At 33.9% G+C, this 72,089-nt stretch overlaps 1 protein-coding gene across 2 annotated transcripts; it reads right to left on the bottom strand.

Moving 5' to 3' along the window:
• Positions 1-2,706: 2,706 nt before the first annotated feature.
• LOC123554697 (uncharacterized) lies at positions 2,707-46,233 on the bottom strand. 2 transcript variants are annotated; one of them, XM_053547805.1, is made up of 33 exons: positions 46,105-46,233; positions 41,519-45,208; positions 38,954-39,505; positions 38,070-38,621; positions 37,191-37,742; positions 36,314-36,865; positions 35,720-36,082; positions 34,958-35,097; positions 34,302-34,497; positions 31,720-31,889; positions 29,375-29,613; positions 28,482-28,798; positions 27,756-27,895; positions 27,277-27,472; positions 26,754-27,098; positions 26,018-26,395; positions 25,597-25,800; positions 23,802-24,089; positions 23,024-23,163; positions 22,620-22,818; positions 21,420-21,719; positions 18,510-18,649; positions 17,803-18,004; positions 17,318-17,632; positions 15,769-16,098; positions 14,879-15,055; positions 14,591-14,629; positions 12,762-12,782; positions 11,171-11,500; positions 9,789-10,124; positions 9,078-9,407; positions 8,265-8,606; positions 2,707-7,722 (listed from the first exon to the last, which is right to left on the bottom strand). In XM_053547805.1, exons 1-33 carry the CDS (start codon positions 46,169-46,171, stop codon positions 7,532-7,534), a joined length of 12,333 nt encoding a protein of 4,110 aa, XP_053403780.1. In that variant the 5' UTR covers positions 46,172-46,233; the 3' UTR covers positions 2,707-7,531. The 2 variants fall into 2 exon arrangements, with proteins under 2 accessions (XP_053403780.1, XP_053403781.1); XM_053547806.1 differs by lacking the exons at positions 28,482-28,798; positions 29,375-29,613; positions 31,720-31,889; positions 34,302-34,497; positions 34,958-35,097.
• Between the last annotated feature and the right edge of the window lie 25,856 nt (positions 46,234-72,089).

Raw genomic sequence — 72,089 nt, forward strand, 5'->3', positions numbered from 1 at the left:
GCAACGAGCTAGCCTAAGTTAGCCGGACAAGCCTGTATCTGATTTCTGATCTCTCTGTCATGGGGGCTTTGTCTCACTCTGTCCCTCTGGTCAAAACGCTCTGTGTCTGTACTAGTAGAGGATGAGTTATGCGCCCTGTGTGGCTGCATTTGAACTATGTAAAGCGCATCTGAACGTGAAATTGGTCATGAAAAGGGCGCTATATAAATCTGGTATAATAATAATAATAATGCAAGAAAGGTTTTATCTGCTAATATTTTCATACAAAGAGCTATAAAATAATGCATTTTATACTTCTTTGTTTAATACAAGGCGATTCTTAAGCACTGATCCATCAAGTTTTCTTTGAATATACTGGTCTAGGTAATTAAATGAAAGGAGTTCATTGGACTACTATTCTTTGGAGGGAACTTCATGAATAAATACCAAAGGAGCTAACAAAATATAATTAATCTAACCCTTACCCTGCTAAATTTCTATAATGAACTTGTCAATCTTTCAATTTGGACAGTACCATTAGCTGTTTAAGGGGTGCTTACCAAAAAAAAAAATACTGACTGAATGGCAAACAATGCAGATCTTGATCAGAATGCACGGATGTGCTGGCTGATTAAAATCTTCACTAGTCTCAAAGGCAGAATCAGCTGTGTCCAGCTGGTAAGGGTTAAGGAATATAAAAAGGAAAATTCATCTTCGTAAAACTTTATTAAATACAATTTACAAATATACATGAAAAATTTATATTTCTTTCCATCCGTCTTTAGTTTAAAATATGACACAAATGAACAATCTAATTTTCCAGGAATAAATTCTGATTTTTTTTTTCAAATGAAAGTTTAAACAGTATTTACTTGACGATAAATTATTTACAATGAATCACTAGAAAATACCTATATTTTAAAGCCAATTTTACTAAAAAGTTTTTAACCATGAATATGTGAAATCATCAACATGCATACAGATGTCAAATATGCAAATGACTTATGAGGTTAACTAACATCTATTCTGTATATCCTGGCCATAATGGCTGCACAACCTGTAGCGCCATTATGTAACTATGTGTGCCATTATGACTTAAAAGTCGTTGATTTAATAACGTTTTAATTACATACCAAACTGAAACTACATTTTATACCATACCGATGTTGCTATGCAACAAACTTACAAACACAGGTCTGTGTATCTAGGGCACTGGTTATCCGGGGCTATAATTACCTGTTCAGTTTAACATCATTTCCAAACGTATTGTTCAAAGATAACCTGTATTTTAGCATCCTTACTGAAGTATTTCCAGTCCGCCACATATCCAATTTCTTTCACGATGATCAGTTTTCAATAAACAGTAGCCTGTAACAAGTTTGATATGCATAGTTATGTTATCTCTCTCTCTCTCTCTCTCTCTCTGCACATGTATTTTTCTGATGTTATTTTTCTGTTTCTGAAAATCTTCTAGACAGCTTTTTACCGAGGTGCTGATACAACTACAGAAAATGGACTTTAATCCTCTGTACGACTCGATCCTTCGGACTCCCGAACGTATCCAGGAAGCGTCAAAGTTATCCGTTAACCGAATCTTACATGAAGCCCTTTGTCGGCATAAATCACAAGTCGATGAGCTAATGGTCTCGTAAAGGGATGAAAATAATTGTGAAAATGATGAAAACAACTGAGTTAATGATGATGAAGAAAGCTTTTTTGACACGTAAGAGGACTTGAATATTGACCTTTTTCTTCTTAAAGGCACTGACCTCTAGATTTTGGCTAAAAATATTTATCTTTCGTATTTAAGTTTGGTCGTATTTTGAACAATAGAATACACACTGGAAAAGACTTTCGACCATGCCTTTTTAACGGCTAATATACTTTTTCAGGAATAACGTGAAACCCGGAAACTTTACACAGGTGTTCCGAAAGGACACATCTGTTAAACCAGATGATAAAAGTTTTTACAGGTTGTTCATAAACAAAACTATTTGCGCAAAACTTTGGATTTTTGCTCGATTTTTCAAACTGAAGAAATTGTTAGCGAATATCTCAAAACTTAAGAATCCACAATTTATATATAAAATATTATTTAAAGCGGGCTTTTATATTTGTTTTAGCTAGTTTGTGATAAAATCTTCAAGCATAATTGAATCAGTATCGAGTCTGCTTTCAAGAAAAGAAAACAGTATTGATTATATGGTGCATTCGTGATTTAGTGGGTCTAGAACACACAGGTTTCATGTCGAGCGGCCAACACCTAAACTACTGGACCACCGCTCCCCTTTCAAGCTGTTAAACATTTGAATGAAAATTTAACGCCAAAAGATAACTATAATACAAATAATTTAAGGATGTTAATATCTTATAGATTAAACTAGATTTGCCGAAACCTGTAGAAACAAATTACATATAATTTGATTCATTCTATAGTCTGTCTGAAGAAAGTATTACCCTTTATGTAAAATAGATTTTTTTTCAGATAAAAACTATTTTTTGTTTATTTTTTTGTTTAGTTTAATATCACACCGACACAATTATAGGTCATATGGCGACTTTTCAAATTTTCTTTGTGGAGGAAGAAACCAGGTGCCCCTGCGGGCATTATTTCATCACAAGCCGGTACCTTGGTAGACCCACTGACCTTCGCAAGCAAGCTGGTTCTATTTATTTATTCAAATAATTGAAACAAGATTACACCACAGAAAAAAAAAACACATCACATGTTATCACTGTACTTGTTAATAGCGATTGTATTTTATAATCACACATAAGAATTTTGTTTCATTCGTAGGGAGATAAAAAAAATAATAATCAAAATACCCTTGTAAAGGAGAGATCGTATTTGTACACAAATCCGTTGTATTTTCTACTTTTAGAACTGATTAGACATTGAACGGAACATCCATGTTTTTTGTGAACAGTGATGTTTTTCAAACGGCCTGAACTTTCTTAAAACACAAATTATTTCAATAATTTTTTGATCAATGGAAAGTTTATAAAACAAGCAATTTATTAATTAATTTTAATTATTGTTTCGAAATATAATGGATTTATTATGAACAATTAACTTACAATGTTTTTCTACAAGTTTTGAACATCACAACGCCGCTTTTAAAATTATATGTCATTTAAACCGTTTATTCATTTATGAATAAATGTAACACCTCGCATTGTCATATTGTCGCACTGTCGCTTGGGATTAAATTTCCGGACAAATTGATCGATGTAATTTTTTCTGGGTACTATTTATCAATACCACGGTGATGTAGTAAGAAATTATCCACTACACCGGGCGACAATGCGACAATGCGAGGTTTTACTAATTATCGCAACTATGTCTATTGGATTTCAATTTCACGACGCGAGAATTAAGTAAGACATGCGACAATTAAGACGATAATTATCGCCCTCTTAACCTCGCGAGGATTGTTAAATGTCGCATGTACATATGTATTTGGACAGGGCGACAACGCGAATTATCGCGTTGTCGCGTGATGGCGAGGCGACAATTTAAGTGGCACGAACAGGATTCCGTATTTTGCTCAGATGTTTATGCGTGACGTCACGGCGATCTCTCCTATTCCAGTATAATTTAGTTAAAAAATATTCAGATTCAGCATGTAAGTAAGCGGTTGATTAGAAATGTATTAAAGATATTATATATATCACACTGATGAAATAATACATTCTTAAAATGAAATACAAAAATTATAATTATAAGCTTCAAATTAAATAAAGAAATAAAAATCCATGATAAATTACTAAATAGAACGACATGTCAAATATTGCCAACATTACAGACCTTATATGAACTGTCATACAATACACTGAATACAGGTAAAATACTTTTCATACAATACAGTGAAAAGAGTTACAATGATGTAGAATCCAACAACAAGTAAAGTACTTTCTATTTAGAATGACCATAATATTGATTATCTTTTTTGAAGTTTTCTTATTATTCTTTTAAAGATTGTCGCTATATTAAGGTAGTTCTGCACGTTTGATAAACCGGAAGTGATGGCGTAACGTCATTTTTTCCGGAAAATGTAGAATAAAGACTGGATTCAGCGTATGGAAATGAAAATCATTTTATGGATTAATCGTAACCTGTGAGTAAATTTATTACAGTGGCTCTGTTGCTATATTTCTTCAGTCGAAATCTGATATTAAACATAGCACACGTTAAATAATTCAAAATACTAGAGAGTTTGAGATTTCAACCTTCGCATTCCCCTTCAACGTCTCTTGCGAAGTTAACGTATGAAGTTGAAGTTCGATTAAAATTCCTTGAGATTTCAAACTTTAGAATGAACCTTACTGCTTTTAATCCGCCCATTCAATTTATCCGTAATTATGATCGGTTTTTTTTTTGTTCGTACATTTTGATATCAATTGTCCGAAAGGGCACGACTTTTACAAGAGGTTTTAAAAAAGAAAATCAAATAAAAACATTTCAGTTAATATAATCATTACATGGATACTAGTGCGATTACGATATAAAAAAAACGAAACAATGTGAACAATGTAAAAACTCGTTGGTGTTGTTCCGAACATTTAGGTTTTATATAAAATGATGTCAGTATACAATGCATGATTGTAAATCATACATGAGAGGAAACAAAAATGATGATCATATCAACGTATTCTATTGTTGATGATGTTCTTCAAAGATAATACAGTTAATATTTGTTTAAACAAAAACATGAGACACCAACTATTACAAATGCATTTCTCGATATACTTTGAAGTTAAGTTAAATATATACGATAAAGCAAACACAAAAAGCATGACCATAAAATAGAAAGGACAGATTCATCCGTCATACTGTTGACTAGTAGTTCATAGAGTTTTTCTTAAAGTTTTTTATTTTACTTTGAATTGGTACTTTGTACATCCAATGCCTTAAAAGACGCGTTTTACTTGTAGACTCTCATAAACAATGTACCTGATGAAAATCTAACCTTTTAAAAGTTATGTTGATAACATGAGCCAATATACACAATTTATGAATACATTTAACAAGCAATTTGAAACAAATGTAAGATACTCCCGTGATATCATACGTTTTGGCATCGTGACACTCTGTATGACTCTGTGTAATGCCAAACTCTCAGACAGCACAATATAATCATGCCAAGTCACCAGTTGTCTAACGAAACAGTCAAGAAATGTTAGGTGGAGACGAAAATTGTCGCACAAAATAACATGTGGGCATATACACGTACTTGTTTGAATATATTATTTCATAAGTAAAGCATGTGCAGATTCAGGAATTTTGGTTAGAGGGACATCAACTTTAAAGAGGGGGTCACCCATTTCAGGTGTGGGGTGGGGGGGGGGGTCACACCGAGTTCCAAGACCGATGTTTTTGCCAGGCTCTGGGTCCATGCATGTAAAGAATGGAGTTATCCCATACGGCTAACAGGAAACTTCTCGCATCATGATATCATAGATCTGAAATTGTCTGATACTTCAGAAGAATTTTCCGTTACATTTTATGTTTATAATTAAAACGCAATTGTCGTATTAAGTGGCCGACACAACGGATTGATTTTATTTGGAAGTGAAAATAAAATGTTCCACCAAATGATAATCGCGCGTTATTATTCATTTTTTAAGTAAAATGACTGTCATGACATGTGCCTCCATCCAGATTTCAGTCTTTGATGACGAGTATGTGGACAGAGTAGATGTAAAAAAACTGAATTTTTGACTTTCGCGATATCACATCTTCGGACGTTTAAAACTTCACTTCATACGACAAAAAGGCCCATCTGGTATAATTGATACCGCCTGGGGACACAAATATGCCGTAGAAGTTAAAGTTTGAACAATATTTCAAAGATTCTCAAAATCAGTTGATAACTTTATACTTCCAAGTTCAGTTCAATGTATTTAGTTAAAATCATTAGCCATACAAAACTTCATCATTCTCACACTTATTGATAGTGCTTCGCATCAAATTCAGTCTAATTATACAATGGGATAATCGAATAACTTAATAAGCAGAAATCCTGAAACTAAGCTTTTTATTTCACAAAGTGATAAAGAGAAGTCTTAGGCTTACTTGATATTACATGGAAAACTTTAGTAGCAACGTCTGATATAAATAAAATACACGCATATCGCGGACGTTTTACCCCAAATATATATGAGAGACTTTGAAGGGGAAGGCGAAGGTTGAAATCTCAAACTCTCTAATGTCTTAACATTAGCGTGAAATGTTCGGTTTACTTTAATCATGGTCAAATATCTCAAAAATAAGCACATGGACCTATACATTTTATTTCATCAAATCATAGGTATTGTCTTTATTTAAAGTTGTGAGAAGTTTCATCAAAATCTACATTGTAGAAAAATTTCTATACACGAAAATATTATGAATGTTATGATTTTCCCTTAGACTCCCGTTAGGAAGTATTGCGTGAGGTCTCTATTTTTCAAATAAGTCTAGCAAAAAATCAAACACACGACCAATCTTTTTCATTTGCTGAATTTTCTAGGTATATTCTGAAGTTTTGGAAAATCGGAGTTTAATCAAATTCTACATTGCAGAAACAGTTTCGATCAAAACGTCAGAACTACCTTAAAAGGAAAAAAGCTGTAAAAGTAGTATAACTGTTATATTTTCGTTTCTTCTACATTAATACAGCAGGATTTCTTTTAAGTGGCTGGCACAAATATTCAGGTTAACTGCGCTAACAGATTGTTTAAAATAGAGGAGTAAATATAAAGTAAATTCCCGGGGCTTACATTAACGTGAAAGACGCGTAGCTAGTAATATGTCATTGGGTTTTCGTGATATTTTACTGCATACATTCACAGAGAAATGAGTGTCTCTATTTACATCATTCTGTGTTTTTACTTTATACTGAGTTGTAAAAGCTCGGCCTCTAATTGAAATCAGTTCTTTTTATGGTTGAAACTGTTGTCCATAAACCGAGAAATTACATTTAGTGACAGAATAATACCCATTGAAGAATAGTTCATGGAAATTAGTTGTTTTTAGAGAATCGGGAGATATCAGAAAATATTTCAATTTCACCTGAATGCTTTTGCATATCTTACAATACATTTGTGCCATTTTGGTTCACTCGCACTACGTCGTTTGTGAAATTAAACATATATTACAAAAGCAAATATATGGAATGAGTCTGACTTCATACAACAAATACACACAGACACGTACATAAAATACATACATTTGAATTAGTTATAATATCCTTATACCTACATCAACATTTTGGAACAACAGAGTATCATACTCAAGCAAACGGTTACAAGTAGCCATAAAAAAGTGACATGGAATTCTGCGTAATCTGGTAAAGTGAAAAAACACGACATTATAATATCTCTTTTGTTTGCCAAGAAAATGAAATTGTTGAAATTGTTTAAGTTCACTTGTTTCTTTACCTTTTCTGTCATCACAGCAATGCATAAGGACAACATTAATATAAACAGATGAATAAATAGTTGGTTCATCAGGTGGTTCATCAAGTCTTTAATATTAACTCGATACCTCCGACATAACACATACTTATGTTCATGTGAAGTTGCAAGTGTCATCGCAAAAGTTACAAAATGGAGCTGTGCTGGGTATTGTAGTAATGTTTGTACATGTTCCAGCCGAGCAATGACCTAGTGCTACACCGTTAGAATAACACAGTATGTATCCGTGACAGTCAAATGTATTTTTGTAGTAGAAAGTAGTCGTGTTGCCCTCTAAGCAAGGATCTGAAATAAGATATGATATTTCGATCTCTTTATCATTACAAAATGAATTCAAAAATATGTAAAAGATCATGGTCCATTTAACGGATGTTAGAACTCGTTAGAAAACTTACATTTTAATATCACATAACAAAACAGTTCATAGTTTTTGTTTTCTTAATAAATTGAAATCAGTAAAGAACGTGTATGCCTTAAATAAAAATGGGAAAACTACTTATAGAGCTATTTTGAAATAAAAAAAACAACAACAATTCATTATCTTAAGTAAATTCCACATGTTATTTGAAAACAAACAACCATAGCATATCCATTAAGTGATTTTCCCTTTCATAGTTCTGCGTCGCTCTCTTCGAAACCTGAGATTAAATATTATCAGTTTGTCAGTTACCGGGTATCTAAACTTATCAAAAAACACGTTATATAGCTGTTTCATAATACTCTTCTATACTCTCCTACAAAATAATACCGATGGTTTTACATTTTAATATTTAAATTTAAGTTTCCTTTAAAACTACAACGCACGAATTAAGCACGAGTTTTCTTACATTCTAAAACTAGTAGGGTTTTGTTGTTGGAGACAAGTATAGGCGTAGGGTCATTATTTTCAAACAACCCACATCTAAACTCTGTATTGTTATATGACTGTAGATCGAAAGAAAGTTCTATCTTTCTCAATTCTGCTGGTTCTGTGCAAGTACTTTCTTCCGTCTCAAAAGAATTTATATCAAAATCTTCAAAGTCGTTGGATCCGGCGGATCTGGTCTGTATTTTTAATGTCCGGTTTTCAACAGGGTAACCGACGTGTCCTGAGCAAATCATATATTTATCAGTTTGAATGCTATCTATAACGATACTTTGCATCTCAAAAGCAGGCGCACTGGGTTCACCTGTAATAGTACAGAAATTTATGAAATATACAAAAACACGATATATTCAAAAGTATAACGTTGTTATGACGTTGTTGGACAAGAATATCTGATTAACTCTAGGACTATAAGCATTCGTAATTGTATGTTCAATAATATATACTCTGGATTTATTCGCTTATTCATAAGAGCAGACTACTATATCACCTTAAGTTTCTTAAGTAATGGCAAAAAAATTTTTTTGAATTTTGAAAGTTTTAAGACTATAAAACTTTGCTTCTTTATGGCTATAGATCTTTGCTCGAGTTTATGGCTCTATATGTTATTCACGTGAAGATAGTGCACCTCTTTTCAGATTGTAACAATATGGATCATTATTCTAAGATATAACGAAACTATAAGCTTTTGATAACCATGCGTAATGTAGGCGTTATCATCAAGTATAGAAACCTACGAAATACGACGTTATATGTGAATCAAACAATAACTTACGCGTTACATCTAATTTCATTCTACTCTTTATAGAACCGTCATCAGCTGGTTCGCAATAATATATACCACTGTTGTTGCAGGATACCGATTGTATAGTGAGTTCTATTGTCTTGTTGGTATCTTCATCTGATGCTAAAATACTTATGCCATCCACTGAACAGGTAGCAGCATTAGAACTATCTGAACGGCATATCTCCACTACAGGGCTGTCTTTGGAAAAAGACCATGAAATAACTGCTCCCGACGAACCCTTTTCCCCGGTAAGAATACATCGAATATTTTTGCTAGTGTTAATCTCTGCTGAATCTTCTTCAACAGTAAAATAAATAGCTGAAAATATATTTAAAAGCCATGATTTCAAATCTCTGTTACAGAAGTCAATCTTACAAACTACAAAACAAGAAAAAATAAGTCCATGTTTAATGACTTAATGATGTGACCTAGTTATTTTTCAAACAGCCAGTTTTATGTAAAAAAAAGATCAATATCCATTACTACCAAAGGAACAGCCATGTTCCTATAAATAAAATGTCGTAAGAGTCGTCCTCAATTACTGTAATTGAAGGTCAAAACTGTCCTCAGTTACCGTCTTCAATAATTAACTTAAAGTTGTAGTAGTAATCTTATCTCAAGAAAAAATTGAGAACATCTTTCTATTCATTAAAATCCGCTTTGTACTACACATTCACAGTGTTTTTAGAACAATTTTACCTGCTTCATCAACATTTATAGTTTCTACATCGGATGCATATATCCGTTCATAGCTGTCAGATGTCTCACAAATGAATTCATGACCATCTATGTCACTCGTGACGTAGAAGGTATACGCTATACTTCCAAGGTAGGTACAGTTGCCGTCATCAAAGTTGTCTTGTCCTGAAAGATCTGCTTCGGCCACAAGTGAAAATGTGTCGTTGGATGATGCTCTTGTTTTAAGTGTCAATTGCCCTTTTGGATTGCCAATTGCCCCCGAGCAGGAAACTGCCATTTCTGATCCAAGGTAGAACCTTTCTGGTGTCTTTGATAAATAGGGATTTGTTGGGAGACCTATAGTACAATTTAAGTGTATGATTAAATTGTATGTTTGGTCATATTATGGACATTAGAATATGAGTTTTTGTTTTTAAAATATTTTATAAATGCCAAATCAAGATAAAATAAAAAAGAAGTTTTCCGCTGTCGTCGTTACCAATAGCGCTACGGCGGATTTAGTGTTCAAGGTACGCAGAATATAGATATTTATAATCGAGGCAGTTTAAATCGAGTAAAGCGTTACAAACGCTTTTCGATTTTTATTGTAAAAAGTAGTAAAAACAACTAATTCTCCTGTGTTTCCGTAACATAGTCTGTCAGTAATATTTTTTTTATTTTATTTGGGTTTTACGGCGCACCAACAAAGTATAGGTTATATGGCGCCAAACAGGACTACAAATTCTTAAGAAATATAGCATTAATTTCCAGATAAAATTGCTGTTGTTGTCGAACGATCTGGAGGCCAGTGCCTTTAAATGTATTTCTATGATACATGTAGTGATTAATATTTAGTTCGACAAAAACAATAACATATAAGGAAAAGAATTCGATTCGAGTACTGTTTGAGTTTTGTTTATGTACTAGCAATACATATCGAATAGGTGCATTAATGCTGGTAAATCGAATTCAGTGAAACTTGTAATATTTGTTTGAAATAACAGTGTGCACTGAATCGTCTTATTTCCGTTAATTAAATACTGGGTAAATGCTGGATAACTTTGGTTACGCTCTACTAAAACAAAATTTCGTTTAAATGTTCATTATTTGATGGTTGTATTAAAGGGATTGTTTTGTACATTCTGATATTCAAAAATAGAATATTTACCTTTTGAAGCGTTTTATAAACAAAAATAAAATGGAAGTAATGTACATTACAGGGAAATATGTCTTTCATCCTCGATAATTGTAAATATCTAATGTATGGAAAAGCATCTTTGTTGCAATGTTGTAGAACACGGCTAGAGAATCGGTCATGGTAAACTACAAAAGATTTCCACATGCCATTACTTCTTGCTCACTTAGCTTTGTAATATTATATTCAATCTATTAACTATACTCACTCTGTACACTTAATGTCCCAGTAGATTGTACCAAAGAGGTGCCATTATACACCACCGTATAGTCTCCGTCGTGACTGCACACTACAGGGAGGAACTGTATCTTTATTTGTGCTGCTTCAATTATAATGGCTATTGCATCTTGCAAAATGTACGAAGCCCGGTCATTAGTTGACGTTGATGGAGATAACACTGTTGCATCAAATATTTGTCCAGATGAATTTGAAACGAATACTATAGCATCAGCTAATGATTCTACGGTAATGTTATGCAGTGTGCAATTTATAGACACTTCACTGCTCATCCAGCCAACTGCGTCCGAGCAGGACATATCTGTTTGTGAAGAAACAATTGAAATCTTGGAAAACGTGCAATTGACAACAAAGTAGCTATGCCAGTAATCAAAGATAAGAATGTCAATTAGTTACTAATTCAAAAGATGTTTTCATTTGTAGTAATGACGATAACCCATTCTGATGGATATAGTATCGTTTGCACACAATTATTAATTTCCATTTTATATGTACTTTATATAAGCAGATACTAATAACGAGAAATGTCATTAACACCACTTATTATAAAAATCGCAAGATTCTCTGCAGACAATAATAATTTCGAAGTTGAAACAACATTTCATATGAAGAGAAGTTCTGCTTGGAAATTCCATTCGATTTCTCTTCATTTTCGTATGTTTCCACTTAATTTTTAAGCATCGTCTAAATTTCGAAGTCTGCAGTTGTTAAAAACGACATTTATCCCTGCAAGCTTTATAGCGTACGTTTCAAGTAAATGATATTAAATATCGGTCACTATTTTCCATTACACGTAATTGTTAAAAACATGTGTTTTCTAGTTTTTGTTTACGTTTTATTATTTTTTAAATTCTTGATAACACGTATTTTTCTTATTTTAAAGGGATATTTTTGTGGGGGTTTTTTTTCTCCAGGAAATAAATTCATGATTTATTTAAACTATTCTAAAAACATACTTAAAAGGAACTAAAAAGTGTTGCTTCGTCGAATTAAATCTTTCTGTTGTAGTTGCTATTTAACTACATGTGAAGTCGTAACACTACATGTCAAATCGTGCAATCCTATATTTGACTATCAGACTCTAATGACCTCACCTTGTCCATGGCAAAAAGTCAATATCGGTAAAACCTTTGGATGTTCCTCGAAATATGACTATTGCATGTTTAAAATACAAAAGTGAAATTCACTGACTGGACACATATAACGTATTTATGTTGAATAATTAAGGGGCAATAACTCATTTAAAAATCATCCCACAGGAACAAGAAGACAATATGCGGATCATTTCCTTTTGGGACTGAAGCCTTCTATGAAGTTTCGATGAATTCCAGCCGGTAGTTGTCAAGGAATACGGGCCTTAATTATTTGTTATTGTTTTAAGTTGTGAAATATTCACACCGTATGACGTCATTCGAGGAACATCCCAATCCAGGTAGTGGAAATTGACAATTTTAAAAGTTTAACAGTCATTAAAGTGTTCAATTTACCAGACATTCAGTCACATACTATAGTTTAATAAGGGTGATTCAACGAGCAAATAACAATATAAAACAATTACTTACAAGGAGTACCTGGAGCTGGAGCTAGAAGAAAAAATATCAGTAGTGTATATAAGAAAAAAATAAAATCAAGACGCGACTTAAACAAATCTGATGGTAACAACAAGCCATAATGCCGAATTTGACAAAAAAAATTCACTGATTGTTACTACATTACGTAAATTAAGACTCATATTCGGTATGGGTAAATGATTTCAAAAAATAATACTTAAGAAACTTTAAGCGTCAAATCCATATCAAATTCTCACACCTGCAAAACCCATTATTAAATTTCAAACAACTAACTGTGGTCCTGAAAGAAGATTTAAGCTCCGAATTGTGACACTTACAAATAATTAAATTGAATTAAATTGAAGTAATGTCTCCTAACCATAACCCTTACATACAGCCCCTGAAATTGTATTTGATAGAAAAGTTTATCATTTTGGAAAATGTGATATAATCATCCTGAGTACCGACCATAAATCAACTAATGACGGAGAGAATAATTAAGGCCACTCATTAATTTTAGGTCTGAAAAAAAATATTAAATTGTATGGAGTTTTGATCAAAGATTGCCTCGTTTGCTCGTTACAACAATAATCTGCAAAAATTATCCTCTGCTTGTCAAACTGTATTGTATAAGTCGTAAAACGCTTTGTACTAATCGTAATTTGAGGTCAAACAGGTTTGTACTAATCGTTATACGAAACAAGCTTATGCAACTGGCTAGCAAAAACTAGTATTCTATTTTCCTTATAAAGGAATTAGAATGTTAACGAAACTTGATAAAACATTTAGATAATATCTAAATTTTGCACAAAATACTAAAGAAACTGCTTTTTATGCCCCCGAAGGTGGGCATATTAAAATCGCACTGTTCGTCGGTCCATGTGTGTCCGTGCGTGTGTCCGTCCGTTTAAATTCTTGTCCGAGCTGTAACTATGCCATCCATACAGGGATTTTAAAATAACTTGGCATTAATGTTTACCATAATGAGACAACATATCATGCGTACGACCGAGACCCCTAACTCAAAGGTCAACGTCACACTTTGAGGTCAAAACATAACAGAGTCAGTTTCGTGTCTGGTCAATAACTCTGCCATCCATGAAGGGATTTTCCAATAACTTGGCATAAATGTTTAACATAATGAGACGACGTGCAATGCGCAAGACCCAACCCCCTAGCTTCAAGATAAAGGTCACGCTTAGAAGTCAAATGTTAACAGGGTCTGTTTCGTGTCCGTTCCATAATTCTGCCTTGATGAAGAGATTTGGAATTACTTGGCATAAATGTTCCCACAATGAGACAACGTGTCAAGCGTAAGATCTAGAACCCCCAGCTCTAAGGTCAAGGTCACACTTAGAGGTTAAAGGTTAACATGGTCTGTTTCTTGTTCGGTCCGTAACTCTGCCACTGATGAAGGAAGGGATTTTACAATTATTTGGCATAAATGTTCCCTATATTGAGATGACGTGTTATGCGCAAGACACAGACACCTAGCTCCAAGGTCAAGGTCACACTTAGAAGTCAAATGTGTTTCTTGTCAGGTCAATAACTCTGCTATTTATCAAGGGATTTGAAAATAATTTGATACAAATGTTAACCATATTGAGAAGGCGTGTTACGCTTATGACCCGGGTCTCTAGGGTCAAGGTCACGAAATGATGTGTTTTTGCACAGACAACTTATAGCACCCATGGACATATTTCGGGGACGTTTGTCACCAATAGTGAGAGCTCTTGCTGTTTCATATTTTTGTTTTGAAATTGTTTTATGCAGATAAGTATTCCCGTAGAGAAAATGATGTTTCGCGTTATATGTATATTCTACAAATACGAAAGTCTTACTTGTTGTAGTATCATCATCCTCTAAAGGATCAACTCGACCTGAAACACAACAATCTTTCAAATTACCCAAATTAAGGCTCAATGGCATTTTAGAATATTATTCATTTTATAAAAAATTATACAAAAAAAAAACAATTTTCTAAACTTCATAATTATCTAGACATCCAAAAGTATGAATATAAGATTCCAGCAGCTGGAAAACGTATGTGTAACGAGTAATATTTACTTTATACCAGAACGATGTCATCTGCTCGCTGAGTAGGAAATGAATGACCGCTGAATACTTACACTTGCCGACATCTTCACAAGGAACGCATTTTAATGTATTTGAATCGTAACACTCTTCTACTTCACATTCCGCTTGCCTGTATGCAGTAATTCTGCTTCCTCCACATGTCAATAAAGCTCGACAATCAAATGGATGAACAACTTTAGCATCCTGTGCATGACCTTCACAAAATGTTTCTGAACGTAAACAAAAAAAAACTGGTAGTTATTCAACAAAAGGCCAAGTCATTTTGCATATATGTACTATTTCTTATACATAATGAAAATAAATTAGTGAGTTCATTTGTCTCTCAACAGTAACTACATTATAACTGTATGCTTCAACTGTATATCAGGACATTACTTAATCTATGTCTATTCTCAACATTGAAAAGAGTTAATTTTGTATAACGTTCTCATAACATCTGGGTAAAAGGGTCACTTTTACATGATCACATCAGAAAAATGTCGATTAGAATCCACCTCTTTTAAGTGGTACCACAGTTTTCTTATTTGATGTTCTGTAGGCTGTCTGGGCACAAGAGTGTGTAATACATGCAGCATGGATATCATAGGTCATCACCACATCAGAAACAGCACATTCACTGTCGCGCATAAGTTATGTGAAGTAAGGTTAACCGTGATTCTTAGAAAGCACCTTTTTAAGGATTATCTGACAAACAGAGAGAGAGAGAGAGAGAGAGAGAGAGAGAGAGAGAGAGAGAGAGAGAGAGAGAGAGAGGGGGGGGGTATTAGCAAGGTCGAATCTGCAACGACAAGTCGACAACACTTAGTAAGATTAAATTGCGATTACACTTCTAACTACGCTATCAATACAACCTTAAAACAGTTTCTAAGATAAAGCTAAGCTTTGAATTACACCGAGGCAGTTTTGCAGTTTCAAATTATACCTGGAACAACTGTAACGTATTCGGCATCCATTAACTTTTCCTCTTCTGTTTTAATAACACATCTTATGATTGTTCCATTCCATTCTGTTGTATACTTGTTGTCAAACTTTATCGTGGCAATGTTTGAACACTGCTCCAAATTAAATTTTGCAGAAACCAAACTCGTTACTTCAACTTTAAATTTTCCGTCTACATTCGATTCCAAATATATAGATGCATTTTGTGAGCCAAGTTCCCCGGTACATCTAGTTTCAAATCCTAACCCAGCCCAGGGATCAGAGTTTTCAACCATGTCACTTGATGGATCTAGTACTGGTGCCTGAGGTTTCCCTGAAATGGACATTTCATGCATTAATGTACAATGTTTAGTAGCGAGTACTATGCATTTAATTACAGTGCAACCTCTGTAAAGCAACACCCTTTGGGAGATACAAATATTGACTGTTATGTAGAGGTTGTTGCTCTGGAGAGGTTAATTTGATAGTATATTTCAGCTTAGGAACATTTTGATGATGTTGTTATAGAGAGGTATTTGCTTAAGACAGGGCCGGTTTGGAGAGGTTGTACTTATATATTATATAAAATATCGAATATATTTAAGAAATAATAAGTTCACAAGCGTAGTTTATCGTAGAATAGCCCGTGTTTTGGGTTCTTATGCGTAAGAATATATCACGAAAGCCGTAGGCCTGAGTGATATATTGTTTCGCAAAAGAACTGTGAACTCGGTTTATTCTACGATACATCACACTTTGGAAATTGTTATTTCGATTCTAACACGACATACAAATGTACTAGTATCAATGGTGTTAGAAAAAATGGTAACTACTTTTAACGACATGAACTACACTTCGTGCTACGTACCTGGATCATTCTATAAATAGAGGATGACGTCACTACTTTGCACGCGCAGGGTTATCGCAAAATAACCGTTGATTAATTTTCTTCTTTGTGTATATAGGTTATTTGTTGCTCGTGTTAGAATTATCATCAAACGTTCCAAATAAATATGGATGTGATACGATGAGAAAATAAATCATTTATCTACATACCTTGTAACGTTTTGCAATGCTCAGAAATAGGTAAAGTTTAACGTCACGCCGACACAATTGTTGATAATAAAGCGACTTTGAGAATTAGGTAGGAGGAATTATATAACAAAAATTATTCAAACAATGATAGAACGTATATGTATTCTGAATTCATACCACACGAACATAACTTGAACATTTTTGATGTGTGGTAGAAAGCTGTAGAACATTCATATAAAGTGAGAAAGATCGAACCACTGGTAAGCGCTAATTGTATGTATCAATTTTATTTGATATGATGACATAATAATGGCGTGTGGTCGAATAAACAGTACTGGCGTTCTTTTTAAATGATGTAATAAATTATATTTTATGTTACCAATTTTTTTAATTTTATAATTTACACTTGATATTTTCTAATCTACTATATTTTCAGTTTTACAAAATAAGGATTTTAGAACACTAAATTGCATAGAGACAACCTTGTTTTAAAACGAATGATACGCCTTTAAACTTACACTGTACAGATAAAACAGCATTGTCTTCTGCAGGGTTCCCCGAGTCCTTTGATGTGCAGAAATAGTCGCCGTCGTCTCCACACTGTACTGTCATATTGATCATCAGAACTCCGGAAGAATCATTTAAATTACTCTCTTCAGTTACAACTGTGACACTGTCGCTGTTTGAATCTCCTGGGTATGATGCTACAATATCTCTATCTGTTCCTCTCGTGATGGTTATGCCGGTAAGACCGTCCACGCCGTCCACAATACAAGTTAGTATCACAGATTCACCTACGATTCCTGTTAAGATTGTAGTTTCGAAATACGTACCTGAAATTGTTGAAAGTAACATTTTATTCTGTCAGAATCATTATAAACTAGTATGATTTATAATCCTGAATTGATTTAATTTATCTTCTACATCTTGGCATACTGACTCCGTCCAATATATAATAACTTCCTATGCAAACAGAAAATGTTTTTAATATAAATACACCTACTGGGGCTATCAAGTTTAATGGCTTGTTTTGTTGATGACTGAACCACATTAGTTTCGTTACGAGCAGCACATCTGACCTCAGAATTGTTCCAGCGAACATCAGGATAGAAGATCAAACGAACGGTTTGTGTATACCGACAGTTTTCTAGGACCGCTGGATCTTGTTCTACACTTTTGTTGTAAATAGAAAACTCAGACTCGTTCTGAAATCAATTACAAAATTAATTACAAAAATAAAGATAATTTTTAACTTCTTTGATTTAAATCAATGCAAACAATGCGGTCAAATCTGTTTTTTTTTTTTTGTTTTTGTTTGTTTTTGTTTTAAGATTACAGGCTTGTTTAGAAATGTTTACGAAACATATAATTAGTTTATCTCCACAAGGAAAGTAACTTAACGTCAATGAACAGGCTCAATAAAACGGAGCAAATGTTTCGTTATGCTGAAACCGGGACTGGAGGGCGTTGACTGTAGCATGCATTTCCACACCGTCCGTGAATATGCTCAGTCAAAGTGAGCCTGCAACAATTTCATTTTTGTCGTGTATTGAACGACATATGGAGCTTCCATATTTTTCTATTAAAATTACAGAATCTTAGCTGAATATATTAATCATTTTAATGCATTTCTCACAGATTTCATCATTCAAAGCAAATGATAACTCAAGAAGATACTGACATGAAGTATTATAAGACGTGCATTATTACCATAAATTTGACCTCCAGAAACATGTTCGTTGCCGCGTTTCCGTCTTGATCCCTACCAATATCTCCACTGCAACTGATTTCAAGTCTCTCATTTAGTCTTACTTTTGATGGCTTATTTAGGCTAGGTTCAGTCGCAGGTGCTTTTATATAAAAATAGAAGCAAAGCAATTAGAACATTATTAAAAACACATTTTATGGGTTTATGATGTAAGACGCAATAAAGCATTTTTACCACATTTCACAAATATTTTATTTCATTAAAAGATTTTTGATGCAGCTAGCTGTAGATGGTCGTCGAATGAACAATATATTATATTAAGTGTAATAACTTAATAATTTTACAGATATCGGACAACTAACAGGCGTCCCACAAAGGGAAAGGTTATATTTAGCTATTGTTATATAAAGGTATTGAATAATTTTGTCGAAATATAAAATTATATATTGTTACAAAAATATAAGTCGGTCTAAATTTAATTTATTCATAGCGATATATATGATGTTATTTCAAAGATCAGACTTTTGAACTAAATTTGTGACATCTACTTTTAACTAATATACCAAATAAATGTTCACTACACATCATCTCATCGCCACTTACATATGCCATGACAGAAGTCAATAGATTTTACGCTCCAGACACGAAATATGATGTACAGAGTTTACCTTAGGGTTCCATTTGTGACATTTACTTTCGACCCTCTGATCCGGTTCATTGGCTTTGAGCACTGTTTTATCACCACCTACCTAACTATATGCAGACTTTTAAACGTAGACGAAATATGATTTAATAGTTATTACGTCATGCACCAAACAAAAAATATGACGGACAGATTTAACTTTTGTGCTCCATTTGTGACTTTGACCGTAGACCTACTGAACCATTTTAGGTGATCTGCATATCGCCTCAATCCCTTCTACCAATAAGTAAAGTTGATGTTAATACTCTGAATGTTTATTACGTTTTGTTTCAGACGACATATTTGACGACTGAGCTCTTCTTGTGACCTTTACCTTTGACCTACTGAGCCGGTTCATTTTTCATCGCCACATATCTATATGAATTCCGAAGTCAAAACCTTGATTGACTATTAAGTTATAACTAGGACCTGAAAAATGGCGGACAAATTTGACCTTCAAGCTCTATTTAGTCTGTTATACGCTCCGCACAACGTCATATACAACGTTTAAATCTAATGCCTTGAATGGTTATCAAAGTATGCTCAGTACACGAAAAATGACAGACAAATTTGACCTTTAACCTCCATTTGACTTTAACCTTTGACCGACTGAACCAGTTATGCTCCATGCACTAAATGTGACGGACAAATCTGACTTTCGATTTATGACGGACAGACAGACAAATGGTCAGGCGCACGCGAATCACATAATAAATTGATAGACGATTAACAATATATATACATGTATGTCAAAGCTGCTAACAAAGAGATGAAACTGTCACGCTTTTTCTTTACTAATATTTACAATTTTCATAAATATTATCTCAAATAAACAGGTTTCTACGAGGATTGTTCAAATATGAATGCATCTAAGCACATAAAAATGTATCCTTGATAGATTTCAATGAAAATTTTATTAGATAAGCAAAGTTTCATTCTTCTAATCCAATCCTTGAAGGCATTTTCATAGTCTTTTCTAGGTATACTATGAAGACACTGGAATATTGCAGAACCGAGATGTTTGCGCTGCACAAATTTTCGACCTGGAAGGTATTTTTTTGAGCCTTGGGAACAAAAAAGAAGTCACACGGGGCAAGGTCAGGCGGATAAGGAGGGTGAGGGAGCACAACAACCTTTTCCTGCTTCAGAAAGTCTTGTACAATAGACGCCTTGTGCGATGACGCATTGTCATGTAGCAATCTGACATTGGCCAAACAAGTTGCGGGTCTTCGATTTTTGAAATATTTCTTCCGTTTTCGAAGAACTTTAGTCTTGTAAAACTTTGCATTTACGGATTTGCCTTTAGGTACAGCAACCTGAATGGCAGGAACATGAGTTGTGAAGAATATGGCATACATTACCTTCTTGACACTCATGGTCCGCTTTGCAATGCATGGTCTTTTGCCAGACTTTGTTGCCCATATTTTGTTCTGTATCTTTCGTTTGGGCTCAAAAAAAGTGAACCCATGTCTCGTCACCAGTGACGACATTTGCGAAAGACCGTGCATTGTAATTTGGAAACTGTTTAATCAACAATTTTGCGCATTGCACGCGTGCCTTTTTCTGCTCATCTGTCAACAGATGGGGAATCCATCCAGCACAGGTTTTTTCTCATTTTCAAATTAAGTTTTAGAATTGCATGAGCTGCTCCTAATGAGATGCCAACCATACTAGCTATTTGCCTAGCGGTGTATCTTGCATCAGTAGCAACTATTTCTTTCACTCTAGCAACCATCTTGGCGGACGTTGCTGTTTTCGGCCGACGGCCATGTGGTGCATCTTCTATTGAAACTAACCCATATTTGAATTTCTTAAACCAACGAATAACTGCCGGAAAAGACATTTCATTATGCTCATAAACAGAACATATTTCAAAAAAATGTCTTTACGCCCTATGCCAAGAATACAACGATTCTTAATATAGGACCGTATTTCAACGGCGTACGCTGACCTTCTTCCAAGTATTTTTGTATTAGTATACATGAGTAGGCAATGTTTAGCGAGCGATAGACAGCTAAAGTGAACGGATTTTAATGGGTATCAATGTAAAGCTAACATGTTTATCTACCCAAATTTTTTAATTTCCTCGTGATTTTCGCATTATTGAGCGAGATAACGTTCTAGATGCATTCATATTTGAACAATCTTCGTAGTAATATATGGGATCTCTTTAAATATATCGGGAAAATATCATGTGTTAATCTGGCAATTAATTCATTCATTTACTTACACACAACTCTCAGTGTAAGAGTCGCGGAAACAGCATCATTTAACATGATATCGTAGTCGCCTTCTTCCTCGCAACTCACTGCTGTGAAAGTCATGTTCACTTCCGTGACTGAAGGTATCGTAAGTGTGAATGGGGTGTCCTCCTTTTTATAAGGTAGTGCCACATTGACTTCGTTGATTAATGTAGAAGAATTTTTAGTAACAACTACACTTGTGATGTTTGTTATGTCTTTCAGTGCACATATAAACAAAACAGATTCACCAATACCTCTAGCCTGTAACATTGGCTCACAAAACATAGCTGAAAGATGAACAAAGTAAATGTTATTAGATAAGTGCAGTTATATATCGAGGGGTTAGTGCCAGAATCAGCTACGTACCAATATTGTCGTTATTCACTTTTTGTATACCCTGATAAAGCACATTCTGAGACATATTTTGGTAAAATTCTTGTATTTATATCTTATGTTTATCTAAAGGTACTCAATAACGATCAAATCAGCTATAACTGATAGTGGCCAATAAATTGTACAAAAAAACTACTATCGATACACATGTCTTTTGATCTAAACTAGAGATTCCTTCATTTAACTTAACCATAACATGATTTATATTGATAAGATGTTCTGGCAATTTTCCACTGAAGTTTTAACTTTAAAATTTTTATTGCTCAATCAGGAAAAGTAGATAAAGCTGTTCTTTTTGCAGAATGCATTTTCTAAATTTGTCATATTTTCTCAATGCCAGAACAAGCTTTTAAAATATTTTTCTTTCTCACTATGACACGCAAGTAGGTTCTAGTATTTTAAATTAACTATTTTTTAAACTTAACAGATAAAGACAGTTAACAAAAACATTTACTTTAATGTATAAGTAACATAAATAGTTATAACAGAAATATATGTAGACCATTTCTTTTCTTCTGTATAAAGATACCTCTATCTTTGAAACACATAATGGTTCCTTTAAAAAATTGCTTATGCTGCATTTTTGGACATCACGACTGTAATGTGGGATAAAGCTTTGTGCTGATTTTGATTATCTTTCTTGTGACTTAGAAGAAACTATGTATATAAATTATATGTTTCAAGTGATTATTTGCTTCAGCAATTTGTTTATAGTCAGCAATTCTGTTTAACATTTTTATTTTAAATCTTCTATTAGATCTACTTTAAAATAAAGGCCATGAATCACATTTTACCTGGTGTTTGTAACACAATGAGTTTTGGTGACGAATATGTTACAACCCCGGTGTCATTTTTAGCTGTACATCTAACTTGAGAGTTATTCAAAGAAACGCCAGGTGTTATGCTGAACACCACCGATTCTGAAATCTCACAATCCTCTTCTGATGATGCCCTTGTCTCGTGGTCACTGTATTCTTCAAACTCGCTAGATTGCTTTAAAATAATATAAATAAATATACATCTATAAATTATTTGCATAAGTACTTTTTCCACTTTTCTAGCAATCGCTTTCATTATTATCTTAACAAAACTTCAAATACAAGCAAAGACGAACGTACAGATAGTATTCTAAACATTTGCTATCAAGGAAACATGTAAAGCTGTAGATATTTAGTCATAAATAAAGTAAACTGTTAACCTCCGGCATGACTTCTAGGTAGATAACTGCTTTGTTGTTGCCCTCTTTATCACGACCTATTCGGCCGCTGCAGTTAATTTTTGTCTCCTGATTTGCAGTCATTATGCCAGGTACAGATAAATTTGGTTCGGTTGGTTCAGCTAAAATAATTTAAAACACACAAAGTCTTATATCATCAAAACTGACAAACATTAAAAAAACATTCGAAACCAAAGAACTACCAGTCATAGATGATTTTTCTTGCCTATCGTTTACAAATTATAGAACAAATAAAACAAAACGAAATACTTTTTTTACAGTACATTTTCTCTACAGTAGCGTATTTAAACAAAGGGCAGGAAGTAAACGTCCTTATAAAATTGACGCCATGACGTCCTTGTGACGCACAACTACGAAGGTGTTTTATTTTTATCGAATTCTAAATAGACGCTATATCATCAGTGTACAGATCGTACGTTGTCATTAACAGCACGAGTCATCTGGGATTGGTGTTAGATTAAATGACCCATAATGCCGTTCCGATGTGCAAGAACGGTATTTTCAGATATCAACATTTTCTTGAGTAAGGAACTTTTCAACAGTAAATTTCTTTATTCTATTGTATTTGAAACTTTGAAAAACAACACTGATATGTTAGTTACATTCATTGAAATTTAGATGTAATAATCGTACTTAAAATGTCTTATCATTTTGACATGCATATTACTTAATATTCTTAATTTGCATGATAAATAAATAATAAATTATGAAATAATATTGTAAAATACTTCGTACTTACAAATAACAACCAAAGAATGTGTAATGGCTGTTTGATTATTTAGACTGATAACGTAATCTCCTTCCTGGTTACATGATACGTTTGAAAAACTGAGGATGACAGAACCTTCGCTGACTTTGACATCTACATCTTTGGTTACTGGTATTGTCATCTCTGTCACATTTATTTCAAATGCAGCGTAATTGTTTACTGAAATCTGTCTAACTTCGCCAAAGTCTTGAGTATCACAAGTGAATGAAACAGTTTCCCCCTTGTATGATGCTGCATATGTTTTGTCGCACTTGATACCTTTGTTAAGAAAAGCGTATGCTTAGGATTACAATACATTTCCTGTAATACCCCAGTCACACATACGGCGCGGATAGCTACGTCTAACCACGGACAGAAACGTAGTTATCCATATCGATCCGTACCTGAGCCGTACCTTAAAGTAGTAATCCGCATCAATCCGTACCAATCCGTACGGCTCCGGTACGGATCGATACGGATTACTACGTTTCTGTCCGTGGCTAGACGTAGCTATCCACGCCGTATGTGTGACTGGGGTATAACGGATTAAAAGTGAAATGATTTTGGAGTTAGAAACAGTTGGGCCGAAAATTATAAGCGCTGATTATTTTAAATATTCTTTTATGTATCAGAGTATCAACTAAATGTGTATTTACAAATCAAAACCTCAAACCAATTTAAAACAACCACTTTTAGGCCGGTTATATTACCAAAACTTATGCAAGAACCTTAAACTACTTCCAACATAAATTTTTTTCATCTTTAGTTACTAATGAACTATCGGAAATAGGCATTAAAAGAAACTCTAATTAGGCTAATTAGGTGTTTTTAAGGGCAGCTCCTTTTAGATTATAAGTAAACAAAGTATTGCAAATTTACCTAAATAAAATCAATTAAACAAAATATTATTTAATAGTATCATTTCTTTACTAACATGCATGAATTACATAAGCAGTTAAAGAAGAATTTTATGAATAACTATCGTAACTGTTTATAAATTTGAAGTAAATATAGATATTATCAAATATCCCACCAATCAGCAGAAACATTGTGAATACATTTTTGTTTAACATATCCCTATGAATGTTTTTTTCTTGTTTCTGACTTTGGGTAAAAGGTTTTTGGTGCTCAACCCTTTTAACTTCAATGCCGACGAGTTTATCTGAGATATATGTATGTATAAATTTGGTTAGAAATTCTATGTTTTGAATTTTGACAACCGGCGCTTTTTGACAAAAATGGTAAAATACTAAACGTAACCGACCAGTACTTGCTAGAAATCTAAAAAAAAATCCGATATTCAAAGCAAACGTGTATGCTATAGTATACAAGTTGTAGAACCATTCAGAATACGGTCAACAATAATGGCCACAATAAACATATAAGACTTTACTTCAGAATTATAATATCTCAAAAATGTGCCATGATATTTTCAATGACTTTTTATCTGTCTTTCATTTCCTTGCACGCTATTTACTTCATACCAGAAAGTTGTTAAAATTAGTTCATTTCCAATAGTTAAAATAATCAGTCTCTTTTAAAGCATTTTCTCTATAGGTAGGTGACATTTAACCAAAGCAACCAACACTAACTTTTATGGGGATACATTTGTAAAATAAAACGTCGATTTTGTTGTTATTATAGCAACAATGCTACAAAAATTACAAAATGTGTACTGACACAACATGAATGAGCAACTCGAAATACTTTCAATGAACAAAATAGCATCAAATTTAACAGGTTGTAAAGACGTAAAAATGTCTGAATGGAAACACATTTTATCCACCTGTTATGTTGCAGCCGCCAATAGAGGAGCATTCCACACAAGGATTACCGTCGACAACCTCGTCGTCAAAACATTCATTTTCACTTTCACTGCAACCCACAGGAACTCCAACAATGTGACCATCTGTCGTTTTATCACATTCCACAAAGAGATGACAGAAGTATGGATGTGACACATAGCCAGCTTTCCCAACACATATGTCGTCTTATGAAAATGTGAGAAGTAATACTATAGGAAGTATGTTGCAATATCCCTTAGGCAGTTTATTATTTTTTATATTTTAGCAGAGAATTAAAGAATTAAATGTAAAAATATTCGTTAGTTTTAAAATTATCATTTCATTTTATTGTTTAAGTTGTTTTATCTCCAACTTTTTTTAGAAACAGAATCATAGAAAAAAAGTTAATTTGATTATGCTTACCTGAAACAATATTAATTGGTTTGTCATCAAATAAGTCGTCCATGGTGGCCGTAAGTTTATCAGAAGGACGTATTGTACATCTTAAGCGTTTGTACTGCATATCAATGGTTACAGTGTGAAACGCGAAACCTATTGTTTTGTAATTCGTACACTCGGATGAATCTGTTTCATTGCTTACAATCCAACCAATTGTATTATTATCAATCCCAGGCAATGGTGCCAAGAAGGTTTCATATGATCCATTGAAATTACTTTGTACTTCTATAGTCCCTGGTGGGTCTCCTACATCACCCTTACAGTAAAAGAGTCTGTCCCCTAACGTGAATTTGTTTTCGATTATTTCACGTGACATTTCTAGAATAGGCACTTCCGGTTTCCCTACGAATTTAAATGTAAAAAATAGAAATGGTATAAATAATATGTTGTCAAAACCACTGTATTCTTCAAACAGAAAAAAGACTCTTTATTTATTTTGTGCAAATTAAAAGATTCGTTGACTTGAAAGTATAGCTATTTTAATTTAAAGTCCAGTACCTTAATATAAGTTTCAATCGACAGTAACATTGAAAAGGTATAAAATAATGACCTATGTAACAAAGGGAAATTCAATGTAGTTTGGTCACAACGAAACAAAAACATGATTTCTGCAGATTTTTATGTATTTATCAATGACCTAATTTTGTGAATATTTGAATACTGCTACAGGCATAAAACTGGGCAAAAGGGCGATACATACTTTGATACGTCACTGTAGTCATATCCTCTGTTGTTGAATTGCTAGTCATAACTGCGCACGTGTAATTAATATCACCCACGTCTCCCATTGCATCACTACACATCACAGCGTCGAAACCAACAGCTAATGTAGCTGTATCATTAGCAAAATTGCTTTCATCCGCCACCAAACTTATATGGGGTTCATTCGAGTCCGGTGATTGATCGGTACTATTTATGCCAATGATAACCTGACCGTCAGACCGTCTTATCTCTATCCGTTTCCAATCCGGTACATTCTGAACGTCACAGGCAATAGATGCTTTTTCGCCAATATTGAATACGTATGACGAGTTCTTGAATGCAACTATAAATTATAGCAGATATTTTGTATTCTCAGTCAGTATTAAATACGCGGTTTTAAATACTTCATGAGATAGTAATTTCTGTTGCTAATTACAGACACAGACGTAAAGATCAGCAAACGCAGTTTAAGTATCTAGGAAGTCTATGGTATATACAAAAGTATGTAAATGTTATATTACCAAACGATGCAAGAATGTGAATGTCCTTTTTTTCAGACAAAAGGTCATCCCCCTGTAGAGGGCGAATCACACATTGTGCCCACAAGTCTGAAGCGACTGTAGATGTCGGTATCAGTACTGAAAAGGAGTCTTTAAAGTAACAGCCCATCTCTTCCGGTGTATCTGATCCGTTGTACGTTACATTGCTACCATTATCCTGTGACATAATAGTAAATACTAGGTCAAAAGAATGTGACAAATTGGACGCTGTGTAAGACAATTTTTAAAGCTTGAATTAGCATTATATGGACACTTTTCTCATACAGATACTAACATAATATTAATGTTCATTATCAAGACTTGCTATGTTAGACTTTACAAAAGAAACCGGGATGTAAATGTGTTAAAGTCTGAATAAGATCTTTATTAAAATTTGTTGTCATTTTCCGTCTCCTTTTGTTAACAAATTGTAATAAACTATCAATCCTAAATAACATTACCCCAAAATTGGTTTCAAGCAGAAGTCGTCCTACAGGTTGACCTGATTCTCCCTTTCCAATAAGACCAGTGCACTCAACTTCTGCCTCTCGACCTATTAATACTTTGTCCGGGATTGTTATTTCTGGCGTTGCTGAATCAGCTTTAATTTGGAAATTACATTTATTGATATGCTTTTATATAGATGTGTAAACTTATCTATTTATCCCTGTATAATCTTAATATAAATTGCACCTTTTTAATCTTTTATTAGACAAGTAACTTCACAAAAAAGCAATTACTAACAACTGGTTATTTCTGCAGAAGTGATACACTATAAAATTATTTATCATCTGTTTGTAATAATATAACGATCTTTTCAAATTTATGCTGTTAGTCAGATGAGCCAAGTTCTAACATTTCAATGTATATACAAAGCTTGTCTTAGGGAAACATAATCCAATTATGCAAATGAAAAATGCACTGACAGTAAAAAATGCCGATTCCAGGTGCAAAGTAAGAAACAAAGGTTTCCAAATTAATAACTATTATATGCAAAAGGAAATGTGATAAAACCGTTGTTATTTTGATAGCTCAAAAATTAAAAAATCTGAATATTTATCTTTTATAATATATTTACAACCACAAAGAGTCTTACAGACTCGGCCAATACCATAAAATATGGTGAAAATATACATATAATATGAACCGGTGTGTTGCTTTGGAAAAGAGTTCAATTATTTACTTACATACAATTGTCAGTGCAAGAGTCGCGGAAAGAGCATCATTAAACACGATATCATATTCTCCTTCATCCTCGCAACCCACAGCTGCGAAAGTCATGTTCACCTCGGAGATTGACGGTATCGTTAGTGTGAATGGCATGTCGTTCTTTTTATAAGGTAGCATCACATTGTCTTCGTTGATAAATTCAGTAGTATTTTTACTTATAACAACACTTGTGATATCTATAATGTCTTCCAATGTACATGTAAACGTAACGGATTCACCGATACCTGTTATCTGTGCAACTGGATCACAAACTAAAGCTGAGCAGATAGAAATACTGAAACATTACAAAAGTAATATTTGTGCACATAGATGTTTTTGTAAACGTATATTGTATTTTCTCTAGGCTCTCAGTATTGACGTTTCGTTAATTAAAATGTGTAATATTTTTAAAAAAATCATTCTAACTTCTAATCTTCCCAAGTCTCTAGCATCCTTGTTTAAATTATACCCGAAATTCGGTCATGCTGAAGTAACAAAAATCATTCCTACGATCAATTTATCTCATGACGGATTATTAAACTTTAATTTCTTTTTTTTTTCATACGGCACGTTTGACGGAAATTGTTTTTTTTTCTCGTATATTCTATGAAGTGATCCGGCTCATTAGTGATATACATACATGTTAATAACCGTATACGTGTACAATTCTACATGAAGTTGATACATTACAATAGCTTATGCTAGAGCTGATTATAATGAAATGGTAAGTGTGAATCAGCAAAAACGTATATTACAAAGTATATTATGTATTCTCCTGAAAAGTTTGTTAAATATGGATTCATTAAACAGTAAACTTTATATTTTCTACACTTACAAAATTATATAGATAAAACATTATGCTCAAACTAACTTAAATAAGGATCTGTCATCCATTTTATTTTCTTTTGATGATACGTATTTGTCGTCGTCTAGTCGAACATAACGGCCAGTTGCTTTTGTTTGTATCCTGTAACAGTCCTGTGTCTCCATGAAAACAAAGAAGCGCATGTGGTCGTCGTCAGTAGTGTCGTTCACGTTCCCATAAAGATACTGCGCAGGCGCATCAGTGACGTTATACCCATCATACATATAGATCGGCTTTGCGACAGACTAAAGAAGGGTAAGAAATCATAAAGAATATTGTATTTTATAGAACTACATATCCTTTCAGAATAACCGAAAAGCATTAACAAAAACACATTTTTGTTTATATGACTGTTTAGCTACATGTATTACTAGTGTAATTATGTATTTCCTTGACGTCTTATTGACAGGAACATCACATGGTGTTGCAATCATAAACGTTTCTAATATTTCAATGTGGCTTTTAGAAGCCACTTTGTGAATCATCTAAAAACTATTACAAGAAGGCCATGATGGCCCTATATCGCTCACCTGAGTAGAGTTGCTTGCTTGAACAAATTTCTTAGCTTAAGCTTTAAAAACAAAACAAAAACAAAAAAGAGAGTGGGTCAAGGTAAATATTATGCAATATTGCTTTTGAAATCTGTAAAAAATATTACAGTGGTCTAAATCATTTTGCTGTAGCTTAAAAACAAGAAAGTAAGTTAGTAGGTCACTTTGGTGGTCACTGAAAGTTAGTTTAAAGATCGGCATGCAAAACTGTATATATCATCCGGTTTTCAAGGTTGTATCTTAAAAAAAAAAACAAGATAGTAGGTCAGTACGTCATACTGAGGGTCAATGAAAATCAGAATTACGATCGGTGTGCAAAACTATACATGCCATCCAAATTTCAAGGCTGTTTCTTAAAAAACAAGAAAGTATGTCAGTAGGTCACATTCATGGTCACTGAAAGTCGGTTTTAAGATCGGCATGCAAAATTGTACATATCATCCAAATTTCAAGGCTGTATCTTAAAAAACAAGAAAGTAGGGCCAAAAATAGCAGATTTTGTACACGTGACTTTAAGAACGTCATGGAAGTATTATGACGTCGCCGGGCAAAGCGTTTATTATTTCAAGTCATTTAATGCAACAACTTTTGCATATCACTTAATAAACATCAAACTTTGAATATTTAGGAACGGTTAAAAATAATTTAACTGAAAAATAACTTAACCGTATATTTTTGGTTTCATCAGGGGCCTTTTATCTACACACCTCTATTTTCATGATGCACTGGTCCTTTGGAATTTCCGTTGCCATGACAACACAAATATCAGTTAATTGTAAAATATGGTAGAATTTGATTTCCCTTACATAACTGTATTACAATATACTTGTTACTAGTTTTTGCATGAACATAAAAAAAACAATAATTTTCCAGTATTTTAAACCAACTTATTATGCAATATTTATATCGTGTCACTACGCAGGTTTTCTCATGGAACGGCCAATATCATTTTAATATTTTACATGGAAAAATTGCTTTTGTGCTAACTTAGATATCCTGAACGCTTTACAAATACCAATTCGACAGTGAAGTCAGCATTGTGTTGAGAATGGCTGAAATTTTCAATCAAAATCGTTTTTGGCCACCAATTCTAAACTTTTGAAGGAGCGGTGGTCTAGCGGGTAAGGTGTCGGACGCTCAATCCAGGGGTCGTGGGTTCGAGCCCTACTGGGGTCACGACCATGATTTCTCATATGACACCAGTACTGGTTTTTCTAGGAAGCGGATTCGAGAGTGGTTTCAATAAGCTTGAAGCTTTCATCACAATCGAGCTAAAACAAATTAGTATAAACTAATTCTAAACTTATCATCAGTTTTTCTTATAATTAAACAAAAACATCCTGTTACCAGCCCCGGAGTTCTTCAGAATAATGTATAACATCAATCCTATATTTAAAGAGAAATCAAGGAAAAGCCTTGTTACGGAAATGTATTTATTTTGTTAAAGACAGTTATAGGTCATATGGAGACTTTCTAGCTTTTGATGGTAGAGGAAAACCCTAGTTGCCCCTGCGTGCATTATTTCATCACGAGCGGGGACCTGGGTAGAACCATCGACCTTCCGTAAGCCAGCTGGATGGCTTCCCCACATGAAGAATTCAACGCCCCGAATAAGGTCCGAACTCACATCAATGAGGGGCAAGTGATTTGAAGTCAGTGACCTTAACCACTCGGCCATAGTGATGGATTAAACAGTGAATAGTATTGTGAGAATTTCACTTGCATTTTCTTTCAATCGACAAACGCAGGTTAACCAATGCCTTTAAAGATGCAAATATTTTAATACTTTATATATCTAACCTTTATTTTGTATGATTCGTCCATTTGTTTCTCAAAAACAAATTTGACAAAATCATCGTCTACTTGAAGTCTAGATGAAACTGCCTTTATGTTACTATTATTTCCGTCAAAATGCCAAAATTCGTTATTTTCTTTGGTGATAATCTTGTACTTCACTCCTTCAATATTTACTGAAAATAAAAGAACAACAATAAGTACCTGTGAAGTTTTTTTACCGTTTATTTGAATATTTGAAAATTTGAATTATAAACTCTCAATCTGAGTAATGGCGCTAATCATATCTTAGAAACGTTTTCTGGCTATTTTGCAAGAATGGACCATAAATTTTAGGGTTAAATTCTTTACACAGCATACTATATTCTGCTGTAGAGCCATCCTGATAACTGTTTTACCAAGAACAAACGTAAATTCGTTTGATGAACTCTCCATAACTAGAGGTTGTTTTACACCACTCCTACCACTTACCACATGGAAATAGTAAAATCAGACAAATTAAGGACCGAAACATGGCGATAATATGCATAATAAAACTTTGCACTGATCACTCTTGTAAGGTATATTGGAAATTCGCCCTATTACATAAGAGAAGTGACTAAAGCATCGTTAAATTTGATGAACCAAGGGCCGTAACTCTGCTGAAAAAAAAACGAACAGGTACATGACAATGTACGACAATTAAGGCTTGGCGGCCGTAAAACTCTCCCCGTACATTCAATCAGAGCTGTTATACTTTGGTATTTTCAGTTCATCGTTTAGCACGATATTTATGTTGTGTTAGCAGTACTGTTTACTCTTTCGGCTTTAGCTTTCGTCTTGGGTGGTTCCAATACCCCCGTTTTCATAGCTTTGAATAGTGTATAATCATCCCTTGGACGTGGTACCCGCTGTTTAACCACTTTTGGCAGTTTCTGTGATATGCAGATCCCCTTTCTAAAGTCCAGTTTGTTTAGTTCTGCTCATTGTTGTCTCGTTTAGGGCAAGCCCATTATTTTAACTGGGAACCATACGCCGCCTCTCATGGAATTGCACACTAGTGTATCATTGAAGGTTCATATGCACCGCCGTATGAGCAAATATGCGGATATCTCTCAATTGTTTTTGGTACTTGTAACATGTGTAAATATCGAGCTCTGCTCAACCCGGGGCTAGAGAGCATGGACGGTAGCATGCATTTCCGCTGCCGTCCATGAACAAGCTCAATCAACCCGAGTCTGCAACGTTTTCATTTTTGTCGTGTTGAGCGACCTGTAAAGATTGCATTTCTTCTATTTTGGAAGTGATTACTTTTGTGAAACTTGGTGTAATTTGTATTGGAAATATTAGAACAGCTGCCTGGAATAAGGCAAAATACGACAAATAAAGGGTCATAACTCTACTACTGAAAATCACTGAACATGAACATGGCAATAATATGCACAAGGAGGCTTGACACTGATCATTACTGTAAGGTCTGGTGAAAATCCGCCCAATAATATATAAGAAGTAGCCGAAAAAAAAAATTTGATGAATCAAGTGCAATAACCCCGCTGACAATACTCGGTTTGGTGTTAATCCATCATTAGGGTCGGAGAAGTTTCGTGGACAAACTTTATGACATTCAAACAGACAAGCAGATTGACAGACTGATTGTTAGCATTAAATCAATATGTCTCACCACTACACGCGGGAGAACAGAATAATACAATAAAGTTGAATATATACTGATTTTCCTAAATCTATGCCCCTTTCTGAAGTGAAATGTTAAGTCATGTGCTCTTTCCACAATGGAAGCATTGGATAGTAAAACTGAAAAGTCTGCAAAAATGTGTTGATGTCAGAGCCTGAAAAATATGAAATTTAAAGTTCTGATGAATGATTCGCTAGAATTGGGCATATGTCTAGCACATACGTGTCACTTCATGGTAAAGCAATTTCGGCCCGCCCTTCTATCGTTAATACGATAAAAAAATAGTTTCAGAAAAATTTCTCATTACTGCTTACGTTTTCGCATACGGATAAATGACCGTTACTGTATAGACCAAACTCAGGTTGGCATTTCAATACCGCCGTTTCAAAGAAGCCACGAAATACAATTCATTGATTTTAAACAAAACTATTTCATTCTTTGAAATCCTTACAAATATGTAAATAAAGCAATATAAACAATTTACAAACTACATCAACGCATTTTTATTCAGAAAACCGAAAATGGTATATTGGTTCTAATACTATGATGCAATTTCATAATTTGATTTCTGTGTTGTTGAAAGTTGTCATAACAATTCTATTCTATATGTTTACAGATGTATTCCTTCTTTCAATCATTGCGGCGCGATCACTAACTCTCTCCTGCAGGGCATCGACCCCATTACTTCACCCAAAAGTAAAGAATGTCCTTTGAATGCCTAGAATGCAAAACAATGCTAAGTTGCTAACTCAGTTTTATCGAGTCTGTCCGTAATAGGTAATAAAAAGCACAGGCTTAAACGGAATTCTGTTATACAGATATTGAATGTACCACATGATTTCAAAATACTTGGAAAAAATACAACCCCGTAAGCTATGCAAAGATAAATTTAAACAATATGTGAATGCTATATTACCAAATGACGTTAGAATATGAATGTCTTTCTTTTCAGACAGTAGGTCATCTCCCTGGAAAGGACGAATAACGCACTGCGCCCACAAATCTGAAGTGTCTGCAGATGTAGGTATGGGAACTGAAATCGAGTCCTTGAAGTAACAATCCACATCTTCCGGAGTATTTGATCCGTTGTACGTTACACTACTACCATTGTCCTATTGTAGAAATAAAAATGCAAGAATGAGCTTATATGATAAGATTGGGTAATATATTCTTACTTAAGAAAATACATTTAATATTAGCACAGTTGTATAGCCATATAGATATTTTCAGTGTAAAATGTCGAAGCTGCAAAAAATTACTGTTTCCGCCGCAACAGAACAAACCATATTATTATTATTGTTTGTATCGATATACAAATGATCATTATTAGTATTTTAGTATAATATATTTTAAAATATTTTCTACATGTCATGACAGGGAATTGCATTATTTTGATTTTTCTCCAAATATAAACGTTGAAATCTTTAAAATTGCTTTGGAAAACGGTCTTCGAATCACACCGAAATAAAATGAAAATTACATGCTTATATCAAGGGGGTGAAGGAAAAATACGCTGCTTCATAATAAAGCTGCAACCATTTTCCATATGAACCTGGAAATTATATATAATACCCCAAAATTTGTGTCAAGCATAAGTCGTCCTTCAATTTGACTAGATTCTCCTTTTCCAATAAGACCAGTACACTCAACAACTGCCTCTCGACCAATGAATACCTTGTCTGGGATGGATATTTCTGGAACTTTTGAATCAGCTTCATTTTGGAAAAAAAGAAAACATATCCATTGTTATTCTATATTACTTTCTAGATTTTGTGAAGGAAGTATAAAAAAAAGCCAAAATGTATTACCAGTATAAAACATCGATGTTGCTCACTGTAGATCTGGAGCGTTCTTCAGGTAATATCAATCGGAAAGCACTGCAAAACTACGCAAATTATTGCATGTCCGCCCGCATTTGGAGTATTATATGTAAGATATACTGACTAAAGGTTAGGGTTAGTATTACCATGGTTACAAAATATATACATTAAAGATACTCATCATTCAAATCGACTGAATTCGGTACCGGTATATACCGGAGTCTGTAATTTATCACAGGTGCTCCAGGTCTGCCATAAAGGATTAGATACCGAAGAAATGCAAGGACAAAAGTCTAATAGAAAAAACGACATTCAAAAACGCAGCCACACATACAGCACTTAGAGCATAAAATATAAATATACATCTGAAATTAACACATGGTGACAAATTATATTAATAATAGTTGAAAAATAATATATCTAAATTGGTGGTAAAGTAAATACATTGGCTAGAAATTATTCAAATAAATATGTTAATGCAACAAGGGGTTAATAAAAGTAAAGGTCAACTTACTTGTTATATATGCCATTGTGCTGGTATTACTGATTTCGACTGGACTTTCTAGTTCACCAACAATGGCAGTACACATATATAACCCTTCATTGTCACATGTCACAGGGTTAAATTGAAGTGAAATTGCAGCGCCATCTTTATTCAGTGTGTAGCTGGCAGTATAGTTGTTATCGAAGGTAGTATGAACGACAGAGCCAGTTACATTGGAGATCGTAAATATTTGACTGACAAGGTCACCAATTTTATCATCAACCTTCCCAATGATTAGGGTTTTCCAGTTTGGGTTATCCTTCATTTGGCAGGTAACATTTACAGATGCCCCCTCTTTGAACGCATAGTTCTTTTCCGTAAATGAAAGTGACCCTGAAATCACAGGCAAACCAGATTAAAATATTTTAACTAGTCGCAACATTTTAAACGCATAAAAGTATCAAGGTTTCTTTCTCGATATAATGTATGGTAAAATTGTTTTGTTTCTAATTTTTTCCAAATATCTATTATACTACAAATAATTCGGCAATTCAACCTTATATTTCATATATACAATGCATCTTGAGTGGGCAATAATTATGCTAGAAATGTGTAACTTCTAACCAGGAATAGCGCAGACTGGTTCTCCGTGCCAATTTCCATCAGCTTCACAGGTCACAACTTTGACCGATTCATTTGTAAGTTCTAGACCATCCACGCATGTAACAGACAATGACGAATTGAATGTTGCATTTCCATTTTGATCTACCACATACGTGTTAGTGACAGGCTCGTGTATTCCACAGTCTGTACAGGAGACATTTAAGATTGCGCCATTGGACTTGATTTCTGTAGGATTCTGAGGATCACCTACAACGGCAGCACATGTATACAGCCCTTCACTGTTACAGGTAACGGTTTCGAATTTCAGTGAAACAGAAACTCCATCATTTTCCAGCGTATAGTCAACAGTGTAGTTGGTATCCAATGTTTCATTATATATGGATCCATTGGCATTGGAGATCATGAAAATTGGAGTGGTGGGACCACTGTCGTCTTGATCTTCTTTTGCTAATAATACTGTTTGCCACCGTGGATAATCTTTCACTTCGCAGGTAATACGTCCAGTGTCACCCTCATCAAATGTATACACGGTTCGTGCAAACGATACGGATCCTGAAACAAAAATAATGACATTTAGTGAAAGCATGATAAAATAATCATCAAATAAAAGCAGACAAATGTTGATCGTGTCAGCATTTTATATCATAATAAATTATTACATTCTCCGGAAACGGAATGAAATACATTTTTAAGGTACGTTTGATTAAGCATTATTTAATATTCAATTAGACACTGTTTCTATCTCTTAGCACCTGAATAAATAAGGGACAGTTCTGCTTCGCTCCGTCATAAATAAGTAAATGAATTCTAAGTAATCAGTTAATCAAAATTTTTATATTTCATCCTGAACATCTAAAACGTACTTGTATGTTCTTACCAGGAATTGCGCAGTCTGGTTCTCCGTGCCATTTTCCATCAGCTTCACAGGTCACAACTTTGACCGATTCATTTGTAAGTTGTAGACCGTCAACGCATGTAACAGACAATGTCGAATTTATCGTCGCTTCTCCATTTTGGTCTACCACATACGTGTTAGTGATAGGCTCATGTATTCCACAGTCTGTACAGGAGACATTTAAGATTGTGCCAGTGGACTTGATTTCTGTAGCATTTGCAGGATCACCTACAACGGCAGCACATGTATACAGCCCTTCATTGTCACAGGTAACGGTCAGGAATTTCAATGAAACAGAAACTCCATCATTTTCCAGGGTAAAGTCAACAGTGTAGTTGGTATTCAATGTTTCATTATATATGGATCCATTGGCATTGGAAATCTTGAAAATTGGAGTGATGGGACCACTGTCGTCTTGATCTTCTTTTGCTAATAATACTGTTTGCCACCGTGGATAATCTTTCACTTCGCAGGTAATACGTCCAGTGTCACCCTCATCAAATGCATACACAGTTTGTGTAAACGATACGGATCCTGAAACAAAAAGAATGACATTTAGTGAAAGCATGATTAAATAATCTTCAAATAAAAGCAGACAAATGTTGATCGTGTCAGCATTTTATATCATAACAAATTATTACATTCTCCGGAAACGGAATGAAATACATTTCTTTTTTTATCTAAGGTACATCTGATCAAGCCTTTTAGTAAGGCACTGTTTATGTCTCTTAGCACCTGAATAAATTAAGGTACAGTTCTGCTGCGCTCCGTCATAAATTACAAAACGAATTCTAAGTAATCAGTTAACCAAAATTTTTATTTTTCATCCTGTACATCTAAAACGGACGTGTATGTTCTTACCAGGAATTGTGCAGTCTGGTTCTCCGTGCCATTTTCCATCAGCTTCACAGGTCACAACTTTGACCGATTCATTTGTAAGTTGTAGACCGTCAACGCATGTAACAGACAATGTCGAATTTATCGTCGTTTCTCCATTTTGGTCTACCACATACGTGTTAGTTATAGGCTCATGTATTCCACAGTCTGTACAGGAGATATTTAAGATTGTGCCAGTGGACTTGATTTCTGTAGCATTTGCAGGATCACCTACAACGGCAGCACATGTATACAGCCCTTCATTGTCACAGGTAACGGTTTCGAATTTCAATGAAACAGAAACTCCATCATTTTCCAGCGTAAAGTCAACAATGTAGTTAGTATCCAATGTTTCATTAGAGATTGATCCAGTGGCATTGGAAATCATGAAAATTGGAGTGGTGGGACCACTCTCGTCTTGATCTTCTTTTGCTAATAATACTGTTTGCCAGCGTAAATTATCTTTCACTTCGCAAATAATATGTCCAATCTGACCTTCGTCAAATGCATAAATATTTTCTGTAAATAATACGGATCCTGAAACCAAAGTAAAGATTGATATTACAAAACATTTAATGAAAGCAATGATAATGAGAGCAGACAAACATTATTGTGTAAGCATTATTTAAAATAATAAAATTTAACATTCTCTTGAAACTGAATTGAATTCATCATTTTTAATAGAATGCATATCTTATCTTTTAATTTTTAAGATTAATTTAGATACATGTTTTGACTCCAAATTCCTCAATAAACATAGATAGAGTTCTGCTTCGCTTCGTCATAAAGAAAACGAATTCAAAGTATTCGATTAACCAAAATATTTATATTTCATCCCGAAAATCTAAAACGGACTTGTAAGTCCCTACCAGGAATTGCGCAGACTGGTTCTCCGTGCCATTTTCCATCAGCTTCACAGATCACAACTTTGACCGATTCATTTGTTAGTTCTAGACCGTCCACGCATGTAACAGACAATGACGAATTTAACGTCGTTTCTCCATTTTGGTCTACCACATATGTGTTAGTGATAGGCTCATGTATTCCACAGTCTGTACAGGAGACATTTACGGTTGCACCAGCGGACTTCATTTCGGTAGCATTAGCAGGATCACCTACAACAACAGCACATGTATACAGCCCTTCATTGTCACAGGTAACGGTTTCGAACTTCAGTGAAACGGAAACTCCATCACTTTCCAGCGTATGGTCGACAGTGTAGTTTGTATCAATTGTTCGATGATTGACGGATCCAGTGGAATTAGAGATCATGAAAATTGGATTGAAGGGAACACTATCATCTTGATCATTCTTTGTTAAGTATACTGTTTGCCAGCCCGGATAATCTTTCACTTCGCAGGTTATATGTTTAGTCTCCCCCTCGTCAAATATAAACATGCTTTGTGTAAAAGATACGGATCCTGAAAGATATAGGCTCAGCACATTTTACTGCAAATTCAACAGAATCATGATTATACATTGAAATTGAAAAATAAGACATATCTTATAATAAATAAGGATACACGTATTTATGTCTTGCATGTATTTATATACATTAAGGTAGGTTTAAGAAAACACATCCAATATTTATTAGTACTAGTTTATCGAAGCAGAAATATAAATGAATTTCTCCTTCAATTGTCAGATAATATTGACAAATAATCTCATTTGCACATATAAACTGACATTCTGGCATAAAACTGCTGTTCTTGCCACTTTTCGCGGGTGTTTTATCAGGAGAGAAAATGTGTTTTAAAGGAGAGATTCTCACGCTCGTGTGCTGTTAAAACATATTTTTTATATAAGCGCGTTTCGTGGAAAAGCGTAAATGTATTATGTCCCAAAGCAAAAATGACGTCAACGTTAAAAAATAACTCCCGCGCATTTCATGGTAATTTAAAGGCTCACAATGCCCTTGTTTAAAATGTGGCTGCCAAATGTTCCATAAAATGCAATGATTTCTTGTTAAATCCTATTTCAGACACTGTGAACTCATTAATATTCGTGGGGGACTAATTTTCGTGGATTTCGTGGTTGAGTTAATCAACAAAATTTAATCCCAACGAACAAGTAAAATTCCTATTCATTTTATGTTCGAAAGTTGAAATCCACGAATTCATATCCCCACAAAATTGTTGTTTTGACCAAAACCACGGAATTTCATGCTCATGAAATTTAATGATTTTACAGTTATTACTTTCTTAAACAATTGTCAATGGATTTAATATTGCTGAATATACTAGGAGTGTGAGTATAGTGCGACCATCTAAATTTGGGAACTTTTTCAGCTGTTCTTTAGCACATTTGACCCTATTTGCCTTTTGCTCCAAGGTCAACATATAACGCACCCACCTGACACAAACCGTTCTTAAACCAAAGTGCTTTGTGAGAATCTCGAGACTTATTCCTGTTGAGATGCAAAGAAACGACTCTATCTCGGACACCGTGTACTTCACATCTTCATCAATCAGGCGTCTTACAGCAGCGATGTTCTTTGACGTCAATACTGTTTTGGGCCTGCCAGGATGAGCCCTGTCTTTAGGGACAGTCTGGCCATTTTTAAATTTACGAACCTACCTGTAAACAGTTTATGCTGATACTGCAGACTTCCCATATGATGTATGAAGTTCACTGGATATCTGCTTTGCAGGTACTTTTAAAGAACAATGTATTTTAATGTACGCTCTAATTTCAGACTTTTGTTCGCTTTTCATAGCTACATGCATTTTGCTTAGTGTATATAACTCCATATAAAACACGAGTTTCTTGTGTGTCAAACTTATATAGAAGCACGCGGTTGTGGTTAATTTTAGAATGGCCCTCGTACTATGCAAGTGTAGGTTACTAACCCGCGAAGAACAAAAGAACAGTTGTGTGAATTGATTTTGAAACGTTAAAAAGTGACGTTCAAATGTAAAAAAAGCCGTTAATTTAATCACAAGCTTTAGTCGCGCATATAAGATTATATCTCCTCCGTGAAGATGGTCTGACAGCATAAAACCTGGTATGTGGAATTAGGAACGCAATATAAGAAAATGGTCAGTTTTTCAATTGTGAAGTGACCGGTTTATTTTTAATTGTGACGTAGCCGAGCATCGACCTCTGCTATATAGTGACAACTAGCCCGGACCCCGGCCTGACAAACATAGGTACGGTTAACAAAATCATTGACGTCTAAAAGGTATGAACTAGGCTATTTGTCCTATCCATGTTTTATAAACATGTGTAAATACGATAGGATATAATATTTTGCTCATAACTTTACATAGTTATCTCATCAGACATCTCAATTACTAGAATTAATTTAGTCGTCGCAGAACATCTTACTGGTCTGTTTCCAATCTTTCAACAAACAACAAGCAAATGCATGTCAATTTAGTAGCTCAATATTTATCATTCGTTCGAACTTATATTTAAAGGACTTATATGCTTACCAGGAATTTTACACTCGATGTGTCCATTCCATTGTCCATCTGCTTCACATGATACTGTCTTCATCGAGTCATTTGTTAGTTCAAGGCCAGCTACGCATGTAACCGATAACGAGGTATTATACGTAGTTGTAGAGTTGGCTTCAATAGTATATGTCTCGCCCCTCGGCTCATATGGTCCACAGTCTATTATCTCACAACTTGGAAATTCACCCCAAGTTCCGTTTGCTAAACATTCCACTTTACTGACGCCGGATAGCGAAAAACCGTCTTGACAACTCACTTGTACAACATCTCCAAACTTATAACCGTCAGTTGTCTGGTTTCCTATGCTTGCATTGTTTGGTACCGTGAATTTTGAACAATTTACAGGAACGCAGTTTGGAATATTTACCCATTCTCCATCGCTCCCGCATACTGCTTGCAATCCTTCAGGTGAAAAATGTCCTTCGTCACAAGTGATATTTAGTGCGTCACCGTATGTATAACCGGTAAGGTTCTGCTGACCAACTGAGGCATTTTGTGGTACTTGAAAAGATTTACAGGATACAATACTGCAAGAAGGAATAGCTGTCCATTCACCGTCAGCTGTGCAGTTCGCTTGTGGATTTCCGGTTAAGTTATATCCTTCTTCACATGAGAATATCACAGAATCGCCAAATACAAATAATGAACCATTTACATCGCTGCTTTCAACTTTCGTATTGTTTGGTACTTCAAATTCAGGACAAGTTTTTGGTTTGCAAGAAGTATTGTTCTCCCAATCTCCAGATGCATTGCAAAAAACAAAGCCATCGCCTTCAAGTTCAAATCCAATCGAACATGTGATATTTATAATGTCTTCAAATACTCGACTCGTTGTGTCCTGGTTACCGATTTCCACATCAGGAGGAACGTGAAACTCGTTACAAGTAACAGGATTGCACGAAGGCACATTTACCCATGTTTTATTTTCACTACATTTTGCCTTAAAGTCTCCAGATATTTCAAATCCCTCATTACATGTAATGTCAATTGTATCTTCGAATAAATACGTGTCATTATCATTCTCTAATATATTAGCATTGTCAATTTCGGGTAAGTTACTACACTGTACCCGATCACAGTTACCATTAACGCTCCAATTTCCATCCAAACATTCGATAATTGCGTCTCCTGACAGGTCATATCCTATTTCGCAAATAATCGTATTGTTAGTTCCTATATTTGTATGGTCTGGTGGTGTATATGTGCCACAATCAGTCTTCTGGCAAGATGGCAAATTATCCCAGTTTCCAGACGTCAAACATGTGACATTTTCTTTTCCCACTACATCAAATCCACTATCACATACTATAAACGCTACACTGTCTACTGTTGATCCTGATTGGTTAACAATGCTTCCATTTTCTGGTGGTTCAATTTGTCCACAATCCTTTGGCTCGCACATTGGTACACCACTCCAACTTCCATTTTCCTGACAATATACAAGATGTTCCCCGATCAAGTTATACCCATCCATACATTCAACAACGAACGAGCTATTAAATGTTGTCTTGTCGAGTCCAATGAAATTACCATTTGTGGTTTCGTTCGGTTGGCCACAATCCTTCGGCTCGCACATCGGTATATCACTCCAACTTTCATTTGCCTGACATATAACGGTTCCGTTTCCGTTGAGGTCATATCCATCTCTACAAACCAGTGTAATAACAGTTCCTTCAATTGTGTCATTTATGTTTACCGCTTCTTCTGCATTTTCAGGTATCCTTAGCGTCCCGCATTCAATTATCGTGCACTCGGGCTTGTCTGTCCACGAACCATTAGATAAACAGATGCCCTGACTTTTGCCTATTAATCGAAAATGTTCGATACATAATATTTCAACTGTATCTCCATATTTCGTCCCTGTCTCTGACGAAACATTTCCATTTTCTATGAAACCATACGCTCCACAGTCTACCTTGTTACATCTTGGAAACTCGCTCCAATTTCCAGAAATGCAAGTTACAGAAGAATTTCCTTCTATTATGTAACCCTCAACACACTCGATCTCAAAAGCACTGTCACTTACATTTGAAACCATGCTGTTATCGGGTTTTGCGAAGTCATCTGTTGAGCAATTAACAGGCACACATTTCATTGTTGGCCATGTACCATCTGCGTAACAAGATATATTACTATCACCAACCAAAATAAAACCATTTTCACAGGTGATAAAAACTGCATCGTCAAAGTTAAGGCCGGTGATATTTAAATCTTTCTCTGCATGTTCGGGTAACTGTAATGTACTACAATCAATGGGTTTGCATGTCGGAATTTCGGTCCATGATGCATTCTCTTGACATCTCACTGTGGAGTTACCTTGAATTTCATATCCACTTCCGCATTCCAAAGTTACGGTTTCACTGTAAGTATATTGTTGTTTGTCCGGTTCTAATTTTGCTTTATTTGGTACATCAAAAAGTTCGCATTCAACTGGAGAACAAGTTGGTACCTCTTTCCAAGTTCCATCAGTTTGACAACTAATTGTTTCTATACCTTGAAGCTCGTAACCAATGTTACATTTAATCGTTACATTTTCGCTGTATAAAAACTGGCTTTTGTTAGGTGTAGATTCAGCATTTTCTGGTATAACAAATAGATGGCATTCTTTATGGGTACATGTTGGCACACCGGTCCATGACCCATTTGCTAGACAACTAAACGTGTTCTCACCTTGAAATTTGTAACCATCGTTACATTCGATTGTTATGTTGTCAGTGTATTCATACTGTTGTTTGTTCGGAGAAATAGCGGCATTATCGGGCTTGGTAAACTCTTCACATTTCACAGGTTGACATTCTGGCAGGTTTATCCATGTTCCGTTATCTTGACAACTTATTGTTGCATTGCCTTGAAGTTGATAACCTGTGTCACATTCTAATGTAACGTTTTCATTGTATACAAATTGACTTTTATACAAAACAATGGCTGCATTATCTGGCACAATAAGCGGCTCGCAGTCCACTGGATAACATTTTGGAATGTCGTTCCAGGTTCCGTTCGCTTGACAACTTATTGTAGCATTACCTTGAAGTTGATAACCTGCATCACATTCTATTGTAACGTTTTCCTGGTATACTAATTGGCTTTTATTGGTAGCAAAAGCTGCATTATCTGGCAAAACAAGTGGCTCGCAGTCCACTGGAGAACATTTTGGAATGTCTTCCCATGTTCCGTTCGCCTGACAACTAATTGTAGCATTACCTTCAAGCTGAAACCCAGTGTCACATTCAACTGTAACGTTTTCGTTGTATTCATATTTCTGTTTGTCCCATGAAATAATGGTATTAACTGGAATGTCTGATGCATTGCAGTTTACGACAGAACAAACAGGGGACTCACTCCAAGACTGGTTGGCCAAACATGTCACCGTAGATAAACAGCTATCTAGCTCGTAACCTGTTATACATGTGATTTCAATGATATCTGTATATGTGCGACCAGTGGTATTTGAGTCTATTTCAGAATTGTTTGGTGTTATAAATTCTGGACATTCCTTGGGTGTGCATAATGGCATGTTTCCCCAGGTCCCCGGTGTGGTACAATTAATCGTTGCATTCTCTGAGAGTTCGAAACCTTCATCACATGTGATATTTAGTGTTGACCCATATTTGGTACCGTTTGACGTTACAGTTCCGTTGTTTATGACAGGTTCATCACCACAGTCGACTGAAAGTCAAGTATGTATAATGCATGAACTACTTCTTGTGTTACCGATGCCAGATAGTAACCATTAAGAAGTTTCGTTTCTCCTGAGAAAACTAATAATATGATATTTTATTAGATATTAGCAATCCGGAAATGTGTTCGATAGGAAAATTTGACCTGACGCTCTTTTTTACATCTACTACTTATGAAATAGATCAGATACAAAAGACACTAATTATACTGCATACATTGACCTATGGTGTCATATTTCGATAGGTAGCTATCGCGATACTTAAAACAATATTTTGATAAAGCGAAGTTTTCTGAAAAGATTATCTCAATAGTCCAAGGTTTCCTGGAAATATTATTGCGATAATTTACATTTTAATCTCGATACCATTTGTGTAAGTGCCCACAATTGCCCATTTACTAGCTAGATAGTTAGATCGATATTGTCAGAAATTATCTTGATATTACAAATTTTTCTGAAAAGATTTTCTCAGTAGCCTCAAGTTTCCTGAAAATAAGAAGCACATGTAGAAAAAAATAATTTATTGCGAAAATCTTTTCAGAAAAATGGACAAAATTGCTTGTAATTTTAAGATATTATCGTTATAGCTACCATCTATCTTGTGGCAGTTTGAAGCATAGATGCGATGTTTGCGCGAAAACATTTTCAGGAAACAGATTAAAATATCTAGAAATTATTATTTATTGCTGAAATCTTTTAAGAAAAATGTACACATTTCCTGGAAAGTTTACAAAATTATCGTGATAGCTATCTAGCTATCTCGTGACAGAAATATGCCAACATATTGACCATGTATTTAAAACTTTTGCTAAAACGTCTGCGTATTCTACAAAGAAAATTTTAATATTAGCCTGATTTTTGTGTATTATATATGACTTAGACTTACTTTGAGTGCAGTTGTCAGATGAATCGTCATGGGTTCTGTCCACTGGACACTTGCAAACCCCATCCATACACTCAGAGTGTTTGGTAACACATCGTTCGTTATTAGTACCTGAGCATGTCCCGTTGAACTGTATCTCTAGGAATGTAGGAAAATAGACCTGAGTGTTTATACGTGATGATAGCAACCTGTGCTGTCGTAAGTGAGTATACGATTTTATTGTTTCATTTAACGTGTATTGTTATTTCAGTTGTCCTGAGTTCAATTTCTGTTGTCATGAATTCATTTGTATGAAGTTCCATTGGTATACAAAACGTATATTTAAAATAGTGGAATGAGTTTATGCTACAAACATCCAATGCACCAGTAATACAGTATAATCATTTGTTCAAGGGCGCGTAATTCTAACTAACTAACTCTAAAAATGTATCACACACATCTTTGCTTCATGGCCATCATGCTTATGAAGTTTAATTGAAATCCCTTTATATACATACTTCAAACTCCCACACACCAGTTTTATGACAGTAAACATATTTTGCCTAAGCCCAAGGGCGCATTATTCTGCTATACCTGTAGCCCTAAGATATATTCCGCACATTTAAACTTTATTGGGATTGTGTATAAAAGGTGCCATTGCCATGCCGTTTAAAACTGGATGAGAAATTAGCTCCACATGTCTCAATTTCAATGGGCATTATTTATCCAACGAATGATCACATTGCCCAGCAACATAGGGGCATGTCCAATAACTTCTATTCTTTGAATAATCGAGATAAAAATTACATAAGTGACAATATTGTAGGGATTGGCTGTCTGTCTGACAGTACATTGGATATAAATTTACTCAGAGCAGATTCTGACAATGCACTGGCTACACAATGGCAATATACTGGCAATATACCCATCTTAGCAATTTTCACAGCAGAACAAATATTACAAGACACCTTATCAAAATGGCCAAGTGTTGCATTTTTCCCTCCAAAACTATTTTCAGTTTTCAATAGTTTTCCAGCACTGATGGGCACATTGTAAAGGTACTTTTTCATCATTTTACAGTTACTTGTTTTCATTGTAACACAGATTCTGTCCGCAACAAGTATTTTTGCTAAACAGATACAGAAATTTTAAAAGTCATGTATTTTCGCTACCCTGTAAAATTAAACTTGCAGATTTACCATTTCCTTTGGTTTCAATGTTATGTTATTGATAACTGAAATATTGCAAATCTGAATTTGTATTAAAATTGAGTCACAAGTAAAATGAAGGTTTTAAGTCACATTAAAATTCATATTTTAAACATTAATAAGGATAAATAGAAAAAAATATATACTGACACTAAACTGGAAACAAACTTCCCGTACACTGACAATGCTATGACAATACAATGGTAATAAAGACAATTTTCCTAGGGGGAAATAAAAAAAATTAGTAACACTGAGTAGTAAGCGATATATTGGGATACTAGTCCATCTTTAGCTCAGTAGGTAGAGCGTCGATCTACGGAACATGGGGTCGCGAGTTCGATCTTAGGACAGGGCTTATGTTCTCCGTGACTATTTGATAAATGACATTGTGTCTGAAATCATTAGTCATCCACCTCTGATTCAGGTGGGGAAGTTGGCAGTTACTTACAGAGAACAGGTTTATACTGGTACAGAATTCAGGAACACTGGTTAGGTTAACTGCCCCCTGTTACATGACTGAAATACTGTTGAAAAACAGCATTAAACCCAAAACAAACAAACAAAACTAGTCCATCTGCCATACTAATGTATACCCACTGTTACATGACTGAAATACTGTTGAAAAACGGCGTTAAAACCCGAAACAAAAAAACACTCATGTATAAGTGCTCATAACTTTGTACTGCATAAAGGAATTTAGTTAAAACTTTAAATAATGATTCCAGTTTGCTAAAGTGTTTCTCTTGTCCATGTAAGAGAGCCTGGCATGTTGTGACTGACTATACACTGACAATACAATGACAACACACTGGCAATATGCCAGTGTGTTGTCAGAAAAATATTTCCAGTTGACTGGCTGTGCACTGACAATACAAGGACAACAGACTGGAAAGTCCAAAAAGCCGCTTGTTGTCAGTTGTGTATCCAGTGTGTTGTCAGATTGACATTGCATACCAGTTTGTTGCCAGATTGTTGTCAGTGTTTATTTCCAGATACCTCTATATAATTTAGCTCCTTCAAATAGTTTTATATAAAAAATCAATGAAATTTTGTTAAAACGTCATTACAAACATCACTGACAACAAACTGTATATAAACTGACAGCAGACTGGAAGTTAAATTTTACAGCTGGTTTTCAGGTCTGGAAATCAGCTGACAAGCACATGGACACATGATGGTTATTAAGTGGCAACACATTGGATCAGTTTATTGTCAGCTCTGGAAATAGGCTGGCAAGTAACTGGATTTTAGAGTATTATTGACTGGAAACACACTGGACATAAACTGACCACACACTGACAATAGGGAAGGTTTTTCATAAGGGCAGTCCATATCTTTGTCATCCATGGATGGATTTTCAAATAACTTGGCACGAATGTGTACCACAGTAAGACGACATGTCACGCGCAAGACCCAGGTCCGTAGGTCAAAGGTCCTAAACTCTAACATCGGCCATAACTATTCATTCAAAGTGCCATCGGGGGCATGTGTCATCCTATGGAGACAGCTCTTGTTCCTATAATTATTATGTAATTAGAGATCATTTTTATGAAAAAAAAATATTTATTACATAGAGGTGAGACCTATCAGAATTGTATATATTATTACTTTTTATAAAATTTTCTTATTATCTCCCCTCCTTTACTACTAAAGACTATTTCAAAAGTTGACTTTTTAGTTTGATTTCAATGTGATTTTTTGTTTTACATTTTCATTGGATACATAATGTAAAATTTCAACAATCTGCATCAGTCGGCAACTTTTATAAAAGTGTATGGTTTTAGAATTAATTTATTTCAAATTTACCTTGATGGACAAAGGGAGGTAATGATAATTTTACAAATATGCATTTCTAATGCTGCATTTCTAATGCAGTTTACTTAAATATGTGATTGTTAGTCCAAATCTTTGACAAATATAATACAATAGTTCTTGTATTCCTGTCATTCCATAGGCTAAGTATATTTGTCAAATTTATACTTGCGCTAAAATAACTTAGTTGGGTAACCAGGATAAGAAAGTAACATTTATTATAAGAACTCGGTGAACACAAATAAATGTAATTTAGTTTTAAACATTTCCAGTACTTGGGCAAACTCTGATTCACCACCTTTAAACTGCAACCAGATTTTTGCACATAGTTACAGAAGCCTTGTATGAGTCTCCCTGGCACCATCAAATAGATCTTAGTTTTGACTTGATTACCCCTCCCAGACATTTTATTAAATTTTAAATTTTTAAATTTTAGTATTTTAAAAAAAAAATCGGGGTTAGTCAAAAAAAAAACTGTTTTTTAATAAGAATGTATATAAACCAAAGTATTTTAAATCCTCCCGTTGAATTATAATAAAAAAATTTATCAACAGTTTTACCTTTAATAGTATAAAATATTGCAGCAAAAAAAAAAGGGGGTCTTTGGAAAGGAAAAGGGGCGATTTTAAATCAGTTGGCCTTTGCTGGGGGTTTTAAATCTCGCTTTTCCGCTTAAAGTGGGGGAGGTGGGGTTCGACCCCCGGCCGTCATACCAAAGACGTAAAAAATGATCCCAGTAGCCCCCTGCTTGGTGCTAGCTTTAAAAAAGGAAACTGGCCTCTTCCTCTCCCTCGGGCCCATGGATTCCACGGAATGAGGTGTCGAAAGTGTTTAAATTTAAAAGTTGTAGAACTTCTTCAAAATCACCTAAAATAAATTATGTAAAAACTAAACCTAGCTTGGAGTGAGAATAATTTAAGAAAGGACGTATAACGGGGGCTTACAGGAAGTCAGGTTTTTTACCTGGGTGCCCCACCCATCCCTGAATAATGCAAAGGGTTTCCCGGGTCGTCCTTCCCCTTTAGTAGCTGTCCCAATAAGATCAAAAACTTTGTCAGCATAACTTAAGATTGAACAAAACAGTACGAATAGAACAATAGAAAAAAAAAAGCTTTTCCAAGAATATTACTTTTAAAAAATAAAAATTGAATTTTGTTTGATTCTTCGTATTGGTCTTTTCCCCCGACATGTGATTTCATAATTCTGTTGGGGAAACGTCTTTTTAATTATTTATACTTTTTTGATTAATGGATCACAGTGATTTAAACAAAGGAAACAGAGAAGATTTCACACAAAATTTTCGAGTCCAAAGAGATTTTTTTCCGAAAATAAAAAAAACCAGGGGGGAAAAAATCCAGGGGAAACATGCCCAAAAAAATATAAAAGGGGTGAAAATTGAATTTTTTGACCTAAAGGTTACACTTCATCATCTTCCGCTTTACTTCTGGGGCTTTCCCCTTAAAACCAATGGAATTTTTTTGCGATAGGGTGTTCCATAGAATTTCTACCACTGTGATTGTAATAAAACTAATTGGTATTAAAAAGTCCACAGTTTTTTTTTTGTTTGGTGTTTTTTCTGGCTGTAAATCTGTCTACAACCCGTTATCAGTGATCTGTTTGCGTCCGGAGGCTTTTTTGATTATTGTTAAGGAACCTGTTCTGGGAGTTTAAAATTAAAGAAAGGGAACATGTTTTATAACATTGATTTTGTAATTCCCTTTTTTTGCCTGTGCTTACAAGCCGGGTACACCTTCCTTTGTATCAATGGGAAACTCGTTCCTTTAAATTTTACTTTGTTTAGGGTTAAAAGACTGGTGGAAGTATGTTTTTTTTTTATTTATCTTGATAGGTTGCTGGAATTTTTCCACTTTTTTTTGTATAGATTATCTCCCTTTTGAAAAAGTTTTTAGTTCTTAATGTTCGTTTTTCTTTAATTTATTTTACTATGCACTAAGTCAGTAAAAATAATTTAATGATATGTCAAGTCTATTTTCTGTTTCAAGCTCAGAATGGCAATGAAATTGTTTTATTCATTTGTAAACTTTATAAAGTCAATAGGGAGCTGGATTAAAGGGGAAGTAATTCCCATTTTTTTAGGAAAAATGTTAATATAAGCTCAGCAGTTTGCAGTCAGAAAGCTTAAGAACAATTAAAAAAAAAATTGGAATGTTTTTTAAAGGGTTAGTTTAAGTTAAAAATTAAATTATGATTTATAAATTTTATGAAAAAATCTTTAAATTGTGTTGGTAAAAAATTTCATAGTTTTAGGAAATCGCATGTGATCTTGGGGGAGAAAAAAATCCATGAATACATAGCTTTAAAAAAAAGTGTTGTTTTTTTTTTCTTTTTGATTTGATTGTAGTTGACAAAGCTTGGAAAAAATTTACAAAAAAAAGTCAGCATTAAAATTTAAAAAGATTTAAATACACGGTATAATTATTACTATTATACAGATGTTTAAAAATTTCTAGTAGCCATTAAAAGTATCAGTTTTCAAAATTGTAAATGTTAAGGACCTTTAAGATATGCCCTGGATTATGGCAATGCTTTCAGACTTCCACATTGAAATATGGAAATAAACCCCAGCACCATCTGTCTGGTGTAAAATTTCTCACAACATGGAGCAAAATTTTCAAATATTTTGCCAATATGTCCAAATAAAGATTCATTTTAGGCTAATTAACTACAAATGGGAACACTTTTCATTTTTCGGAACTGCAGGTTCCGAGGAAACTCTTTTATTTTATGACTCAAACTTTAATTAAAATGAAGTAGTTTTAAATTTAGCAAAAAAAATGCATTTCCATAGAAAAAAACAAAACAAAAAAAAAATCTTTTTGGAAATTTAAATTTTTAGCTCCCTTTGTTTTGACTGCCAAAAAAGAAATAAAACGGGGAAAATTTTTTTTTCCAGTAAATTTAATTTGAAGTTTATAGAACCCCGGCTTTTTTAATTTACTGGGGGTTTACAAAATGATTTTCCTCAAAGCCCTCGTCAAGTTCTTAATATTGTTTTTTTGTTAAATTTCTGGGAAATTTAAAGAAATTATTTATACAAAAGCCAAAAAAAATAAGTTTCTAAGTACATTTGTTTTAGAACCCTTTGGGTTTATGCATGCATAAATATTTATCCATAGCCGTTTTTTAATTTTTGAGCTATGTAAATTTTGGTTCTTTGACCTTGATCGTTAAAAGGTTTTTTTTTTAAAAAGTTTTAAGTTTAGCCGGTGGCTTTATGTTTTTTTGATAAAATGAAGACTAGTAAAAAAATATCGTAATTAATGATAAAAAAACTGGGCAAGAGTCATTTCCAAGGGTGATAATTCCATTTTTGATTAATTTTGAATCGAGGAACTGGAGAGAAATTCAATCAATTTTTTTTTCCCAGTGGAATTTAAGTAAAAAAAGCCTTTTTTCACACATCCCGAAGTCGAATTAAAGGCCAGCTTCTGTTCAGAGATTATTTTTCGAAATTAGGATTGAGAATGTAAATAAAACGGGAGAGTCATTATTAAATTTTGAAGGGAGGGCTTGATATTTCAAGGTTCTGGTTCTCTCCCCATTTTCCCCTAAAGAGGATGGTTCGTATGGGTTTAAATTTTCATAGCGCAAATCAGAATACAGAATATTCGGCAAGAGCTACAGGTTTTTTCCCCGTTCTAAATGCTGAGGGCGAATTTAAGCTGCCTACAGAAGGAAAATGACTCCTTGTATTTAATTTCCTAAAGTACTCTGTATTTTTTTGGGTCAAAAAATTAAAATGGTGGGGGTTGAAGTAAAAAAGCTCCAAAAAAAAAAAATTTTGGGCCCCCTTATAAAAAATTACCAGGGGAGAAAAGAAGATTGCAATTTTAGACGGGACTTTTGCCCCGTTGTTGCAGAATTTGGGAAATTTTTTATTAAACTGGAGTAAGCTCTTAAAATAAATTTATATGTGTAGCTTGTAAAAAAAAATTTAAAACTTTTCGTTTTTAATCATGAGCCAAACCATTCAAGTGTTTTTTTTGAAAGAAAATAACACAGAAAAGAAACCCGAAAAATTTTTTTTAAATTTCAGGGAAATACTACCTTAATTTAAAGGTCTTTTGACGTAATTTAACAAATCGGAAGTTTTGTAAAGAAAAGAAACTCATTTTTTAAGCACTGAATGCAGGGTGCAGTTTTGAAACACCGTTGGGGTTGAAACGAAAAAAATTTTAAATACCCCCAACACTTTTAAATTTTTTAAGATTTTTTTCTGCGAGATTTAAATGTTAGTTTTTTGCGGCAAGCATAAAAATTAATTTTGGGGTAATTTTTTATGCAATAAAAAAATCAAAAAAACTAGTGTGAATTAATTTTGAAAGGGGGTCTTAAATAACCAAATGTAAAAATATGCAAGGGGTACCTATTTAAACATTTTATTGCGCACATGCTTTTGTAAAAAATTGCGTGCAAAAGGGGCTTTTAAAATTTGCAGGAATCCCGTTTTTATTAGTGGCAATTTTAAAAGTTTTAAATCTAAAAATCTTTTTTTTATACTTTGTCACGATTTAATATTTCTTTTCAAAAAGGTATTTTATGTTTACTAAAAATTGATTTTTGGTGTGGTTTTTCATGGAAAAAGTTTTGGCTGCAGCCCATGAACAGGGGTTTGGGGTTTTTAAACCCAAGATTGGGTCATGACTGGACTTAAAGGTCTTAAAAAAGCTTTAAGTTTTTAAAACCCCCAAAATTTATTAACCCCCGAAAAGATAAAAAGGGGAGGGGGAAACAACCCCCTAATTTACCCTAATTTATTGTTGAGCAGAAAAAACTTTAAAAAACTTAACCTACTTAAAAAACAAATTTACTTTTTTTTGTGTTTAAAAAAAAAATATTAATGGGGAAAGAGGAAATTAGTGCATAGAAATTGCACCTTAAAAAGGTCACAGTCATTATGATAATTGTCATTTAAAAGTCCCTTTGCACAAATTTGGGGTGCTGCTAAGTCAATTGATGTTTTAACCCCTTGTTGACTTTATCAGTTAAAATTTTATCTTTTTGATAAAATTTATGCAGCAATAAATTTAAAATTGCTAAAATTTGAATAAAATGATAATTTCGTGAGTATAGAATTTAGTTATTTTGGCCAATTTAATGCCACTTTTGTGGAGACATAGACTTATGGTGGCTTAAAAAGATCTCATGGGGATTAAAAAAAAAACTGAGGATTTGGACACTAAATCTACAAAAGGTAAATCGCCCACAAGTAATGATATCATAGCAGTTCGATGACTAAAGATGATAATTATTTAGCTTTCATATAATGATCTTGTCCTTAATATGACGACTTGAGTAAAGGGGTACAACTTATTATACCATGATTATTGATGAATCAATTGAAGTCATTCACTGAAAGAATAAACTAATTTTTGGATTTGAATTTGTAACTCTTAGTATTTTACTAAAAAAATTTATAAAAACTAGTATAATATTAGCTCCATACTTTAGTTAGTATTTAGCTCGATACCTTAAGTTAGTTTTTAGTCCAACTTTAGTTAGATTTAGCTCCCACCTTAAGTAGTACTTGCCCACATTTTAAAGTTAGATTTACTCCACCCTTAAGTTTTGTTTGTTTGTTTTGGTTTTAATCCCGTTTTTTCAACAGTTTTTCGTAATGTAATGGTGGGCATTAAACCGTGTTCCCTGGTTCTCTGCCAAAAAAACCTTTTTCTTGCAAGTAACTCAAATCGAGGTGGCGATAAATGATTTCAGAAAATGTTAGTATTTAGCTTCACCCCTTAAGTTAGTTTTAGCCCCACCCCTTTTTTGGATTTTTATTATAAGTGTAAGAAATCCAATCTTGCAGGCCCATTGACCAATGCATGTTTCACACCTTTTGTACAGGGGAAGTGTTTTCTCAGAAGTTCTTTGCAAAGTTCATGAGTAATCTAATTAAGCGTATGAAATTGCTACAAATTTTTTGACGAGTTTCCCCCGCGTGCGTATGGGTTATAGTAAGGCATGGAGCCAAGGAATTCTTTCTACAGACACTGTGTTGATCAAGAATTAAGGAAAAAAAAATTAGAAAATGTATTGTAGTTAGGGTTTCGGACCTTTAAAAAAGGTCGAGGGGAAAAAACCATTTTTTTTATTGTCTACCAGTTTGAAAGGGATGCAATGGGTGCTGTCACTTTAAACCCAATTGGGCGCAAAATGCACACTGTCCAACACACCACCTTGGCTGAAGGTTTTTATCGGACTTCAAAACACTACCCTCACCGATGGGGTTGGGGAACCAAACTTGGGGTGTTGAGTTTTCATGCGAGGAAGCCACCAGTGCTTGGAAGGCGGTGGTTCTACCCATTTCTAGTGGTGATGAAAAATGCATGGAGGGCTCTGCGGTTTCCCCGCCTCAATGCGGGGAAATCCCTACAATTGTTTTGGTACAACTTTAAAACCCCAAACAAAACAAAAAAAACAAAATTTCCCAAACTACTGTTGTTTGTTACCCTGTCATTAAGTCTCAGTTTTCCAGTCTGCCTTTTGGTTGGTGACAAAAATTCTCATAATTTGATGAAAAAATGCAAGAGCATTTTGGTCTGACATGACACCCCAGCATTACAGAATCATAGTACAACAAGATAGCATGACAGTACATAACAAAGTTATGACATTAGAGTACCATAAACAGTACAACATGTGACATTGTGTTGTTGGTTGACAAACTGACACTTTAAATACAGTCATAATAGTATACCATTATGGCATTGATTGCCCATGTCACAGCTCTCATATATCATACCATTACGGTTTACTTTCAGCTCACGCTCTTTTTTTATAAAATTTATTTTGTTGTTCCATGTCACAGCCCTTGTTTTGTACTTAAAAGGTTCTTCCATTTGTCACAACTTTTTATCAGGGATCAACACCCTCGTCAAAGTGGGTTTTGAAACCGTTAGGGGATTCTGAAAAATTTAACTTCTGAAAAGGAACAACATGAAATGATTCCCCGCCCAATCATACAGTTGAACTTCGCTCACTCAAACTTTGATAATTCAAACACTACCCTAGCTTCGCAGGAACTCATCGTCAAGCCTCAGCACAATCCCTGCATAATGTATATTGTTATAGCTCAAACTACCGATAACTCAAACAGAATTTGTTGGTCCAGTCGAGTTCAAGAGAACGAGGTTCGACTGTACTCTGTAACCCATTTCACTGTGATTTTTGTCCCAAAATATGGGCCCTTTGGTGCACCTTTTGCAAAACATTAGAATTTCAAGCAGGATTTCAGCAGAAATGTTTTGGGAACACATCTTTTGATTAAATTTTTTTAAGAAATGAAGAAAAACAGGGGAAAGAATGTCAAACAAAAAATCTTTTTTAAAACATCAAAAAAAAATGCTTTCTTTTCGGGATCCAATTCTGTTTTAAGCAAATGGATTTTTTGTTAAAATCACATTTTTTGTTAGTATTAGGTATTCTATTCAAATGATTAGTTCTGATGAACAGCGCTTTCATGAGTAAAATTGAAAAAGTTTTTTTGGTTTTATTAGTAGGTGAAAAATGGCTCAAGATGACTTATCTTAGTCCAAAGCAATTTAACATACTTGTTCCAATGATTTTAATTAACAGAACAACAGTAATTTATGCATAAAATCTGTGAATCTGTGTGTACTGTGAATCATACACATCTGTTTTGATATAGCTTTCAGAGATGCGAAAACCAACCAGCATTAGGGCTTTCTGACCCATACGGGGCCAAAAACAGCCTGCAGTATGCATGGTGTCTGGACGATCTGGTTTTCCCTTTTCATTGTACAGGTGCCGAAATTGAAGAACTAGCAGTATAGATGTAGGCATAAACAAAATGTATCAATTGTGCACTGATCTGGACCTCTGCTGGCCCTAATTTTAGTTTTGCGTACAGCGGCAGTGATATAGCAAACCACAATGGTATAACCTGCTTTGACTGTGACATCATCATTGACCTTGTCCCCATTTACAGATTTGACTGTATTTGTTCCCAACACAGTTTTAGAATTTTTCTTTCCAAAATGGCAAATGTTGCCGTTTCTGGTCCTATTATATATTTATTTTTTTTACCCTATTTTCTTAGAATTTTAATTAACCTTTTACATATCTTAAAATGTTTGAATAAGATGTTCTTTATACAAAAAGAAATATATTACGTCAGTTTGGTGCCAGTGGCCCTTTTAAATCGTATTTTGTAATTAGTCTTTGGGTTAGGACTTTTTTTTAAACCATGCAAATAAATTTAAAAAAATTTTAATTCCGCAGAAGGATTTGGTAGTGTAAATTTTTTAACAACAGATTTTAGTGTTTGTTTAGAAAATCCTTGGGTAAACCCTTTCCCATGCTTGATTTGTCTTTTAAAATTTTGTGAAAAATTTTAAATGAAAAAAATATGTTGAAATGGTCCTGTAAATTTTAGCAGAATCAGGCCTGCATCATGGTCCTAAATTAAAGATTTTGTATCCCAAATATTGCCTATTTTAATTAGCTATATTGAATATTGATAATAAAACAATCAATTGATTTTTAGGGGTTGTTTTCAAAAATTTTAGCTTTTGTACCAGAACTTAAAAAAATACTTAAGCGTTTTTGATCTGACCAAGAAAAAATGAAGCCAGTTTAATCAACTAAAAAAGTTTCTATAAGAAAACAATATCAAAAAAGTATTAAGAAGAAGCAAAGGTCTGCAGTTTCCAAATTTTGGGTTTTTAAAATGAAATCTTGAAAAAAGCGACAAAATATTTCATACATTTAAATAGTGGCAAAATTTAAAGTGTTTATTTTTTTTAGACATAACTCAGTTTGGGAGGCCAATTGTCTATTAATTTGGCCTCAGAGTGTCAAGATTTCACTCAGACAGTCATATGAATAAGTATATTGTATAGTCATAGGGAATAGGAACTGATATGGTTTTTGCTGAAAAATGTAAAAAGAACAGTAAATTAGCTTATTTTTCGGGGGTTTTTTTTTAAACTTAAAAAGAACAAACGACAAACCCGAAAGCTGAGTTAGACTACAAAATTCCCGGCCATGGTCAAAATCCCCCCCACCTTGCCCATTTTTTTTGGGAGAGCTTTGTTCCATTCTTGAAACCCCGCCTTTTGATTGATCAATTTTTAAAATTGTTCCAAAAAACCAATCAAAAGGTCTGTTTGAGATGATCTTCAAAAACCTCCGGCCAGAAGTTTTGAGTTGATCTTCCCGTGAGAAAAGTCTAACTGAGGATTATTTATGAGTTTAAAAATTCAAACCTCGCCTTATGTGGGGAAGTTGTATGTTGAGAAAAAAATGACAAGCTACAATATATTCCTGGAAAATAATCAGCTAGCTGTTTTATTTACCTCAGGGCTGGATATTGTAGAAAAGTTGCAAAAAAAAAAGCAAATATACAAAAACTAAAATAATATTAAAAAATGGGATTGTTCTAAAGAATTTTACTCATTTTTAAACCAACCAATCAAAATTCAGGAGTTCAACTAAAATCTACAGCAGTGCCAATTGTTTACATAGGAGGGGGAAAATCATCTCTCCCAATTTGTTAATAAAAAAGAAACTTCTCACTCCAAAAACATTTTTTTTCTTTTTCCCCTAACAGATTATTTGAGATTTATCAAAAAAAGTGGTGATACCCGTTGATTTTACGTTCGGTCATTTATCGGAGGCTGCCGGGAGAGTTTAAAGATGTTTCAGACATGTTTAACATGTTTAAACATATGTTCATTTAAAGGGGCATGCCGCCAGAAATGACATCAACGAACACTTTAAAAAAAAAAAGAAAAATTATAGTAAGTTTTCAGGAACAAAAATCGTTTTGTTAATCTCGAAGACTTTAACCCAAAGCACAAAAAATTGAGCCGCCAGAGAAAATCAACATAGTGGCTTTGCGACAAGCCTGGGTCCAACCAGCCCGCGCATCCACCGTTGGCGGATCCATGCGTTCCTTTAAAAGCATGCAATTGGAAATAGCAACAGCAGGGTCCTGACCAGACTGGCGGATGGCCCTCGGTCTGGATCCATGTGGTCCAAACCACTACTTTGGGTTTTTCTGGCAGGCCTCTTTTTAATTCCAGTCTCTTAGAATTCAAGATGTTGAGTTTCAACATTTTTAATCTTTTATTGTCTTTTATGATAATTACCTCCCTTTATGGTACAAATATGTAAAAAAAAGCTGTGTATTTCTTTCAATTTCAGTAGAAATTGCTCTTTCACTCTTTGTTTTTTCATGTGCTTGGTCCCCTTTGGGGCCGGCTTTTAATTTGCAACTTTTTATTCATAGACTTTTTCTTCTACCGATTTCTAAGAAGTAAAAAAAAACATAAGCCCTTTGTTCCCCAAAAACGGCCCAGTAAAATGAATGAAGAATCATTGTTTTTATTTTTTTCAGAATTTGATACCAGAGCCCGTTATGATTTTAGCTGGAAATTTTACGCCTGCATAAACAAATCATAAAGCAACCTTTCGGCCCGAGGGGAGTAAAATTTTCAAAAAAAATTTTTTTCAGATCAAGGGTTTCAAAAACCAGCAAATTCAAGTTAAATCTTGTCAAGTCTTTTCCAAAAGCTCCCAACCTCAATTAATTTTTTCCAAGGGGCGGGTGATAAATGGTAATAATTGGCAGCTTTTTACAATGCTTTTTGTTAAAACGTCAGGTTTTTCAAAACCCTGACACCCGGGGGTAGTTTTTTGGGCGGAAAGTAATTTTGGTATTTTTATCTCCATTTTTCGTGACACATGATAAATTTTTTATTATGAGGCTCAATCAGTGCAACAATTGGTGAACATTTTTTTCCCCTATTCAAATACTCTGAATGACAGTTCCTTGTTAGGCCCCGGGGGGTTTGTTTTGGAAAATTTTTTGAAAATTTCCCTTTTCAGTTTCTGGAAAAAAATTGGACCCTAATGGGGTTTAAAATTTTTTTGTGTTTTTTGTTAAAAACATTCAGCTTCGAAAAAAAACAACAACAAATTGAATCCAAATTTTAAAAATTTCTCGTATGAATTCAACAAAAAAATTAACGCAAAAAAATTTCGGAAAAAAATCCCTCAAATGCCGTTTTTGTTAAATTTTAAAAAAATAATTTTCAAGGGAAATAGATTTGGAGTAATGATTTTGCTGTATTCTGTCAAAAAATTTTTTAAAATTTTTGTGAAACCAAATGAAAAGCTGAAAGGGGTTTGTACTGAAAAGTTTGAGATTATTTATTTAATCATACATCAAAATAAAAATATTTAAATTGTTTTTTTATTTGAATAGTTGGAAAATTAAAAAATAGCCGTTTTTTAGAGGGTTTGTTTTTGCCAGGCATTTTTGGTTTATTTTAAAGATAAAAAAATGAAATTGGAATTTTTAAAGGAAAAGTTAAATCTAGTTTAAAGAAATATTGGAAAGGGAAAAAAATATATAAAAAAAAAATTTTATACCTGGAATTATTTTTTAATTAAAAAAAAAAATCACTTTAACAGCCATGCGGTTTCAAAAAAAGAGATTGCTAAATTTGAAAAAAAATTAAATTTCTATGAAATTTAATTTTTGTTATTGATAGAACCCTGACGTTGTTGCTGCTGTCTGTATTAATGAGTGCTCCTTGACTCTTCTTTAAGGTGACAAAACCCTTGACACAAAACCAACAAAAACAAGTCCATCACAAAAACCAAAAAACACAAGTCAGCAAACAAGTCGGCATCACAAACAAAAAAGTACAAGCAAAAACACTTGGCTCCCAAAACAAGTCAGCATCCAAACCAAAAACACAAGTCAGCAACAAAATCACATCACAGCCAACAACACAATCACTCCAAACCGCAACACCGTATCACACAAACCAACAAAAACAAGCGCAAACAAGCCAAAAACACAATTTAGCAAAAACACAAGCCCAAAACCAAATCACAATACAACTTAATTTGCAACACAAGTAACAAAACAACCCGAACACAAAAAAATCTGCTGGACCCCCAAAGGCAAAAAAGCTTATCAAAAAGAAAGAACAAAAGCAAACAATTTCACTATTATTTTTTTTTGGGTTTGGGAAATTTATGCTTTTTTGAAGGGGGAAAAATTTTTTTAAGGAATCGTAAAAACTATAACGTTTTATCAAATGTTATTTTGTAAATAGCGCATTCTTTAGCGTGTGGCCAGAATAAATCTGTCACGAGAAATGTTTTGACGCCGTACCCGGCATCCTGTGTTTCTTAATGCATATTTGACAAGGGGAATCAAAGTTAAGATGTTTTAATGACATGATTTCACGAAAAATTCTACAAAAATAAGATTATTAAAAAAATTCATGCTTTTTATTCCCTCCTTCAAAACGAATTACAGAAGCGGCTTGTCAGACTAATGTAAAATAGCTTCTTGAATTGTTGTTTTCTAGTCTTAAGAATAGTTTTTACATTGTTTCTGGTTAAATGGAAAGTGCATGTCAATTTTAAGCAATTTTCGAAAAACAAATTTGCGCAGATTTTTGTTTGTTTGGCAGAAATTGTTTTGCATTTTTGAAAATGGGGCCAGCCAAATCACAAAATGTTGCGAAAAGGTTTTTCAGTTTTTTTTGCTTTTTTAATTCTTTTGACAGTTAACATTTACTCATTTTTGGCACCAACTGAAAAAAAACATTACATTTTCTTGAATTGGAATACAGTTGCTTTTAAAGTATATTTAAAGTTATATAATGCTCAAATTCCTTATTTTATTAGAAATGAACAATTACAGTAACTATACAGTATCAATATAAAACACAAAAAAAAAACATTTTGGTGAAACAGTTGCTGTTTTAAAAAGAAAATAATGAAGTATAATTAATTTAAAAAAAATTTTTGCATTTTTTTTTCCACAAAAAAAGAGCTTTTTTAAACAAAAAATTGTTACTAAAGGACTTTTTTTCAAGCCAATACACAATTTTTTTTTTTAGCCAACTAAATGCATTTTATGAGGGTTTTCTCTTTAAAGTTTAACCCCCAGCCTGTGGGGGCAAGTGATTTGCCTTTGCGACCATTTTCAGACCAAAACACCGCCATCCGTGAGTCTGTTTGGCTGCATTGTTCGCTATTCCGTCAGTAAAATTTTTTGTAAAAACCCCTTAATGATAAATGGTACTCCATATTGGAAGTGGACATCCCCTTTTAAAATTTAGCATGGTAAGGGGTTAAATTCAATGTAAAGTATTTTAGTGAAATAGAGGATGTATTTCTTTTCATTTTTTTTCTGGAAAAAATAGCAAAAGGGCATTTTTGTCTTATTCTTTGTTAGGGGTACAATCTAAAAAAATTTAAAATGAAATTTATATACTATTCAACAATTAAAAACTTTCCCATGCAAATACTTCTGAGAAAATGCATTTCTAAAGGGGAAATTACTTTTAAAGGCAAAATTTCAAGATTCTTTGTGGCATCGGGGAAATCTCATCTTCTTTATGATTCTGAAAAATTTTTTATTTCGTTAAGATGCCTAATTACTTTCCGACACCTTTTCTGCATTATCGTGAAGTATGCATTTTAGTTGAACAAGTATTTCTCAATGTGCCTTCGATACATTTTACGGCTCGTTTTTTTTTATACTCTTGCTGAAAGCTATGAGCATTTTTAGAGAGATATTTTAGTTTTGGTTTGGGTTGCAGCGGCTTTCGGCGATTGATTTTAAAATTTTGTTTTTCCCCCATTTATCAAATATATGAAGTAAATGGACGTTTGAAGGTTTGGGACGTCTGATAGACAAAAATTTGGGGCCCCCGGAAGACACCCTATTTTTTCGTGTCATAATTTGATTTTTTTCGGGCGTAATTTTATTGGGAAAATGGTAAAAAAAGCGCACATCTGCGGGATTTATTTATTTCACCTAAGTGTTTTTTTTTTGACAAGGAAATTCAAAGAGGATTGAAAAGGTTGTAAATGATTTTTTTTTGCAGACTTTCCTAGAATTGTCAAAAAAAAAAGTTTGGGCATTAAAAATAAAAATGTTGCCTTGTGTCAAAACAGTAATGTGAAACGAAAAAAAATTGACCTGCAAAAACAATTTTTAGTTCTGATTTTTTTTCCCGGGTTAATTTTTGTTTAGTCAGCTGTTCAAACATCAAAGCAAATTTTTCAAAAATGCAACACTTGTTCCACTAATAGTACCCGACAGCAAAAAACTAACTCCATTCCGCTTTTTTCAAGAATTATGGCCCCCTTTTGGACTTAGAAAAAAGTTAGATTTTTTGGTTAAGTTTTTTTGTTTAGGGTACTTTTCTCCAAAAAATTCAAAGCATTGCTTTAAAAATGCAACCTTGTTCCCATCAAATTTGCTGACTCGTCACAAGAAACATAACTCATCCCGCTTTTTTGCAAATTAGGCCCCCTTTGGGGCTTGAAAATATCAAACTTGGTTAAATTTGCGGGGGTCAACTTTTCCCTTAACTTAAAGCTTTGCTAAAACTATTGGGGCAGTTCTTCTGACTCTGCACATCATGTACCTTAACTCTACATTGTTTTTTTTTCAAAAATTATGGCCCCTTTTGGACTTAGAAAATCATGGGTTGGACAATATTTCTATTATACAGGGACAAAAATTCAGATGAGCGTCTGCACCTGCAAGGCGGTGCTCTTGTTTAACTTTACTGAATTTTTTTCCAGTAACCATTTTCAAAATGATCATCTGTTAATGAGGCACTGTGTGGTAGACATGTGACTGTTTCTGTATGTGGCAGCTATAGTTAGATCACTGTTTATTGTGTGTCATCCATGTGGCTGTTGTCCAGTGTGGTAGGTAGATAACTGCTTGACAGTTTGGTAACCATGTGGCTGGTTCCCTATGTGGTAGACAAATGAAATCTGCGTGTCTATTTGGTAACCATGTGGCTGTTTCCCTGTGTGAAAGACAGGTGAACCCTGCTTGATGGTTTGGTAACCATGTGGCTGTTTACTTGAGTAGTGGACAGAATCTGATGGACCCTGTTTGACTGTTTGGTAAATGCTTGGCTGTTTCCCTTGTTGGTAAGCACTGGTGACTGTTTTCCATTTGAATGTTTCACTGTGTAATAGACATGTGGCTGTTTCACTGTGTAATAGACATATGGTTGTTCCACTGTGTAATAGACATAGACATGTAGTTGTTTTACTGTGTAATAGACATGTGGCTGTTTCACTGTGTAATAGACATGTGGCTGTTTCACTGTGTAATAGACATGTGGCTGTTTCACAGTGTAATAGACATGTGGCTGTTCCACAGTGTAATAGACATGTGGTTGTTCCACAGTGTAATAGACATGTGGTTGTTTCACAGTGTAATAGACATATGGTTGGTTTACTGTGTAGTAGACATGTAGTTGTTTTACTGTGTAATAGACATGTAGTTGTTTTACTGTGTAATAGACATATGGCTGTTTCACTGTGTACTAGACATGTGGCTGTTTTACTGTGTAATAGACATGTGGCTGGTTGGTTTACTTTGTAATAGACATGTAATTGTTTTACTGTGTAATAGACATGTGGTTGTTTTACTGTGTAATAGACATGTGGTTGTTTCACATTGTAATAGACATGTGGCTGTTTTACTGTGTAATAGACATGTGGCTGTTTCACTGTGTAAATAGACATGTGGCTGTTTTACTGTGTAATAGACATGTGGCTGTTTCACTGTGTAATAGACATGTGGCTGTTTTACTGTGTAATAGACATTTGGCTGTTTCACTGTGTAATAGACATGTGGCTGTTTCACTGTGTAAATAGACAGTGTGGACTGGTTTTCACTGTGTAATAGACATGTGGCTGTTTTCACTGTGTAATAGACATGTGGCTGTTTCACTGTGTAAATAGACATGTGGCTGTTTCACTGTGTAATAGACATGTGGCTGTTTCACTGTGTAAATAGACATGTGGCTGTTTTACTGTGTAATAGACATGTGGCTGTTTTACTGTGTAATAGACATGTGGCTGTTTCACTGTGTAAATAGACATGTGGCTGTTTCACTGTGTAATAGACATGTGGCTGTTTTACTGTGTATTAGACATATAAGTTTTACTTTGTAGCTTTACTTTGTGATATAGACATGTGAAGCATGACATGTTACTAGTTCAATGTTTGGTTAACTTAGCTTTAGTTTATGATGCCAGAGTGGAAACTGCAGTGCTAGGTAGACATAATTATTGCTTTTTAAATGGCTGTTTTTTGCCGTCTGCTTCCTGTGTTGCCATTATTCTGATTTATACAGTGCGTTGCACAATGGTACATCAATGGAAATGCACCAAGCGCATATTAAAAGTCTATGGGATATTGTCGGGAGCATCAGATTTGATTGATAATCATAGGTTCTGCCTTGTGGAGAGGCATCAAGAGCCAACCAAACTGGTAATAACTGTCGCAGTTTTTCATAATGGTTTTACAATCATTTCTTAAAGTGACATGTCCCTGATTTATTGCCTGTTGTCAATTTATAGAGGAACTGATTGATTTTTCTTAGAAATAAAACTGCCAGGCATGAATCATTCTGGGATATTTTTTGTTTTCACTCTAAAATTGTTTTCTTCTCAAGGGTTAGTGAGAAAGGGTCATGAGTTGAATGGAACTATGTTGACAGGCTCTTAGAAGGAAGTTGCAGTTTTTCAGATTTTTTTTTTGTATTGTTGTAAAGAAAGGTCTTGCTGTCAGTATGTCTCAGTTGAGTGTTATTAGGGAAGACCTGATAATGTATTCATCATTTTTCAGTAGAAAGGGTTAATTATTTTGTTTTGCTTCTCTGCAGCTTTAATTGTCTATTCTGCTGAAATTTTTAAAGTACTCTTTTGGTTATATTTATGCCAAGCTTTATTCAAATCCTCTGCATTATAAACTAACCATAAACTAATTCAAAAACAAAATTTATGTTACATAGTTTTTGACAGGAACTTTTTAGCTCTCAAATAGAAAATTTTCCACAAAACATGAAAAATTTAGCTTGCAAATAGAAATTTCACCATTTAAAAAGAAATTTAAATACGGGTATTCAAATAGGAATTTTAGCATACAGATAATGGAAATTTTAGCATTCAGAGAGAAATTTTAGCATTTAAGTAGAAATTTTAGCATATGAATAGAAATTTGAGTAGAAGTTTTACCATTCGAATAAAAATTTTAGCATTCATTCAATAAATTTGATCTTATCAGACCTAATTATTATAGTGTATCACTGAACAAATTAGCATGGTTTAGTGGGGTTTGAACATTGCAGCTTGTGGCCTGCACTTGGTATAATGTCATGTGGAAATTCTGGTTTGAGTGTTATACAGTAATTGCACTTCATTTACCAGACATTATTCTAGGTTTCATAATGTAACTTAAGATTGTTTTTCATAATTTCTTGCAATCTGTCGGTACCCCTGTGGTGGTTCTGAATATGTCTTATTTCAATATGAATAGAAACAACAAGAATTTCATTACGTATTCCTAGTGTTACTGTCCACGCTCCACTGGGCTATTACTGCGACGGAAGCCGATAATTGAGTATTTCTAATAACCAATCAAAAGCTGTCATGTATGATGGAGTGCATTTATGACACGAGAACAATTAGTGTCACTCTCGCTCGGACCAAGTTACACGTAAAAAATAAGAGAAGTTCTTTCGATCAGAACAGATTATAAAGTAATTGGAAAATGCTACATTAATTGGATAATGTTCCCTCGATCCCATGCATGTAAATGAGATAAAGCTTTAATTCAAATCCTGATCAATAAAATTAATAATTGGTGTCACCAGAAGCTATATAGTTAATATGCTAAGAATGTTTCAAGAATGAATATGTCTTTTTCTGACTTACTTTATACAAATATATCATATTATGCTATTACATTACTCTGTATATAAGTCGCCAGTCAATAGTTTGTACTATTAACTGTCTACAGTTCAGTGCAGATTTGGTGGACTAAAGTAAAAATTTGAGAGAAAAAAACTGTAATTTATTTCAGATGTCATGTAATAAAACACTTACAGGATGGCTTGCTGCAGTCAATAGTCAGAACTATTAACCCTGGAACATTGGGCAGAATCTGATAGTTTCAACTAGTGACTGGCAAGCCATTAAGTAAGTGTATATTAGGGAGATATTTGAAGGGTAACAGTCATTCCTACAAAAGCCAATACAGTAAATCACTGATAGATGGTGGAAGTTGCAAGGAGTGAGAAAAATGCAAGTTATCAAAACGTAAAAAGTATAAGGAAAGTGGCCGGGAATCAGAGGAATTGCTTGCAATCAGCCCTGGTACCCGAGCAATTGATGACTGATGCTCAAGCCAGCATATGTATCACAATTATCTTTTCCATTTATAGAATTCTAAGTAGATTGACTGTCTCGCCGGAACAAAATCCCTTTCACAATGAACACATTTTAATATTTCCAGCATTGTTTGCTCTACAAGGGTGGGTATAGTCATACTATTTATGAAGTTGTGATGGTTTCTAAGATAATACTATACACCTGAAACTAAGTCAGTTACTCTGATCTGGTCAACTGCTGTGATGTTTAAAACCTATATATACAGGGGTTGTTGGATAGAATCCCATTCCAGTGAGTCTACTTTGCAGAAAAAGGGAGATAATTGTTATATTGTTGTTGTTACCAACAGCTATTATTTGTATAACAAGGGAGATAATTTCAGTGCAGTTTTGTACTTTGAGTAATTCTGAGTAGACAGGAGTTTTGTTAAGTATTTTTCAACACAACATTCGGAATTCATTAATTGCATACATATAGTTTTCACAAAAAAACAAAAAACTGATGAGGAATATCTAATATTTCTTGTTGTGTACAAGTCTTTAACCAGACATTATTCACCTGCTGTTTTTTCGCAGGTGATGAAATTTACGGTGCATTAACACCTTTTGTAATGTTCTTTCCATCCCGAGCGAGCTTTTGTTTCATTACGTGAGGTATGTTGACAGGTCTTTTTGGTGTAGTACAAATTTTCCCCGCAAGAAGTGTGCCCGCGTCTGGTAAACCAATCAATTCTTAACACATCATAAGGGAAATACGGAACAAAATTCAGTTTAGTGAATGTTTTCGTCATAGTGAGTTCAGGCGGGCGGAAAACAAACGAAATCGGCAGGGGTTTGTTTGCTGACAGGAATTTGAGGTTGTGCCATGTATCTGGAAAATGAACGAGCGGTTAGGGGTAATTTATACTCAGTTGTTCCGTGTCTCAAAAAACGACAAAAGAAAGATGAATTGACAATAATTATCAAAATATCTTCATGAATGTTTAATATTCCATGAAAATAATTAAAAGGCAGCGATTAAACTGAATTAAAGTCTCTGATATTCAAATGCAGATACTGAATATATTAACTGATAAATATTTTTTTACATAAGTTTTTTTATTATTTATAATTATTATGTAGTAAAGTGTGACTAAGTTATACAGCATAGAAAGAATTATTTGTGTTAGAGCAAGTAAAAAAAAAAAACAATCATTGTCGAACCTTTTTTCAATATTATTGATACTGGTCATTTTAATGTTAAAACTTCTCACAGATTGTTCACAGCAATTCCTTTTTCGTTAGTTTTAAGTCTCCTTATTCACCAGTATATGTTATTTTTTGGGTTTCCATAACCCTTGCATCCACCGTTTTATTTTATATGACTTTAATCTTTGAAACAACAAAAGAAGCAATTGCAACAACAACAACAACAAAAATTACTTAAAATAGAAATGTAGAATTTAAATATAATTATGTAAATTGATCAGTTTTACGGAAATAGCTCCATTTTCCCTTCTTACGCAAGGTTAGTCATATCGGAGAAGAGGTGGATCATTTTCTGATGAAAGTCGTAATTTTCACGAACATTGTGCTTAAATCTTTCACAATAATGCTATTTGGAATAGGAGACCTGTAATTTTAGTATAAAATGGTTTTGCAAACCTTGTAATGCATTACAGTACTGTTAATAAATCTTTCAAAATGCCCAAAAAACCTGAATATTTAGTAGAGTTTAAGGTTCATGCGAAATCCAAGACTGGCTTTTTAAACTGCCAGGACGCTTAAATAACGTCCAACAAACAATTTGAACTTTAATGATACCAAGGTTTATGTATGAATTGTTATACAGAATTTATTTACAAAGTTTGCCTATGTAGATTTTTTTTTTTTTTTTGTGGTATCGTTGTAGTTCACCATAGAATTTTTTTTATAGATATTCAACAATATTTTACTTCATGAAATTTTGTATTCATTCAATTTAAGTACAAAGTCATAAGCTTGTTTTAGATGTTTGTTAGAGGACAACATTTTTTCTTAGGTAGTGTAAAAGTAAAAACAAAATTGTGTTATGCCAAAGTTGTTCCCCTTGTCTCTATTACAGAGGATAAAAAAAATCCATGTTGCAATTATTTTTCAAAAACTGATAACGAATTTAGATTTAAAAAGTGAAAGAATAAGCACTGTAATTATTAAACTTAAGCCTGCTGTCGGCAAGTGAGTTTGCTATTCAGTCAGTAAATTTTCATTGAACACCCCTTTGAATAATACATGGTACTGCCATAATTGAATGAATCGGACCAGTCCGTTTTAGAAATTTAGCAGGCTAAAGGTTAAAAAAACAATGAAAAAAAGATATAAAGAGGTGAGATAATAATTAAGTTAAAAAAATGAAAAAAATGAAAAAACGGTGAAAGAATTATTGCTGTAATTATTCAAAAATGAAAAACGGAAAAAAAAATGTTTTAAGTGAGAGACTCAGACAAGTACTGTTATAACTTTAGAAAAAAAAAATAATGGGAAAAAATATACAAAAAAGAGAGAGAATTAGTGCATTGAAATCAGTAGAGATTAGTGTTAAGGATTAGCGGTAGACTTTAACAGAGAGATAGGAATCAGTATAACCGTAGTACTGTCTATCTTGTCTTGTTATCATCTCTAATTGAAACCGCTTTGTTCCAGTCATAACATTTTGATTGTTTCTTTATTACATACGGGTTAATGCCTAATTGAAACTTTTCTTTTGGAACAGTATTTTTTTTCATTCTTTTTACGATATTATGATCTTACTGATCTTACGATGGTATTTTTTTTGCCAATTATCAGGTAGTGATAATATGTTACATGCTTAACCTTTAGCCTGCTAAATTTCTAAAACGGACTGCTCCCTCATTCAATTTAGGCAGTACCATTTATTATTTAAAGTAGTGTTCACTGAAAATTTACTGACTGAATAGCGAACAGTGCAGACTATGATCAGACTGCATGGATTAGATGAGTTATAAACTGAATTACAAAGCAAAAGTGCTAAATGTTAGCATTGAACTGTCATTAAATTAAGCTTTTACTGTTTATGTCAGGTTTAGTAAATCATTAACTAAAAAAATATTGAAACATCTTCTTCTCTCTTGTCTTTTCTCTTAAAGTTTCTATTTATTCATGATTGAGAAGTAATATTTTTTTGACTATCAAGAGTTTTCTTTGGAATATGGTTGAGCAAACATGTTAAAGATGCGATGCAGAAATGAACTTTATTTACTATTAGAAGAAAAGATTACACTATTGATGAAAGTATTTGCCGACTTAAAGGGGTTTTCAGATTGCACACTGAAAAAACGACTCGCTTATTGAAATTTTATATTAGTGCATAGACTAATCTTTAGCTGGTTTAGGAGGAAGTATCTGATGTTTAGGTGCTGGTATTCAATAATAGTTAAGTTTCTGCTAACTGTTTTTTGATATTGAACAATAAATGAAAGTTTTTTCCATTTTGGTAAATTGGGTTTATAGTTTGATATGCAGTTATTTTTCAGAAATCATTAGTGAAGAAAATAATGGAATTTAGTCCCAGTAATATTACATGATTTTGTTATTAGGCAGCTGTTATCATTGACAAAACATATTGGAAATATTGAAAAAATCATTATTCATGATTTAAATAATTAGTTATTAAAAAAAGAAATAATTACAAAATTTTGCATTGACTTTTACCATACTTAATCACAAAAATGTTTAGAATGTAATAATAGGTTAAGATACCACTAGACTGATAAAAAAAGATATTAGACAAAATCTTCAATTTTTAATTTCTTTTCTCTTTTTATGTTATATGACAGATGCAAGTATACTTTAGTGATTTACGAGAGGAATATGTTGTTTTGGAATAATTAATCAACATGTATTGACAAGTGATATAGAGGAATAATATGTTTGTTTCGTGTATATCCGTTATATATTTGCAACGTAGTGGTGCACAAAAGTGATTTTTCATGAGTTTGGCGCAGCATGATGAAAATAACAACTTGGTGTTACGATGAAATCGTATATACTATCGATACCAACAATTTTTCTCGTTTAATTTAGTGTCTAAAACTCTGATTTTGTTGTGTTTATTTCAATAAAGGTTGAAATTTGCGTGAAACGTTTTGAAGTGCATACAATAGATGAAGTCATTTTTACGACGTCATCGTCATATTGTTTATTCAGTACTGCTGGTAATTTTTGACGTAATCGTTGTGAGAATCAATTGAATAATTTTCACTGAGTGCATGAGTTTATCAGATATAATTCACCGTTATATTGTAAACACAGAAAAAAATTAAAATAAAACTACTACATTCCAATTTTAAAAATAAATTTTAAAAAAATATAACACCCATGAAGAACAAATATTTTTGCGACCTCATTGGGTAGACACTGACATCGCAGTCTGGTTAGTCACATGTTCGCTAAGCATTTTAAATCAATAGCTTAAAGCGACACATGATCCTGACAGACTGCACGAATGCAGGTGTTGGATCCAAAATGGTTCAAAACCCCTTTTTATATTTTTCTCATGCTTCATATCTATGTGTAAAGGACTAGTCAAATTAGCTTATGAAGCTGTTTTAAATTTGTGTTAAGACTGGTACTGTTCTTTTCTGAAATGACATAGAAATTTAGGCGTATAGATAAATGCTATATGAGATTTTTACTTTCTCAATTTTGATTCACATTCATGACAATGATAATGTTGTATGAATTATGTCAATTTTTAAGTAACAGTCCTTTACAAATTAGTAAAGAG

This window comes from Mercenaria mercenaria, chromosome 7 (genome assembly GCF_021730395.1).
Source record: "Mercenaria mercenaria strain notata chromosome 7, MADL_Memer_1, whole genome shotgun sequence".
Taxonomy (NCBI): domain Eukaryota; kingdom Metazoa; phylum Mollusca; class Bivalvia; order Venerida; family Veneridae; genus Mercenaria; species Mercenaria mercenaria.

Excerpts from the sequence above, each read along its gene's own strand:
- LOC123554697 (XM_053547805.1), bottom strand. The coding sequence starts at position 46,171 with ATGGATGGGGTTTGCAAGTGTCCAGTGGACAGAACCCATGACGATTCA. Across the intron at positions 37,743-38,069 it reads ACCAGACTGCACAATTCCTG|GATCCGTATCGTTTACACAA; the intron begins GTAAGAACATAC and ends TTTTTGTTTCAG. Across the intron at positions 15,056-15,768 it reads ATACGTTACAGTTGTTCCAG|AAACATTTTGTGAAGGTCAT; the intron begins GTATAATTTGAA and ends GTTTACGTTCAG.